We start from the raw sequence: 72,089 nt of genomic DNA, 5'->3' as shown, positions 1-72,089 counted from the left end.
GTACCAAAGGGACGAAGAAAACCATTCTCCTGCTCGTTGAAACGAGGCGGACCAATAGGCAAAGTTCTCGTCCATCGGTGGTTACCGAATGTCATCAACAATCGCAACAGGGTCTTGCGGACAGAGTGGTACAACGAGGTGTTTACACAAGCAGGGAAATATTACTGCTTATATATTATAGATCACAAGGAGGTTTAAACAAACCAATGGAAGGAAAATGTGATCATCAGATCAAACCGAACGGTGTAAAGGATAACGTGTTTGACACATATACCAGGGGTATACCCTTCCCAAGGACAAGCAGAGTATGATATCCATGACAGGATATAATGTAGAAAACTCTTTAGGTAGGGGAGAGAAATTTCATGACATTACCCATACAACGGTGTTTGGAGAATTGAGCAGGAAACATTTAGCATTGGGCTTTAAATGTTCTTGTTGAAAATCGGAGTACCATAGACATGCTTTGAGATAGCATTGACATAGTCTTCAAGCAAAGGTCGTACTTTGGATACACCAAGGATTCATCAGGAACAACTTATAGAATAAGTCTTGCAATTTCCTCATGGAAGAATGGATAACCTTGCTAATAAGAAAACTATAACAGTAGGTCCTCTGGCCAGGGGTGCTAGCATGACATCACCTTACCAGGTCATATGAGGATCAATGTTATAACTCTTGAAAGTATGTTCCAACCATCATATCTGATCGAGATTCCGATCTGATCGGTGTTAGGAAACCTCAGACTCAAGATGCCTGAGAAGAAAAGGTGCAAGACAAATTGACGAGACGACATTGTAAGATTCTCGGGAATTGAACTGTGGAAGCAAGTTCCGAATCATGAGGTCATTATTAAATCAAGGATAGAATGAGGAGGTGGCTGATGGAATCAGCAACAATTCATCAAGATTAACAAAAGATGGATTTCCACAATTAAGTGAACAAGGAGATAACATTTGTCAGATCAAATGATATAAGGAAGTATGCTCACGGAAAACATACACAATTAAACATTGGTTGAAAGGTGCGCCCAAAATATGGGTTGGGTTGCACGACCAATGTCAGAATGGTGATTCAATAATCAATAGTCTAAGAACGAACGGCCGACCATTAACTTCAAAGCAATAGGGTTGCTAGAAGGGCAGAATCCAAACAGCACCATTCACCTGTTGGTATCCCGGTTAGATCCAACACGGGGACCAAGAAAGAATGGTGATGGTGATAAGTATTACCTGTATCAAGAATTCTTAGGAGGTGGTGAAATTCTCACGACATTCTGGACATAAAAGATGGTAATACTCCAAGGTATCAAAGAATAATTGCTGGATAGCACGGGTCTCCAGGTATAACACAAAACACGAACAAGTTTGTGTTGGAGGGAAAGCAATAATGTTGTCGGTGATAACACAAATCATCGAGGGACAAGGATGGTTACATGTCATCATACATTTGGTTGATATTCTAGAAGGAATCAAAATGTTGTTTGATGACCACGACAAATTTAGTCGAGAGGCTCCACGAAGATGTAATCGATCGGCGATGACATCAAGTGAAAGGAATGATGAAGCGAATGGTTATTGGAACCATGGGTATGACACAAACTCGAAATCAAGTTTGCTGTTCAGGGAGAAATGATATGATGAGGAAAATCGACGTAAGCTTAGCTCATCGTCGAGAATTGTGCTCCGTGAAGGACCAGGTAGCACAGTTAAAATTTAGCACAATGATGATATAGCCGATCAGGCTAGGAATGACTTAAATGAATATTAACTCGTAAGCAACAACATTTACTTAAGAGTTATTGAATCAGAGTGCGGACTCAATTCACTATTCGATGTTCTCGGTTGACGACAACCCAGAACCTAGGAACAATTGGATCCGGCGAGTGATAATGGTTTATGAAGAACCCATAAGAAGTTATGATGTCCCATGATATTCCCGAGATACCAGGGTGTAATACTCGACGGTAGATCAAAGTAAAGGTTGGACTGGTGTATTGGTCCACACAAGACAAGTGCTTAAACTTGCCCGAGAAATGGGGTCAAAGAAGAACATATGGTCGAAACCACGATTGTAAGGATCAATTCACAGATACCAAATGATATTATATCAAGGAGGATAGTTATTATTGCAAGAAGCTTCCATGATAGGATATACATCGTGTCCATGGGCATGAACACAAGTTCAAGGTCGACTCCCACTTCTTCAATGCATAACCTTTCATTCACTGCTCTAGATAAAACTGATTTCAGTGTCAAAACCTACCCGGTGAATTATCAGAGGAGTATGACCCGTGAAAACTTTCGAGTTCACACAGTTTTAGAGAAGGCATATGTTCAACCCATAGGGGCTTCTTAGAAACATATACCACAAGTTTCATGAGTAAATATTACCAGCTCGAAAGCAGAGCATGGTTGGCAAAAGGAGAGGATACAAATTACCAAAGGCATTATGTATCGGAGAAAGAACTCACAAGGTGATTAATTATGAAGGGCATTGTCGGATAATAATCCAACAGTGGATATGGTGACCCACAATGCAGCTCATGTGAGTATCGATACCCAATCAGAGGAAGAAAGAATGCAAATGCATCGTTTTACAGAACATCTGAATAATTCAACGTTTAAATAACAAAGGAATTATGATTTTCAAATCAAGGGATCAGGAGCAAATGCTCTGATCAAGGACGGACAAGTTGAATAGACTTAGGGGTACAATCGATGGCAATCTGATTGGCCGAGGACCAGCTCACGTTTTAAATGACATCTGAGCTGGAAGGATGAATTCTACGATCTGAGTGAGGATTGCGAGAATTCGCAACATATTGAGTCAATGGACTCAAAATGATATTGACAAAGGTAGCCAATAAGATTACTATACTTATGGGATTAACCATAATGCAAGCAAGCAAGAATTTCAGGAGCAATAGGTTGCTCAGGATTTTCGGAAGACCGAATGGTATTTCGAAGAATTTTGTGAACTGCATGAATATCTGGGGATGAGCGGATACTCGATAAATGCGAGTAATTATCCGTAGTGGTATGCATGTGGCAAAGAACTGCAAGGCAGTAGGCACAAAGTATTCTCGGGGTATCTTATAATAACAAGATCGACTGGGAATAAAAGTAAGCACGTCAGGTCTAAATACTTATCCATAGGGATATTTCGGTGGTAGGGACTTGCAAAAGCAACGGCATAAGGTTTCAACAGAATATCGGAGAGTATCTTCGAAATCCTCTAGTGCAGCCGACGATCGTCTGGACTGAAGGGGGTTCTCCGGGAGAAAGTATTTTCGAGAACCTAAGTTAGATTTTTAGTAAATTTATTAAACCCGAATAGAAGAGAGATCAGAGTCCCAGAGTAAGGTTCGAGGAGTAAAAGATCCTAATACCACCCAGATGGCGACGTGGGCCCATGGGCCGCACAGCCATGTTAGAAAAACAGTTTTCATCGACTAGACTCAACTTCGGCCAAGGAGTTGGAAAGGGGATTCCTACAGGCAGTTGGCTCTGATACCAACTTGTGACGCCCCCGATTTAATCGTACACTAATCATACACGCAAACGTGTACGATCAAGATCAGGGACTCACGGGAAGATATCACAACACAACTCTAAAAAATAAAATACGTCATACAAGCATCATATTACAAGCCAGGGGCCTCGAAGGCTCGAATACAAGAGCTCGATCATAGACGAGTCAGCGGAAGCAACAATATCTGAGTACAGACATAAGTTAAACAAGTTGCCATAAGATGGCTAGCACAAACTGGGATACAGATCGAAAGAGGTGAAGGCCTCCTACCTGGGATCCTCCTAACTACTCCTGGTCGTCGTCAGCAGGCATCACGTAGTAGTAGGCACCTCCGGTGTAGTAGGAGTCGTCGTCGACGGTGGCGTCTGGATCCTGGGCTCCAACATCTGGTTGCGACAACCAGGAAGAAGGAAAGGGGGAAAGGAGGGAGAAAGCAACCGTGAGTACTCATCCAAAGTACTCGCAAGCAAGGAGCTATACTACATATGTATGCATTGGCATCAACTGGAATAAGGCTATCATAGGTGGACTGAACTGCAGAATGCCGGAATAAGAGGGGGATAACTAATCCTTTCGAAGACTACGCTTCTGGCAGCCTCCGTCTTGCAGCATGTAGAAGAGAGTAGACTGAAGTCCTCCAAGTATCATCGCATAGCATAAACCTAACCGATGATCCTCCACTCGCCGCCCTGTGAGAGAGCGAGCACCGGTGTTATCTGGCACTTGGAAGGGTGTGTTTTATTAAGTATCCGGTTCTAGTTGTCATAAGGTCAAGGTACAACTCCAAGTCGTCCTGTTACCGAAGATCACGGCTATTCGAATAGATTAACTTCCCTGCAGGGGTGCACCACATTCCCCAACACGCTCGATCTCATTTGGCCGGACACACTTTCCTGGGTCATGCCCGGCCTCAGAAGATCAACACGTCGCAGCCCCACCTAGACCAACAGAGAGGTCAGCACGCCGGTCTAAACCTAAGCGCCCAGGGGTCTGGGCCCATCGCCCTTAGCACACCTGCACGTTGCGAACGCGGCCGAAAGCAGACCTAGCCTAGTGGCCTTCCAGTCCAATCCGGCGCGCGCCACTCAGTCGCTGACGTCACGAAGGCTTCGGCTGATACCACGACGCCGGGATACCCATAACTACTCCCGCGTAGATGGTTAGTGCGTATAGACCAAATGGCCAAACTCAGATCAAATACCCAGATCTCGTTAAGCGTGTTAAGTATCCGCGAACGCCGACCAGGGCCAGGCCCACCTCTCTCCTAGGTGGTCGGAACCTGCCCTGCCGCTCCGCCTCAAAACTCCACTCGCGGGTGCTCCTCAAGCCGACCCGTCTTTAGTCACCACATGTATCATGTATAAAGTATATAGTATATACCCGTGATCAACTCCCGAGTGATCACGGCCCGATAGTATAGCATGGCAGACGGACAAGGATGTAGGGCCACTGATGATAAACTAGCATCCTATACTAAGCATTAGGATTGCAGGTAAAGGTAACAACAGTAGTAGCAAGGACAGGCTATGCATCAGTATAGGATTAACAGGAAGCAGTAACATGCTACACTACTCTAATGCAAGCAGTATAGAGAAGAGTAGGCGATATCTGGTGATCAAAGGGGGGGCTTGCCTGGTTGCTCTGGCAAGAGAGAGGGGTCGTCAACTCCGTAGTCGTACTGGGTAGCAGCGGCGTCGGTCTCGGTGTCTAGCGAGAGAAGAGGGGGAGAAACAATAAATATTTAAGCAAACAGATGCATAGCGATGCATGACATGACAAGTAACGGCGTTAGAGGTGCCCTAACGCGGTAGTAGGTGATACCGGTGAAGGGGGATAACATCTGGGAAAGTATCCCCGGTGTTTCGCGTTTTCGGGCAGAGGAGCCGGAGGGGGAAAGTTTCGTGTTCGATAGGTTAGGGGGGTGTGGCGGACGAACGGGTTGCGTATCCGTAATCGTCTCGTCGTTCTGAGCAACTTTCATGTAGAAAGTATTTCCATCTGAGCTACGGTTTATTTTCTATTAATTTTAAAAGATTTAAATCATTTTCAGGATTTATTTAATTATTTTAATACAACATTATCCAGAACAGTGCTTGCTGACGTCATCATGACGTCAGCATGACGTCAGCAGTCAACAGAGGTGTTGACTGGTCAACTGACGTGTGGGACCCACTGGTCATTGACTGTTTAGCCTAATAAGTGTTTAACTAAACTAACTACTGTTTAATTAAACTAATTAGTTAGTTAGGTTAATCTAATTATGATTAATTAACTTAATTAATTCCTTAATTAATTAATTAAATTATTATTATCTATTTATTTATTTTATTTATTTTACATATTATTTTTAATTCTTTTTTTTTAACAAAACGTTCTGGGGCTGGGGCTGGGCCCCATGTGTCATTGGCCCTAGGGGGGCATAATGGGCGCACGGGCGTTGGGGCGTTCCGGGCGGAGCCCCGTGAGTGTGCGGGCGCTGGCCCGGGCGTGGCCAACGGGGCGGCTGGGGGACGGCGGCAAGACGCCGGCCAGGTGAGGCGTCGGAGGTGAGGCATGCGGCGGCGCGCGCAAGCTACAACGGTGGAGGTGGTGGCGGGGTCGCGTGATGGAGCAGTGGTCAGGGGCGGAGGGGCGAGGCTAAGGCGAGCAGCAGCGGCTGCAGGGAGGACACGGCGAGGCGCGACAGTGCGGCGCGCGCGGAAGCTAGCGAGCGTGGTGGCGCGTGAGCAGAGGAGCAGGGCACCGACGAGCACGCGGGGGTGAGCATGAAGGGGCGGGGCTGGTGAGATCAGTAGGCGGCAGGCGCGGGCCGGGCGCGCACGATGGGTGTGGCCACCCCGCGGTCAGGGCGCGATGGCGGCTACGGGAAGACGCGGGGCATGGTCGAGAGCTGCAGGGGGGCGACGACGCCGTAGAGTGCGCGGGACAGGGGAGAGAGAAGAGGGCATGACCCTCACCGAGTAGTGTAGGGGAGTGGCAGTGGGGGGTTGCGGAGGAGGACGAAGACTACAGGCGGCGACAGGGGAGCTCCGGGTGGATGGCGCTCGGCGCCGGCGGTTCGGGGTGGCGTCGGGGTCGGTGGAGCACATCGGGGAGGAGGCGAGGCGGTCCGGCGAGGCGGCGGGGGTTGGCGATGGGGACGTGCGCCGGGGCGGCGACGGGGTGGCGTCTTCGGGTGGCGGCGATGGGGTCGGCCCGATCCGGTCTGGATCGGGTGAGAGGGAGGAGATGAGGGGGGCGTGGGGGTTTCGTCCCCGATCCAATCTGGATCGGGAGGGGGTGGGAACGACGTGGGGGGGACGAGTGGGTGGCGGCTAGGGTTGCGGGGGGTGAGGGGAGTGGATAAGGAGAGTGAGGTGGGCTGGCCGGTTGGGCCTTGTCTTGCTGGGCCGAAGCCCAGGGGGCAGGGGGTTTTCTCTTTCTTTCTTTTTTATGTATTTTCTTTCTTTTATTTATTTCTTTTTCTGTTTTGGCTAATTGTTTGGGCACTAAATGAGTTTTGTAAAACATGAGAGTTGGCCCAAAATTCACAACACAATATATCCTACCACCAAAAACTAGTTTGGTGTAACTATCATTTCATATTTATTTTTTTATTAATAAAAAGGTTAGTAAATATTGTTTTCAGCCACTGTTTGAGGTTGTTTAAGTCACTTATCAAATTTCAATAATGTTGCTTACAATTTTATCATTGCCTCTGATTTATCTACTATTTATTGAACATTTTAGTTCTAATATTTGAAAAACTTTTATTGTTTGCTTGATTTTGATTTTGAATTTGAATCGGTTTCGAACTAACGCGAGATTACTAACAGTAATCAAAGTGACGTGGCATCGTTAACGTGGGATTACTGTAGCCTAATTATCCGGGCGTCACACTTCCTTAGTTAGATCCAACTAATCTAAGTCATGCTTGCGTAAAGAGAACAAGTTTCATATTGTATAGTACCACCTCGCCTCTTTGCGTATAATTTCACCAATTTATATATGAGTACAAGTTGAAATCAATAAGCTTCTTGAGAGTAATAAGGAGAGGGAATTATGCAAATAAATTGGCTAATGATGCCATTAAATGGGCTGATGCACAACGGCCACTCCATTCATGGAGCGATTAGTGGGAACTTTTTTAAATTAGTGAATTAATTAATTAACTAACGAGGAAGAGGATTAGTGAGACATGGTTTGAAGGATTCGAACCAGCATTGTGTGATTTTTCAATCGACATTACTTGATTTTCTCATATTGTACATACTCTGATTATGTTAATTCTAGGACCACTTCTCGAGCAAATATACAGACTAACTATTCACTTTTAATATAATTTGAAGGTTTTGTTGCATATTATTGATAAAACACATATAATTTTCCACAAAAAAGACCACACATATAATACATGTGGACTTGATTTTTTTTTGACAAAAAATTGCAGGTGTCTATTGTTCGACTCTATCACGTTGGATGTTAAGGAGACCGTGGTGCAGGATACCTGTTTCAAATACGGCCGGGGCTCTGCCCATTCGTGCTGACACCGTCGAGATAGAGGTCAGAATCATGGATGGCGACGGACGACTTATCCAATACCAGGAACCCCATCTCACTTGTTCTGTCAATCACATACCTAGCGTCGAGATCACATTTGCACTCATAAAGTTTTCGGGTTTTGTGTGGGAACTGAAATTTCATCAACAGTTCACATTGTTGTGTAACTTCCCTAACTTTCATAGAAGAACTCCAAAATTCACAGCCAATAGGCCATGCTTTGTCGACCTACTACAGCCTTAACGTGGCTAACACATTTTTAACAAGGTTCATCATCCCATTCACCAGGAGGGCCTTGACTTCCTTCACTACTTATAAGTTTAGTCGTTTAACTACACTATCATCTACTTCACGTAATTGGTGATTTAGTTCGTAATGATGTATGCATCAACTTTGGTAATTGGTGATTTAGTTTGGACTTGGGAGGATGCATGCATCAAGTTGAACAGAGATTTGTGTTGAGTAGATGTATAAGTTGGCCACCATTTGTGATGGTAGCAAACATTAGAATTGACAACTTGGATGGGTCGGGCGTGCAAGCATTTGTTTCTCCTATTGCAACCCACTTGCACATTTGCTATGAAAAATATATGAAGCACTCTTGAACATAAGCAAAAGTGTTGGTGACCTATCAGGATTTCATCAACCAAATTGTCCACCTTTTATTAAAAAAACCATAGTACCATAGGAGTGCAAGGAAATTTTATCCCGTTGCAACACATGGACACGTGGCGGACTGAGACGAGGAAGGGGGGAATAAGTGGAGGCATGAGACGTGTAACAATCTCTCCCGTTGCAACGCACGGGCATTTGTGCTAGTGGTGGCTAACATACGCAAATGAGAGCGAGAAGAGAAGGCAAAGCACGTTCGAGAAACTATGATCAAGAAGTGATCCTAGAACAACCTACATCAAGCATTACTCCAACACCGTGTTCACTTCCCGGACTCCGCCGAGAAGAGACCATCACGGTTACACACGTAGTTGATGCATTTTAAATAAGTTAAGATTTCAGGTTTTCTACAACCGGACATTAACAAATTCCCATCTGCCCATAACTGCGGGCATGGCTTTCGAAAGATCAAATCCCTGCAGGGGTGTCCCAACTTAGCCCATCACAAGCTCTCACGGTCAACGAAGGATATTCCTTCTCCCAAGACAATCCGATCAGACTCGGCATCCCGGTTACAAGACATCCTTGACAATGGTAAAACAAGTCCAGCAAGACCGCCCGATGCGCCGACATCCTGATAGGAGCTGCACATATCTCGTTCTCAGGGCAACACCGGATGAGCGCTCTGTACAACTAAAACCAGCCCTCAAGTTTCCCCGAGGTGGCGCTGCAAAGGAATCTAGTTCGGACCAACACTTAGACAAGCACTGGCCCGGGGGGTTAAAATAAAGATGACCCTCGGGATGCGCGACTCCCAAGGGAAAAAGGCTAGGTGGCGAATGGTAAAACCAAGGTTGGGCCTTGCTGGAGGAGTTTTATTCAAAGCGAACTGTCAAGGGGTTCCCATTATAACCCAACCATGTAAGGAACGCAAAATCCGGGAACATAACACCGATATGACGGAAACTAGGGCGGCAAGAGTGGAACAAAACACCAGGCATAAGGTCGAGCCTTCCACCCTTTACCAAATATATAGATGCATTAATTAAATAAGAGATATTGTGATATCCCAACAAAATATCCATGTCCCAACAAGGAACAAACTCCAATCTTCAACTGCAACTAGCAACGCTATAAGAGGGGCTGAGCAAAGCGGTAACATAGCCAAACAACGGTTTGCTAGGACAAGGGGGGTTAGAGGTTTTACATGGCAATATGGGAGGCATGATAAGCAAGTGGTAGGTATCGTAGCAAAGTCATAGCAAAAGAGCGAGCATCTAGCAAGTAAAGATAGAAGTGATTCCGAGGGTATGGTCATCTTGCCTAAAATCCCGCAAGGAAGAAGAACGAGTCCAAGTAGAAGATAAACAGGCGTAGACGAACGGATCCTCACAAACGCGACGTTATCAGAACTAACCCGAAGAAGCAACACCGGAAAGAAAGCAAACAACATAGTAAACAACCACCACATAAACATGGCATGATGCACAATCAAGTATGATGCATGTCCGGTTTAATGAGGCATGGCATGGCAAAGTGCACAAACAACCCTACAAATTAAGTGGAGCTCAATATGCAACTCCGTTGCATATTGACGAAACACCACATGACTTATTTAGTTCTCTCTCGTTTAGGTACTCAACAATATTAAATGTTGTTAAACATGGCAAGAGGAGAAGCATAATAAAACTACCTAACTAGGCAAGTTTAAAAGAGGTCGGAAACATCAAACAACGATTCCGGTAAATCCTCATATGCATTTAGCAAATTAAAGCAAACAACAATTTAAACCATATTAATGTTGTTAACATGATGCGGATGACATGTTCAAGTTTATGCAATTTTTATTAAAAGTTGACAAGAACATTATGAAGCATTTTTCACCGCGGTGGAAAGGAAAGGGGTGCCACGGCAACGATAACGAAAACGGTGCCTCGGCAGCGTTCTGGTTCTGGTAACTCGATTGAGATACCGATACAAAGGAGACGTGTGCGGATGCGTGCAAAAGGTGGTGGGGCGCTCTCAGATACCGGGTGTCCCATGAGTCGATGATGGTGACAAGGCAAAAGAGGGGAAACGTGCACTGACAATTCGAGCACGGAGCAAGCACGAGCATCTCATACTTCACACATGCATTCGTTCACGGGTGGTCGTCTCGGGGTTATACCTTCGAAGCGTGTGTTATGAGAGGGGTTCGGGTCAAGCGGTGTAGTCGATCACGATTGTCGTGGGAAGTAGTGGTACTCGGCGATGGTAGTAGTTCACGTTCTTAGTCTCACAAGTTTCTGTAGATGTTCAGGGGCACGGCGAGAAACTTGACGTCCACGGAGTCTTCGAGGGTCGACGGTAGTTGTTCTCGTATCGTCATGGTACTTGGCGATTTCGGAGACGGCGGAAGACGAACTTGGCGGTTCTCGTTGACCTAGTACTTGGCGTTCTTTCCGGTTCGGTGATCGTTTTAGGCGTCGGACGTTGATGTCTCCGGCCGTAGTGGTACTTGTTCGTTTACTCCACGGTCTTGGCGGATCCACGCGATGGTAGTGGTACTCGCGAAGAGGTACTCGGCGATCGTCGTGTAGAAGTTCACGTGTCTTCGGCGACACCATGATGCATCTTGGCGGTCTCGTCTCGGTCTTCAATCCAAAACGAAGCAAGGCAAAAACTCGGGGCGGTGGTGCTTGACTCGGGCAGGGGCAGCGCTAGAGATGACGAGTTGCTGCTGAGCAGGGGAAATCGACGCGGGGCTGCAGCAAGACGATGAGGAGGTGGGAAGGCACGCTGGGTGAACTGCAGCTTGGAGGGGCGGCGTTCATGGCCCGCAGAGGGTGCGCGTGGTACCGTGCTTGCTCTGACCGTCGAGGCTGCCGGTGGTGAACGACGGAGGGGTGCGGAGGAGGCAAGGAGGCGCAGCGACGGCCTGGACTCGGGCAGGAGGCTGAGACGCGGCAGAATATGGCCGGACAACTCGGAGACGGAGCCTCGCTGGTGGTCGGCCGGTGATGGAGGTTGGGCGTGCGGAGGTGCGACGGAGGGTTGCGGGGTTGAGCAAGAGCTCTCTTGCGTGACCTACAGCCCTTGCTTGTAGGCACCGGCTTGCCGGTGACGAGGAAGAAGCAAGTGCGGCGGAGCGGAGCCAAGCAGAGGGCGGGGAGGCCGGCGAGGCTTCATGGAGGTTTGGGCACGGGGACGGGGACGACCCGTACTGATCGACGTCGGCAGCTGGCGATGCACAGGATCGGCCGGGCGCGAGCGAGGGATGCGGTGGTCATGGAGGAGCTCAGGTGCGGCAGGGCAGCAGAGGAAGATGGTGGTGGAGGGTCGCACGATGGAGGCGACGAGGGGATCGGGCGTCGAGGGGAGCTCCTCTCCCTGTCCCGATACGCGCGTGGTGAGAGTGGCGGTGGTGGACAGGAACGAGAGGGAGAGATGGGGATCGAGTTGAGGGTTCGCTGCGCCTAGGTTATAGCAGGGCGCCAGCTGGGCCTTGGGCCTTTTGGTCAGGTCGCAGTAAGAGAGGAGGGGGGTCAGCTGGGCCTAAAGGGCCGGCCTAGTAAAGAAGGAAGTGGTCAGAGGCCTGGCTGGACTGATGGGCTCTATCCTCCTTCTCTCTTATTATTTCTTTAACAGAAAACAAGAGAAGAAAAATAAATAAAGAGGGGGTTTAGGGAACGAAGTTGGACTCGCGGATAAAATTCCCGGACTCACAAAAATGAGTTTGACCCAAGAAAAATAGAAACGGCAAGATTGAAAGATACAAATTCAAACTCATTTGAATTTAATTCGAATGGGTTTGAACTGGGACTTGGTAAAAGGAAGGTCCAAAAATGTTCGGATTTTTGTTGGAGCTCTGGAAAATGATGAAAGAGTATAAGCAAAGTTTGGGGACCAAACTTGAAGCGAGAAAAGGCATGTGATTATTTGCAAGTGTGTTCATGGGTGATTCTGAAAATGGAATATTTAATATAGCTCCCTAATATCGGGAGGATATGTTATAAAGAGAAGTCATCCTTCCCTCGATTTAAATGGATCGAAGATCCATTCGATTTATTTAAAAGAGTTTTGAAACGGTTGCAATAATAATGGCATGATGACATGATGCAATGCAAAAAAATAAAAGGAGCAAGCAAAAATAAAACACACGGAGAAACCCGGAACCTATGGAAGACTTCTCGAGCATCGGTGTTGGGGCATCACAACAGTCCACCACTAAGAGAGGATCTCGTCCCGAGATCTAGAATGGCACCAGAGGGAAAAAACGGAAGAGGAGAGAAGAGGTAAAACTAAGTTGCTTCTCTGACAAATGAGTGAAACCAAAGAACCTTGAAAAGTTGAAAAACTTGAAAGAAAGAAAGCAAGGACGATGAACGAAGTTGAAAGCACTCCGGTAGAAAAGAGATGCAAGACTTGATAGGATGAAAAAGGACTTGAGCAAAGGGGCACAACACTCCGGTTAAATGGATAAGCATGAAAAAATCATGATCCTCACAATCCGAGATGAAGTGTGAAGAGAGCAACATCACAATGCCTCCGGAAGAAATACAAGAATGGAATTAAAGGAACGGAGAAGAAAACAACATCTTCTACCTCAAATGAGCTTGAAAGCATCTTTAGGAGAAGGGTCGAACATAATTGTTGGAAAACCAACAACGAAAAGAGTAAGCTTGTAGTGGGCTTATGGAGAACATCTCAAAATTATGAGGTGAAATTCTGCCGCTACTAGAAACAATAGATTGGATTGATATAAACAAAGAGACTAGACTATTTCACCGGGAGGATAAATGAATAACTTGGGTCACTTATAAGCACCATAAATAGCAACGATCCTTAGAGAAGGCTTTAGGTGAAATATGACACAAGACAACTCCAACGAAGAGATTGATGGGTTTACATATCTCAATCTTGTGAATGAAGAATGATATATTACCACCTCAAAAGATAAGGTAGAAAGAATTGCGCTTCGGAATGCAAAATGAAGAATGCTAGATCTCCTTAGAAAAGAATCTCAATGAACACTTCGAGAAGGAATTAAATCCTTTATGAACCATCATGTAGAACATCCATGAATAACTCTGGTAACAACAGGATGATCAAATGAAAAGGAAAGAGAAGTTGAAAACACAAGGTGAAACCTTGTAATGATTTAGATGAAACTCCGTGGTGATATAATTGAAAGAGGTTGGAACTCCAGAAAAAGAAAAGATGAATAATTGAGATCAAGAATTTTAATGAACCTCCGGAATAAGGAATTAATCACTTGGGTGAATCAAGAATAAGAATTATGTTACGCTTGTCCTTCATCAATTAAATTGATGATAAACAATGGATTTGGCACACTACTTATTCCTGTTGCAAAGGATTGAAGAGAGATATAACATAGACTTGAGAAAGGTCTTCCACGAACCACCGGTGGGATTGGAGAGAACGAATGAATTGATATGATAAACAAGGAAGAGAAATCTTGAACGAACCACCGTAAGAATTGAAAATGAACGAAGAAAACGAACACATCAGCAGGAGGAATTGGAAACTGAGTGAAGATGCTTGAGAGAATTTAGATGCAAGTGAACGAAGAGATCCCGAATTGATTAGAGAAAACTTGAACGAAGCACCGGTAAGATTGGAGAATGATAACTGAAAGCTGGAATAAATAAATCTGAGATGATGGGCTCCGGATGATCAAACTGAAAAGACTCCTGAATTGCTCTGGATGGGTGAAAAGAATTGTCACAATTGAAAACAATTATGAGAGGATATCATGAAACTAGAACCATGAAACTTTGATAGATCGAAACAAGATTCAAGGGAAAACTCTTCTTTGGTCTTCAAAATCCGAGAATGACGATGAGAAACACCACCATGAATTGTTGAGGCACTCTGAAATTAAAATTGGAAAGGTTGAACCAACGATGAAAAGAATTTCGAAACGATATTGGAGAAATACATATGACTGATGATGAATCATTCTTACGTCAAACTTCGAAAAGAATTTTGGGAGTCACTCCGGGAAAATAAGGCGAGTCAGGTAAGATCCTGGGAAAAGACTTGTGGGTTAGGGCCCACTCAAAAGAAACACCATTGAATGATTTAAGAGAGATTGCGCCAGTTGAATTAAATGACTTGAATGAGATAACATCCTCGAAAGATCTTGAACGAATGTAGAGTGGAAACACGAATCATCGAGATATCTTGAGCACTCCGGAACAAATGATTAGTGAGAAATGACTGAATATGAGGTGCACCGGCATGAGAAGGCATTGAAATGAGGAAAGGGTATGATCAACAAAGCTTGAATTGAAACCACCGGAGAAGAAAAGAATGAAGAATGACAAACTTGAAGCTCCGTTAGGATCTTCATGAGAATCACCGGATAAGAACATTGACAGAAAAGAATGGAGAGACTTCACATAAATAAAATGGATACTTGATAATAAATATGAGTCCTTGAAGAAAAAGGGTGGGTGGGCGGGAAAACAAAGGCAACTTGGAGACGGATGAAACAAACACCGTTGAGAAAAACTGATAATTGATCTTGCGAATGTTGACAAGATTGGATACATTTGGAGTGCACCAGTTGAAAAGGATTGACATGACAATCTCGATTATCATGAAGGATTAGTACTCACATAGAAATATGAGAACACCATTTAGGGAAGGTATGGAATCAACACTTGACATCGAAGCAACTCGAAAACCACAATTGAAAACAAAAGCAAAGGATTGGCTTGCAGAATAAGCCGGAACAAACATATGATAGAGATTTCGTCCAAAGTTTTCGTGGTGGGGCCTACATGGGCTCAATCATACAGCACCATCATGTACAAGGCAGTGCACATGACATACGAAGCGTCCCCGAGTCGGCATAGCCAAGGACTCTGTTGGGGAACGTAGCAGAATTTTAAAATTTTCTACACATCACCAAGATCAATCTATGGAGTCATCTAGAAACGAGGGAGAGGGGAGTGCATCTACATACCCTTGTAGATCACGAGCGGAAGCATTCAAGAGAACGGGGTTGATGGAGTCGTACTCGTCGTGATCCAAATCACCGATGACCTAGCGCCGAACGGACGGCACCTCCGCTTTCAACACACGTACGGTTGGGAAGATGTATCCTCCAACTTGATCCAGCAAGGGGAAAGGAGAGGTTGATGGAGATCCAGCAGCACGACGGCGTGGTGGTGGAAGCAACGGTGATCTCGGCAGGGCTTCGCCAAGCTCAGGGAGAGGGAGAAGTGTCACGGGAGGGAGAGGGAGGCGCCAGGGGCTAGGTTGCGGCTGCCCTCCCTCCCCCCACTATATATAGGACCCCTAGGGGGGCGCTGGCCCTAGGAGATGCAATCTCCAAGGGGGGCGGTGGCCAAGGGGGGTGGAGTGCCCCCCAAGCCAAGTGGGGCGCCCCCCACCCCTAGGGTTTCCAACCCTAGGCGCAGGGGGGGCCCATGGGGGGCGCACCAGCCCACTAGGGGCTGGTTCCCCTCCCACTTCAGCCCATGGGGCCCTCCGGGATAGGTGGCCCCACCCGGTGGACCCCCGGGACCCTTCCGGTGGTCCTGGTACAATACCGATTACCCCCGAAACTTTCCCGATGGCTGAAACTTGACTTCCTATATATAAATCTTCACCTCCGGACCATTCCGGAACTCCTCGTGACGTCTGGGATCTCATCCGGGACTCCGAACAACTTTCGGGTTACCGTATACTAATATCTCAACAACCCTAGCGTCACCGAACCTTAAGTGTGTAGACCCTACGGGTTCGGGAGACACGCAGACATGACCGAGACGACTCTCCGGTCAATAACCAACAGCGGGATCTGGATACCCATGTTGGCTCCCACATGATCCTCGATGATCTCATCGGGTGAACCACGATGTCGAGGATTCAATCAATCCCGTATACAATTCCCTTTGTCAATTGGTACGTTACTTACCCGAGGCTCGATCGTCGGTATCCCAATACCTCGTTCAATCTCGTTGCCGGCAAGTCACTTTACTCGTACCGTAATGCATGATCCCGTGATCAACCACTTGGTCACATTGAGCTCATTATGATGATGCATTACCGAGTGGGCCCAGAGATACCTCTCTGTCATACGGAGTGACAAATCCCAGTCTCGATTCTGCCAACCCAACAGACACTTTCGGAGATACCCGTAGTGTACCTTTATAGTCACTCAGTTACGTTGTGATGTTTGGTACACCCAAAGCACTCCTACGGTATCCGGGAGTTGCACAATCTCATGGTCTAAGGAAATGATACTTGACATTCAGAAAAGCTATAGCAAACAAACTACATGATCTTTGAGCTATGCTTAGGATTGGGTCTTGTCCATCACATCATTCTCCTAATGATGTGATCCCGTTATCAATGACATCCAATGTCCATAGTCAAGAAACCATGACTATCTTTTGATCAACGAGCTAGTCAACTAGAGGCTCACTAGGGACGTGTTGTGGTCTATGTATTCACACATGTATTATGATTTCCGGATAACACAATTATAGCATGAACAATAGACAATTATCATAAACAAAGAAATATAATAATAACCATTTTATTATTGCCTCTAGGGCATATTTCCAACAGTCTCCCACTTGCACTAGAGTCACTAATCTAGTTACATTGTGATGAATCGAACACCCATAGAGTTCTGGTGTTGATCATGTTTTGCTCTAGGGAGAGGTTTAGTCAACAGATCTGCCACATTCAGGTCCGTATGTACTTTACAAATATCTATGTCTCCATTTTGAACACTTTCACGAATGGAGTTGAAGCGACTCTTGATATGCCTGGTCTTCCTATGAAACCTGGGCTCCTTGGCATGGGCAATAGCTCCAGTGTTGTCACAGAAGAGAGTCATCGGGCCCGACGCATTGGGAATGACTCCTAGGTCGGTAATGAACTCCTTCACCCAGATTGCTTCTTGTGCTGCCTCCGAGGCTGCCATGTACTCCGCTTCACATGTAGATCCCGCCACAATGCTTTGCTTGCAACTGCACCAGCTTACTGCCCCACCATTCAAAATATACACGTGTCCGGTTTGTGACTTAGAGTCATCCAGATCTGTGTCGAAGCTAGCATCGACGTAACCCTTTACGACGAGCTCTTCGTCACCTCCATAAACGAGAAACATATCCTTAGTCCTCTTCAGGTACTTTAGGATATTCTTGACCGTTGTCCAGTGTTCCATGCCGGGATTACTTTGGTACCTTCCTACCAAACTTACGGCAAGGTTTACATCAAGTTTGGTACACAGCATAGCATACATGATAGACCCTATGGCCGAGGCATAGGGGGTGACACTCATCTTTTCTCTATCTTCTGCCGTGGTTAGGCATTGAGCCATGCTCAATCTCGTACCTTGCAACACAGGCAAGAACCCCTTCTTTGACTGGTCCATATTGAACTTCTTCAATATCTTGTCAAGGTACGTACTCTGTGAAAGACCAATGAGGCGTCTCGATCTATCTCTATAGATCTTGATGCCTAATATATAAGCAGCTTCTCCAAGGTCCTTCATTGAAAAACACTTGTTCAAGTAGGCCTTTATGCTTTCCAAGAATTCTATATCATTTCCCATCAATAGTATGTCATCCACATACAATATGAGAAATGCTACAGAGCTCCCACTCACTTTCTTGTAAATACAGGCTACTCCATAAGTCTGCATAAACCCCAAACGCTTTGATCATCTCATCAAAATGAATGTTCCAACTCCGAGATGCTTGCACCAGCCCATAGATCGAGCGTTGGAGCTTGCACACCTTGTCGGCATTCTTAGGATCGACAAAACCTTCCGGCTGCATCATATACAATTCTTCCTTAAGGAAACCATTAAGGAATGTCGTTTTGACATCCATTTGCCATATCTCATAATCATAGAATGTGGCAATTGCTAACATGATTCGGACGGACTTCAGCTTCGCTACGGGTGAGAAAGTCTCATCGTAGTCAACCCCTTGAACTTGTCGATAACCCTTAGCGACAAGCCGAGCTTTATAGATGGTTACATTACCATCCGCGTCTTTCTTCTTCTTAAAGATCCATTTATTTTCTATGGCTCGCCGATCATCGGGCAAGTCAGTCAAAGTCCATACTTCGTTTTCATACATGGATCCTATCTCGGATTTCATGGCTTCCAGCCATTTGTTGGAATCTGGGCCCGCCATCGCTTCCTCATAGTTCGAAGGTTCACCGTTGTCTAACAACATGATTTCCAGGACAGGGTTGCCGTACCACTCCGGTGCGGAACGTGTCCTTGTGGACCTACGAAGTTCAGTAGCAACTTGGTCTGAAGTTTCATGATCATCATCATTAACTTCCTCTCTAGTCGGTGCAGGCACCTCAGGAACATTTTCTTGAGCTGCGCCACTTACCGGTTCAAGAGGTAATACTTCATCGAGTTCTACTTTCCTCCCACTTACTTCTTTCGAGAGAAACTCTTTCTCTAGAAAGGATCCATTCTTGGCAACAAAGATCTTGCCTTCGGATCTGAGGTAGAAGGTATACCCAATAGTTTCTTTAGGGTATCCTATGAAGACGCATTTTTCTGACTTGGGTTCGAGATTTTCAGGTTGAAGTTTCTTGACATAAGCATTGCATCCCCAAACTTTTAGAAACGATAGCTTAGGTTTCTTCCCAAACCATAATTCATACGGTGTCATCTCAACGGATTTCGCCGAAGCCCTATTTAAAGTGAATGCGGCAGTCTCTAAAGCATAGCCCCAAAATGACAGCGATAAATCGGTAAGAGACATCATAGATCGCACCATATCCAATAGAGTGCGATTACGACGTTCGGACACACCATTACGCTGAGGTGTTCCAGGTGGCATGAGTTGTGAAACTATTCCACATTTCCTGAAGTGCGTGCCAAATTCGTGACTCAAGTATTCTTCCCCACGATCTGATCACAAGAACTTGATTTTTTGGTCACGTTGATTCTCAACCTCACTCTGAAATTCCTTGAACTTTTCAAAGGTCTCAGACTTTTGTTTCATTAAGTAGACATACCCATATCTACTCAAGTCATCAGTGAGGGTGAGAACATAACGATAGCCACCGCGAGCCTCAACACTCATTGGACCGCACACATCAGTATGTATGATTTCCAATAAGTTGGTTGCTCGTTCCATTGTTCCTAAGAACGGAGTCTTGGTCATTTTACCCATGAGGCATGGTTCGCACATGTCAAATGATTCGTAATCAAGAGACTCCAAAAGTCCATCTGCATGGAGCTTCTTCATGCGTTTGACACCTATGTGACCAAGGCGGCAGTGCCACAAGTATGTGGGACTATCATTATCAACCTTACATCTTTTGGTATTCACACTATAAATATGTGTAACATTACGCTCGAGATTCATTAAGAATAAACCATTCACCAGCGGAGCATGACCATAAAACATATCTCTCATATAAATAGAACAACCATTATTCTCGGATTTAAATGAGTAGCCATCTCGAATTAAACGAGATCCTGATACAATGTTCATGATCAAAGTTGGCACTAAATAACAATTACTGAGGTTTAAAACTAATCCCGTAGGTAAATGTAGAGGTAGCGTGCCGACGGCGATCACATCGACCTTGGAACCATTTCCGACGCCCATTGTCACCTCGTCCTTCGCCAGTCTCCACTTATTCCGCAGCTCCTGCTTTGAGTTACAAATGTGAGCAACCGCACCGGTATCAAATACCCAGAAGCTACTACGAGTACTGGTAAGGTACACATCAATTACATGTATATCATATATACCTTTAGTGTTGCCGGCCTTCTTGTCCGCTAAGTATTTGGGGCAGTTCCGCTTCCAGTGACCACTTCCCTTGCAATAAAAACACTCAGTTTCAAGCTTGGGTCCATTCTTTGACTTCTTCTCGGCAGCTTGCTTACCGGGCGCGGCAACTCCCTTGCCGTCCTTCTTGAAGTTCTTTTTACCCTTGCCTTTCTTAAACTTAGTGGTTTTATTCACCATCAACACTTGATGTTCCTTTTTGATTTCCACCTCCGCTGATTTCAGCATTGAATATACCTCAGGAATGGTCTTTTCCATCCCCTGCATATTGAAGTTCATCACAAAGCTCTTGTAGCTTGGTGGAAGCGATTGAAGGATTCTGTCAATGACCGCGTCATCCGGGAGATTAACTCCCAGCTGAGTCAAGCGGTTATGCAACCCAGACATTTTGAGTATGTGCTCACTGACAGAACTATTTTCCTCCATCTTACAACTGAAGAACTTGTTGGAGACTTCATATCTCTCAACCCGGGCATGAGCTTGGAAAACCATTTTCAGCTCTTCGAACATCTCATATGCTATGTGTTGCTCAAAACGCTTTTGGAGCCCCGGTTCTAGGCTGTAAAGCATGCCGCACTGAACGAGGGAGTAATCATCAGCGCGTGACTGCCAAGCGTTCATAACGTCTTGGTTCTCTGGGATGGGTGCATCACCTAGCGGTGCTTCTAGGACATAATCTTTCTTGGCAACTATGAGGATGATCCTCAGGTTCCGGACCTAGTCCGTATAGTTGCTGCCATCATCTTTCAGCTTGGTTTTCTCTAGGAACGCGTTGAAGTTGAGGACAACGTGGGCCATTTGATCTACAAGACATATTGTAAAGATTTTACACTAAGTTCATGATAATTAAGTTCATCTAATCAAATTATTCAATGAACTCCCACTCAGATAGACATCCCCCTAGTCATCTAAGTAAAACATGATCCGAGTCAACTAGGCCGTGTCCGATCATCACGTGAGACGGACTAGTCAACATCGGTGAACATCTTCATGTTGATCGTATCTTCTATATGACTCATGCTCGACCTTTCGGTCTTCCGTGTTCTGAGGCCATGTCTGTACATGATAGGCTCGTCAAGTCAACCTAAGTGTATTGCATGTGTAAATCTGGCTTACACCCGTTGTATTCGAACGTTAGAATCTATCACACCCGATCATCACGTGGTGCTTCGAAACAATGAACCTTCACAACGGTGCACAGTTAGGGGGAACACTTTCTTGAAATCATTACAAGGGATCATCTTATTTAAGCTACCGTCGTTCTAAGCAAATAAGATGTAAAACATGATAAACATCACATGCAATCAAATAGTGACATGATATGGCCAATATCATTTGCTCCTTTTGATCTCCATCTTCGGGGCTCCATGATCATCGTTGTCACCGGCATGACACCATGATCTCCATCATCATGATCTCCATCATCGTGTCTTCTTGAAGTTGTCTCGTCATCTATTACTTCTACTACTATGGCTAACGCTTTAGCAATAAAGTAAAGTAATTACATGTCGTTTATGTAGACACGCAGGTCATAAATAAATAAAGCCAACTCCTATGGCTCCTGCCGGTTGTCATACTCATCAACATGCAAGTCGTGATTCCTATTACAAGAACATGATCAATCTCATACATCACATATATCATTCATCACATCCTTTTGGCCATATCACATCACACGGCACATGCTGCAAAAACAAGTTAGACGTCCTCTAATTGTTGTTGCAAGTTTTTTACGTGGCTGCTATAGGTTTCTAGCAAGAACGTTTCTTACCTACGCCAAAACCACAACGTGATATGCCAATTTCTATTTACCCTTCATAAGGACCCTTTTCATCGAATCCGATCCGACTAAAGTGGGAGAGACAGACACCCGCCAGCCACCTTATGCAACTAGTGCATGTCAGTCGGTGGAACCAGTCTCACGTAAGCGTACGTGTAAGGTCAGTCCGGGCCGCTTCATCCCACGATTCCACCGAATCAAGATAAGACTAGTAACGGCAAGTAAATTGACAATATCGACGCCCACAACTGCTCTGTGTTCTACTCGTGCATAGAAACTACGCATAGACCTAGCTCATGATGCCACTGTTGGGGAACGTAGCAGAATTTTAAAATTTTCTACGCATCACCAACATCAATCTATGGAGTCATCTAGCAACGAGGGGGAGGGGAGTGCATCTACATACCCTTGTAGATCGCGAGCGGAAGCGTTCAAGAGAACGGGGTTGATGGAGTCGTACTCGACGTGATCCAAATCACCGATGACCTAGTGCCGAACAGACGGCACCTCCGCGTTCAACACACGTACGGTTGGGAAGACGTCTCCTCCAACTTGATCCAGCAAGGGGAAAGGAGAGGTTGATGGAGATCCAGCAGCACGACGGCGTGGTGGTGGAAGCAACAGTGATCTCGGCAGGGCTTCGCCAAGCTCAGGGAGAGGGAGAAGTGTCACGGGAGGGAGAGGGAGGCGCCAGGGGCTAGGTTGCGGCTGCCCTCCCTCCCCCCACTATATATAGGACCCCTAGGGGGGCGCCAGCCCTACGAGATGCAATCTCCAAGGGGGGCGGCGGCCAAGGGGGGTGGAGTGCCCCCCAAGCCAAGTGGGGCGCCCCCCACCCCTAGGGTTTCCAACCCTAGGCGCAGGGGGAGGCCCATGGGGGGTGCACCAGCCCACTAGGGGCTGGTTCCTCTCCCACTTCAGCCCATGGGGCCCTCCGGGATAGGTGGCCCCACCCGGTGGACCCCCGGGACCCTTCCGGTGGTCCCGGTACAAAATACCGATTACCCCCGAAACTTTCTCGATGGCCGAAACTTGACTTCCTATATATAAATCTTCACCTCCGGACCATTCCGGAACTCCTCGTGACGTCCGGGATCTCATCCAGGACTCCGAACAACTTTCGGGTTACCGTATACTAATATCTCAACAACCCTAGCGTCAGCGAACCTTAAGTGCGTAGACCCTACGAGTTCGGGAGACACGCAGACATGACCGAGACGACTCTCCGGTCAATAACCAACAGCGGGATCTGGATACCCATATTGGCTCCCACATGCTCCACGATGATCTCATCGGATGAACCATGATGTCGAGGATTCAATCAATCCCGTATACAATTCCCTTTGTCAATAGGTACGTTACTTGCCTGAGACTCGATCATCGGTATCCCAATACCTCGTTCAATCTCGTTGCCGGCAAGTCACTTTACTCGTGCCGTAATGCATGATCCCGTGATCAACCACTTGGTCACATTGAGCTCATTATGATGATGCATTACCGAGTGGGCCCAGAGATACCTCTCCGTCATACGGAGTGACAAATCCCAGTCTCGATTCGTGCCAACCCAACACACACTTTCGGAGATACCCGTAGTGTACCTTTATAGTCACTCAGTTACGTTGTGACGTTTGGTACACCCAAAGCACTCCTATGATATCCGGGAGTTGCACAATCTCATGGTCTAAGGAAATGATACTTGACATTCGGAAAAGCTATAGCAAACAAACTACACGATCTTTGAGCTATGCTTAGGATTGGGTCTTGTCCATCACATCATTCTCCTAATGATGTGATCCCGTTATCAATGACATCCAATGTCCATAGTTAGGAAACCATGACTATCTTTTGATCAACGAGCTAGTCAACTAGAGGCTCACTAGGGACGTGTTGTGGTCTATGTATTCACACATGTATTACGATTTCCGGATAACACAATTATAGCATGAACAATAGACAATTATCATAAACAAAGAAATATAATAATAACCATTTTATTATTGCCTCTAGGGCATATTTCCAACAGACTCTTTAAGACACAACGAGACCACTGTAAAACCAACCGTGGATAGGCGAACCACTAGACATCGAACCCCAATTTCATATCATACATTTGTCGGAAAGATATCCTAAGAGCTACTTGAATTCCCACTTATAAACTCCCGAAATTTTCCCAGCTATGCAATCAGGTGTTGGGGATACACGGGAAGCATAATATCTCACCCAAAGCTAGCAAATCCTACATCCAGCTCTATCCATCCTTCAACACATAACCAAGAAACCTTCGGAAATCGTTTACCTCAACCTTCGAAAAAGCATTCGTTATACGAGTTATGGCAATACTCCCGAACTCCCGCCCCAGTACTGGGTGGCGTCGAGGTTATCTCACCAACAACTGCATAAAAGAGATTTTCGATGTCGGCGAACTCAGGTATTCCAGAACTGCAATGATAAAATTGTGACGACAACACCTCGGAGCTCAACTCCTCGGGACACTGCCAAAACCCCTAAATGTCAGGAGGCACCAAGAACAATGTTCTCATCACAAAACCATTGGAACGATTCCAAGATACCCGCGTGATCCTAAAAATTTTTACTGAAATTTGAGAAGAGAAGAGACAAAACTCTATGTCAGGATGCCTTACCAGAGCGACGAAGGGACTGGGGAGTAAAAAGAATTCCTAACTCTCTGATATATATATATATATAATCCTAAATGACTCAAAACATTTTTCTAGACTCAACAACGCCAGCGATTCGATCAAGCAGGGGGCTCCTAAGTCGGGGAAGGCTCTGATACCAACTTGTAACGCCCTCGATGCGGCTATATCTCCCACGTGTCGAAGCACAACTTAGAGGCATAACTGCATTGAAATCAATGTCGCAAGTGAGGTAATCTTCACACAACCCATGTAATACATAAGGGAAAGAGATACATAGTTGGCTTACAATCGCCACTTCACACAATATAGAATAAAGCATTACATCATCCAGATACAATCAAGGTCCGACTACGGAACCAAAATAAAAGAAGACTACCCCAAATGCTACACAGATCCCCGATCGTCCCAACTGGGCTCCACTACTGATCAACTGGAAACGGGACAACATAACGAACATGATCTTCATCAAGCTCCTCCTTGAGCTCGGTTGTGTCACCTGCAGGGTTTCATCGGCACCTGCAAACTGGTTTTGGAAGTATCTGTGAGTCACGGGGACTCAACAATCTCACACCCTTGCGATCAAGACTATTTAAGCTTATAGGTAGGGAAAAGGTATGAGGTGGAGCTGCAGCAAGCGACTAGCATATATGGTGGCTAACATACGCAAATGAAAGCGAGAAGAGAAGGCAAAGCACGTTCGAGAAACTATGATCAAGAAGTGATCCTAGAACAACCTACGAAAAGCATTACTCCAACACCGTGTTCACTTCCCGGACTCCGCCGAGAAGAGACCATCACGGTTACACACGTGGTTGATGCATTTAAATTAAGTTAAGATTTCAGGTTTTCTACAACCGGACATTAACAAATTCCCATCTGCCCATAACAGCGGGCACGGCTTTCGAAAGATCAATCCCTGCAGGGGTGTCCCAACTTAGCCCATCACAAGCTCTCATGGTCAACGAAGGATATTCCTTCTCCCAAGACAATCCGATCAGACTCGGCATCCCGCTTACAAGACATCCTCGACAATGGTAAAACAAGTCCAGCAAGACCGCCCGATGCGCCGACATCCTGATAGGAGCTGCACATATCTCGTTCTCAGGGCAACACCGGATGAGCGCTCCGTACAACTAAAACCAGCCCTCAAGTTTCCCCGAGGTGGCGCTGCAAAGGACTCTAGTTCGGAACAACACTTAGACAAACACTGGCCCAGGGGGGTTAAAAAAAATGACCCTCGGGATGCGTGACTCCCAAGGGAAAAAGGCTAGGTGGTGAATGGTAAAACCAAGGTTGGGCCTTGCTGGAGGAGTTTTATTCAAAGCGAACTGTCAAGGGGTTCCCATTATAACCCAACCGTGTAAGGAACGCAAAGTCCGGGAACATAACACTGATATGACGGAAACTAGGGCGGCAAGAGTGGAACAAAACACCAGGCATAAGGCCGAGCCTTCCACCCTTTACCAAATATATAGATGCATTAATTAAATAAGAGATATTGTGATATCCCAACAAAATATCCATGTCCCAACAAGGAACAAACTCCAATCTTCAACTGCAACTAGCAACGCTATAAGAGGGGCTGAGCAAAGCGGTAACATAGCCAAACAACGGTTTGCTAGGACAAGGGGGGTTAGAGGTTTTACATGGCAATATGGGAGGCATGATAAGCAAGTGGTAGGTATCGTAGCAAAGTCATAGCAAAAGAGAGAGCATCTAGCAAGTAAAGATAGAAGTGATTCCGAGGGTATGGTCATCTTGCCTAAAATCCCGCAAGGAAGAAGAACGAGTCCAAGAAGAAGATAAACAGGCGTAGACGAATGGATCCTCACAAACGCGGCGTTATCGGAACTAACCCGAAGAAGCAACACCGGAAAGAAAGCAAACAACATAGTAAACAACCACCACATAAACATGGCATGATGCACAATCAAGTATGATGCATGTCCGGTTTAATGAGGCATGGCATGGCAAAGTGCACAAACAACCCTACAAGATCATTATGAAGCATTTGTCACCGCGGTGGAAAGGAAAGGGGTGCCACGGCAACGATAATGAAAACGGTGCCACGGCAGCATTCCGGTTCCGATAACTCGATTGAGATACTGATGCAAAGGAGACGTGTGCGGATGCGTGCAAAAGATGGTGGGGCGCTCCCGGATACCTGGTGTCCAATGAGTCGATGATGGTGACAAGGCAAAAGAGGGGCAACGTGCACCGACAATTCGCGCACGAAGCAAGCACGAGCATCTCATACTTCACACATGCATTCGTTCACGGGTGGTCGTATCGGGGTTATACCTTTGAAGCGTGTGTTATGAGAGGGGTTCAGGTCAGGCGGTGTAGTCGATCATGATCGTCGTGGGAAGTAGTGGTACTCGGCGATGGTAGTAGTTCACGTTCTTAGTCTCACAAGTTTCCGTAGATGTTCAGGGGCACGGCGAGAAACTTGACGTCCACGGAGTCTTCAAGGGTCGACGGTAGTTGTTCTCGTATCGTCGTGGTACTTGGCGATTTCGGAGACGGCGGAAGACGAACTTGGTGGTTCTCGTTGACCTAGTACTTGGCGTTCTTTCCGGTTCGGTGATCGTTTTAGGCATCGGACGTCGATGTCTCCGGCCGTAGTGGTTCTTGGTGAATCCCGAAACTGTCTTGGCGTCTTCGCGCGTAGGGGTACTTGTTTGTTTACTCCACGGTCTTGGCGGATCCACGCGATGGTAGTGGTACTCGCGAAGAGGTACTCGGCGATCGTCGTGTAGACGTTCACGTGTCTTCGGCGACACCATGATGCATCTTGGCGGTCTCGTCTCGGTCTTCAATCCAAAACGAAGCAAGGCAAAAACTCGGGGCAGTGGTGCTTGACTCGGGCAGGGGCAGCGCTGGAGATGACGAGCTGCTACTGAGCAGGGGAAATCGACGCGGGGCTGTAGCAAGACGATGAGGAGGTGGGAAGGCACGCTGGCCGAACTGCAGCATGGAGGGGCGGCGTTCATGGCCCTCAGAGGGTGCGCGTGGTACCGTTCTTGCTCTGACCATTGAGGCTGCCGGTGGTGAACGATGGAGGGGTGCGGAGGAGGCAAGGAGGCGCAGCGACGGCCTGGACTCGGGCAGGAGGCTGAGACGCGGCAGAATATGGCCGGTCGACTCGGAGACGGAGCCTCGCTGGTGGTCGGCCGGTGATGGAGGTTGGGCGTGCGGAGGCGCGACGGAGGGTTGCGGGGTTGAGCAAGAGTTCTCCTGCGTGACCTACAGCCCTTGCTTGTAGGCACCGGCTTGCCGATGACGAGAAAGAAGCAAGTGCGGCGGAGCGGAGCCAAGCAGAGGGCGGGGAGGCCGGCGAGGCTTCATGGAGGTTCGGGCACGGGGACGGGGACGACCCGTACTGATCGATGTCGGCAGCTGGCGATGCACAGGATCGGCCGGGCGCGAGCGGGGGATGCGGTGGTCATGGAGGAGCTCAGGTGCGGTAGGGCAGCAGAGGGAGATGGAGGTGGAGGGTCACAAGATGGAGGCGGCGAGGGGATCGGGCGTCGAGGGGAGCTCCTCTCCCTGTCCCGATACACACGTGGTGAGAGTGGCGGCGGTGGACAGGAACGAGAGGGAGAGATGGGGATCGAGTGGAGGGTTCGCTGCGCCTAGGTTATAGCAGGGCGCCGGCTGGGCCTTGGGCCTTTTGGTCAGGCCGCAGGAAGAGAAGAGGGGGTCAGCTGGGCCTAAAGGGCCGGCCTAGTAAAGAAGGAAGTGGCCAGAGGCCTGGCTGGACTGATGGGCTCTCTCCTCCTTCTCTCTTATTATTTCTTTAACAGAAAACAAGAGAAGAAAAAGAAATAAAGAGGGGGTTTAGGGAACTAAGTTGGACTCGCGGATAAATTTCCCAGACTCACAAAAATGAGTTTGACCCAAGAAAAATAGAAACGGCAAGATTGAAAGATACAAATTCAAACTCATTTGAATTTAATTCGAATGGGTTTGAACTGGGACTTGGTAAAAGGAAGGTCCAAAAATGTTCGGATATTTGGTGGAGCTCCGGAAAATGATGAAAGAGTATAAGCAAAGTTTGGGGACCAAACTTGAAGCGAGAAAAGGCATGTGATTATTTGCATGTGTGTTCATGGGTGATTCCGAAAATGGAATATTTAATATAGCTTCCTAATATCGGGAGGATATGTTATAAAGAGAAGTCATCCTTCCCTTGATTTAAATGGATCAAAGATCCATTCGATTTATTTAAAAGAGTTTTCAAACGGTTGCAATAATAATGGCATGATGACATGATGCAATGCAAAAAAAATAAAAGGAGCAAGCAAAAATAAAACACACGGAGAAACCCGGAACCTATGGAAGACTTCTCGAGCATCGGTGTTGGGGCGTCACAGGATGGAAGAGACTAAGCTTGGGGATACCCTGGCATCGCAAGCTATTATCCAAAAATGAGAAACCAACTAAGCTTGGGGATGCCCCCGAGTGGCATCCCACTTTCTTCCAACAACTATCGGTATTTTACTAGAGGCTATATTTTTATTCGTCACATGATATGTGTTTTGCTTGGAGCGTCTTGTATGATATGTGTCTTTGATAATTTTATTTTGTGTTTTGAGTCATCAATACTTGCTGGACACACCTATTTGAGAGAGCCAAAATTATGTCATGACTTGTTAGAATTGCTCTCTATGCTTCACTTAAATCTTTTATGAGCTAGGACTTGCTCTAGTGCTTCACTTATATCTTTTTAGCACGATGTGCTTAGTATTTTTGAAGAAATGCTCTATTGCTTCACTTAGATTTATTTGAGAGTTGGTAAAATTTTGAAGAAATTCTCTCTTGCTTCACTTAAATTAATTTGAGAGAAAGAGATATTATGCTCATGATCTTCACTTATATTTGTTTGAGCTTATGAAAAGCAACACATAAAAATTAGTCCCAAAGTGATAGATATCCAAGAAGGATAAAGAAAAGAAAAATGTCATGAAGATCATTGGACAAAATAAACTTGATTCTTAGTAATAATTTTGAGATATGACGATGTGATATGTGAGTTATGTTGATGAGTAATTATGCTCTAGTAGGAATATTGGTGTTAAGGTTTGTGATTCCCAAAGCATGCACGTATAGTCTCTCATTATGCTATGATGTTGGAGCATGATTTATTTTTGATTTTCTTCCTTATGAGTGGCGGTCGGGGACGAGCGATGGTCTTTTCCTACCAATCTATCCCCCTAGGGGCATGCGTAGTAGTACTTTGCTTCGAGGGCTAATAAAATTTTGCAATAAGTATATGAGTTCTTTATGACTAATGTGAGTCCATGGATTATACGCACTCTTACCTTTTCACAATTTGCTAGCCTCTATGGTACCGTGCATTGCCCTTTCTCACATTGAGACGTGGTGCAAACTTCGCAGTGCATCCAAACCCCGTGATATGATACGCTCTATCACACATAAGCCTCATTATATCTTCCTCAAAACAGCCACCATACCTACCTATTATGGCTTTTCCATGGCCATTCCGAGATATATTGCCATGCAACTTTCACCGCTTCCATTTGATGACTTGAGCATTCATTGTCATGTTGCTTTGCATGATCATATAGCTGACATAGTGTTTGTGGCTCAGCCACCGTTCATCATTTTTCATACATGTTACGCTAGATGATCGCTAAAGGCATTCATATAGTCATACTTGTCATAGGTATCGAGTTGTAATTTTTGTTTCTTTTGAGTTATAAGTAAATAGAAGTGTGATGATCATCATTATTCATGTTTAGAGCAGTGCCTCACTGAGGAAAGGATGATGGAGAGTATGATTCCCCCACAAGTCGGGATGAGACTCCGGACAATGAGAGAAAAAGAAAAAAATAAAAAAATAAAAAGAAAAACATAATAAACAAAGAGAGAAGGGGCATTGCTAGTATCCTTTACCACACTTGTGCTTCAAAGTAGCGCCATGTTTTTCATATGGAGAGTCTCCTATGTTGTCACTTTCATATACTAGTGGAAATTTTTCATTATAGGATTAGATGCACACCCACTGAGTTTTCATATTGAGCTTTCATACACTTATAGCTCTTAGTGCATTCGTTGCATGGCAATCCCTACTCCTCACATTGATACCGATTGATGGGCATCTCCATAGCCCGTTGGTTAGCCGCATCAATGTGAGACTTTCTTACTTTTTTTTCTTCTCTATATTTACCCCTATCATCATACTCTATTCCACCCATAGTGCTATATCCATGGCTTGCGCTCATGTATTGCGTAAGAGTTGAAGAAGCTGAAGCACATTAAAAAGTATGAACCAATTGCTCGGCTTGTCATCGGGGTTGTGCATGATAATTACTTTGTGTTAAGAAGACAAAGCATGACAAGACTATATGATTTTGTAGGGATAACTTATTTTAGCATTGATATTTTGAAAGACATGGCTGCTTGTTGATATGCTTGAGTATCTAAATTATTATGTCAACACTAGACTATTGCTTTGAATCACATAAAAAGTCCAATTGTCCATGCTATAAAGAAAATAATATGATATGAAATATTAAACAGCACTCCACATCAAAAATTCTGTTTTTATCACTTACCTACTCAAGGATGAGTAGGAGTTAAGCTTGGGGATGTTGATACGTCTCCAACGTATCTATAATTTTTTATTGTTCCATGCTGTTATATTATCAATCGTGGATGTTTTATAATCATTTTATATCATTTTTTGGTACTAACCTATTGACATAGTGCCAAGTGCCAGTTCCTGTTTTCTCGTGTTTTTTACATCATAGAAATCAATATCAAACGGAGTCCAAATGCCACAAAACTTTACAGAGATTTTTTATGGACCAGAAGGAACAAGTTGGGTCATGGTTACACCTTGGGGGAGTCCCGAGGAGGGGACAACCCACCAGGGCGTGCCAGGAGGCCCGGGCGCGCCCTGGTGGGTTGTGCCCACCTCGGGTGCCCCGGACCGCCTCTCTGCTCTACAAATACCCAAATATTCCCAAAACCCTAGGGGAGTCGACGAAATATTCATCCAGCCGCTGCAGAGTCCAAAACCACCAGATCCAATCTAGACACCATCTCGGATGGGGTTCACCACCTCCATTGGTGCCTCTTCGATAATGCATGTGTAGTTCTTTGTAGACCTTTGGGTCCGTAGTTAGTAGCTAGATGGCTTCATCTCTCTCTCTTGATTCTCAATACAACGGTATCTTGGAGATCCATATGATGTAACTCTTTTTGTGGTGTGTTTGTTGGGATCTAATGAACTTTGAGTTTATGATCAGTCATATCTTTTTATATCCATGAAAGTTATTTGAGTTTATTTAATCTCTTATATGCATGATCTCCTATAGCCTCGTATTTCTTCTCCGATATTTGGTTTTGTTTGGCCAACTTGATCTATTTATCTTGCAATGGGAAGAGGTGCCTGGTAGTGGGTTCGATCTTACGGTGCTCGATCCTAGTGACAGAAAGGGAACCGACACGTATGTATCGTTGCTACTAAGGATAAAAAGATGGTATCTATATCTACGCAATAGATAAACGGATCTTGTCTACATCATGTCATTGTTCTTATTGCATTACTCCATTTTTCCATGAAATTAATACATTAGATGCATGCTGTATAGCGGTCGATGTGTGGAGTAATAGTAGTAGATGCAGGCAGGAGTCGGTCTACTAATCTTGGATGTGATGCCTATGTAATGATCATTGCCTGGATATCGTCATAATTATTTGAGGTTCTATCAATTGCCCAACAGTAATTTGTTTACCCACCGTTTGCTATCTTTCTTGAGAGAAGCCACTAGTGAAACCTACGGCCCCCGGGTCTTCTTCCTCATATATTTGCTTGCGATCTACTTTTCCTTTGCATTTTTTATTCAGATCTATTAAACCAAAAATAAAAAAAATACTTTGATGCACTTTATTTTATTTGCGATCTATTATTTCAATCTACTACAATTTTCAGGCATCGTTACCCGAAAGGGAGTGACAACCCCTTTAACACGTCGGGTTGTGGGGTGTTGTTATTTGTGTGCAGGTGTTGTTTACGTTGTGTTGCTTGGTTCTCCTACTGGTTCGATAACCTTGGTTTCACCACTGAGGGAAATACCTACCTTCGTTGTGCTACATCATCCCTTCCTCTTTGGGGAAATACCGACGTAGTCCTAACACACATGAGTTTTCTAGCACTATAGTCAGGGAGCAATCATAAGTTCATGATAAATTGAAGTTCAATTAATCATAATACTTAAGAACTCCCTCTTAGATAGACATCCCTCTAATCATCTAAGTGATCACGTGATCCATATCAACTAAACCATGTCTGATCATCACATGAGATGGAGAAATTTTCAATGGTGAACATCACTATGTTGATCATATCTACTATATGATTCACGCTCGACCTTTCGGTCTCAGTGTTCCAAGGCCATATCTGCATATGCAAGGCTCGTCAAGTTTAACCCGAGTATTCTGCGTGTGCAAAACTAGCTTGCGCCCGTTGTATGTGAACGTAGAGCTTATCACACCCAATCATCACGTGGTGCCTCAGCACGACGAACTGTAGCAATGGTGCATACTCAGGGAGAACACTTATACCTTGAAATTTAGTGAGAGATCATCTTATAATGCTACCACCGTACTAAGCAAAATAAGATGCATAAATGATAAACATCACATGCAATCAAATAAGTGATATGATATGGCATCATCATCTTCTGCCTTTGATCTCCATCTTCAAAGCACCGTCATGATCACCATCTTCACCGGCTTGACACCTTGATCTCCATCGAAGCATCGTTGTCGTCTCGCCAACTAGTGCTACTACGACTATCACTACCGCTTAGTGATAAAGTAAAGCAATTACATGGTGTTTGCATTTCATACAATAAGGCGACAACCATATGGCTCCTGCCAGTTGCCGACAACTATTACAAAACATGATCATCTCATACAATAATTTATATCATCACGTCTTGACCATATCACATCACAACAAGCCCTGCAAAAACAAGTTAGACGTCCTCTACTTTGTTGTTGCAAGTTTTACGTGGCTGCTATGGGCTTCTAGCAAGAACCGTTCTTACCAACGCATCAAAACCACAATGATGTTTCGTCAAGTGTGCTATTTTAACCTTCAACAAGGACCGGGCGTAGTCAAACTCGATTCAACTAAAGCTGGAGAAATAGACACCCAGTAGCCAACTGTGTGCGAAGCACGTCGGTAGAACCAGTCTCATGAACATGGTCATGTAATGTCGGTCTGGGCCGCTTCGTCCAACAATACCGCCGAATCAAAGTAAGACATTGTTGTACCGGCCTTAGAACCAGAGCAGATCATGCCATCCGAGGCCACAGAGTCCGCGGTATTGGAGCAGCACACGGACTCGGCACCCCGCGATATCTACATCAATGGAACTCGTGATTCATCTCCGGCTATAAATTCCGGGCCATATACGCTTGCGGACACTGAGCTAGATCGGTTATCGATCTTCGAATTTAGTGTCGCAGACGTCTTCCAGCACTCACCTTTGGGCGATGTGCTAAACTCTTTAAGGAACCTGTCATTCACGGGAGGCTCTCAGTCGAACTATGTATGGTTCAAACTAGGGGCTAGCGACGGAGAATTTTGCTTCCCACCCGCCACCCACTTCATAGCCACTGTCGAGGACTTAACCGACATGCCTACTCCTGGCTCCGCAGACATTGACGGCCCAGACAACGATGTAGATAAGGAGCAAGGCCAAGATCCGCCAGTCATCAGGCATAAAACGGCCACCCCTTTACACGATGTGTACATAATCGATACACTCAAAAAGCCTCGCAGCAGAGACAAGGGAGACCTAGTTAAAACTCATGAGTCACAGTCTAAGTTTCAGCGCCCCAAGCCACACCGCAACAATGGCACTGGAGAAAATAGTACTCCGGACGGTGCCAAAAGCAATGAAGACCCTGTGGGAGCAACATTCGAACAGGAGGAACAGGAAAATGGGTAAGCCAGCCCCAGCAAGCAGGCCCTACACAGCGACGGATCAGAAGATGACAACTACCTTCCACTCTCCGAAGATGAGGAAAGCCTCGGCGACGAAGACTTCATCATACCCGAAGAGCCCCTCAAACAGGAGCGCTTTAAGCGCAGGCTGATAGCTACGGCAAGGAGCCTGAAAAAGAAGCAGCAGGAGCTTTAAGCTGACCAAGACCTACTCAACGACAGATGGACCGAAGTCCTGGTCACCAAAGAATACGGCCTCAGCGGCCTAGCCAAAAGCTACCCAAAGCACAGATCGCTCTACCAGTCCGATGACAAGGCGTCGGGGCCCATACCATTGTCACACAACACGGCAGGTCGCCAGTAACTCTGTCCGGATAAAAAGGCAACTCAAGCCGAACACCAGACCACCCCACCTCGCCATAAAGGCAAGAACAACGCAGGCCAGGATTACCCTGACAACCTACAGAGGGGCTGGGACAATAGAGCAGGAAGCGCAAGACCGATCTATGGATCACAAAAACATGCTTCGACACGCGATGATGGCTACCTATTCGGACGTGTCACACCTCGCCGCGACCAGGTCGAAAACCGCAATGGGACTCCTTCGGAATTACGCCACAGTGTGGCCCAACACAGACGCACTGCACACCCGTTTTTCTTCACTGATGAGGTAATGGATCATGAATTTCCCAAAGGATTCAAACCCGTCAATATTGAATCATACGACGGGACAACTGATCCAGCAGTATGGATAGAAGATTTCATCCTTCACATCCATATGGCCCGTGGAGACAACCTCCACACCATTAAATACCTCCCACTAAAACTAAAAGGACCAGCTCGGTACTGGTTAAACAGCTTACCTAAAAATTCCATAGGTAGCTGGAAGGACTTGGAAGAGGCCTTCCTCGATAACTTCCAAGGAACACATGTCCGGCCACCGGATGCCGATGACCTAAGTCACATCGTCCAACAGCCCAGCGAATCAGCCAGGGAGCTCTGGACCCGGTTCTTAGTCAAAAAGAACCAAATCATCGATTGTCCGGATGCGGAAGTCCTCGCGGCTTTCAGACACAGCGTCCGGGACGAATGGCTTGCACGCTACCTCGGCCAAGAAGGACCTAAATCCATGACAGCTCTCACCGCTCTGATGACTCGCTTTTGCGCGGGAGAAGACAGCTTGCTCGCTCGTACAAGCAATGGCGCCAGCAACCATGGCACCTCCGAAATCCGAGATGCCAACGGCAAGCCACGGAGAAGCAAAAACAACAGTCACATTGACAATGAAAGATCAGGCAACACAGCGGTCAATGCCGGATCCAGCAACCCCAAGCTCGGTCAGTGAAAGAAGCCATCCAGGGCGAACCGGGAGGAACCATCCAACCTGGACAGGATTTTGGACTGACCCTGCCAGATTCATGGCCACCCCGACAAACCAGCCAATCACACCAACAGAAACTGCTAGGTCTTTAAACAGGTCGGCAAGCTTAACGCCGAACACAGGGGAAGGAAGCCGCCAAGCGACAGGGACGACGGAAAGGTTCACCAACAAAAAACTAGGGGTTTTAAGCAGTCTCCACCCGAGGATCGACTACCCCCAGAACGGCAGTAGCAACCCGGCTTCCGCCGCCCACTCTGTACACCTACAAAGTTTGTACCACGCGTACATCGTTACGCACTCAAGATACCATGGGCACCGGCGGAAGCACAATATGGATAAGCCTGCGAGCACTCCAGTAACCTTTTTCTATGTACAACTATTTACTTTCTTTTTTCCTCTTTCGATATCCTTTAAAAAAATAGGTGACGAACAGGATAAAAATCGGAAACCGGCTCTATCGGAGTCCGGATCCGTATACTCACCCAAGGGGCTATGTCCATCAAGGACTCCCCCCACCACGGACTGGCAGTGCAGACGTGCGACAGGAGGTCCAAAATAACTTTTTGCAGACCGCACTCTCTATCTTTCGAGCCTGTACTATGCCTGTTCCTCCGCCTCCAACCCCGAGCATGTCAAATAGCCGGGGGGATGGCTTTTATATACATATATCATAAGTAATTATCGGCATATCGCTCAGTTACCAGTAAACAATATCCAAGTTAGTCATCTGTATGGTTTTCCCGACAAATATGGCTCCTACGGTTATTTCACAAAAATACCTTGGCCTAACTTGCCAGGGGCTCGGTGTGGGAACAAATGAGCTGCCAGTAAAAGTCCGAACAGCTCTACAGCACACTTCGGCGTCACAAGTTTGGCCTTATATGCATCAGCTCTGAATCATTGTCTTGGGTCAATAGTTTGGTTGCCCGACTCCTGTGCTTACTACCCTACGTTCCACTCTATCGGCTTGGGTGGTAAAGGGAGAACTACTGCGATTGTGCCCTGGTCTAAACCAGACGAGCACCTCAGTAGAGAAAGCCGAAAACTGACTGTCATGATGCGGCATGAGCTGGTCAACCACTTGACGACTTATTAGAATCTTTAGCGATTCTCCATGTCACACGAGGGATCTTTTTCAGGTCAAATACGTAAGGTACCATACGCCGCATACATACCAGGGGCTGTGTCGTAGCTCCGCCATAAAACTCCTATGGCTAAGTGAAAGTGTTAACGCCTTATAGTCTGATTGCCTGGTTCGCCACATTATCACCTCATTCATGGACCAAGACGTTGGATAAAGAGTGATTAAATGTTTTTCCGAACACCCCCGTACTTCCTACGAGGGGGCTGAAGCCGACGACTAGAAAACTTTCAGATTACATCAAACCGGCCGCACAGTAGGAATTCAAGCTTTCAAGAAAAACATAAATAGATTCACTATAAAATTGTTTTTAGAATTTTCATACAACTCACTCGAACATTATGTCTTTTGAGCACTGACCCTCTACAAAGCGGGCGGCCTCTAGGACGTCTTCAAAATAATGATCCGGTTCTAGACGGTCCTTGCCTTTGGGTGGACCCTTCGTCGCAACATCGATGGCCTTCATCTTCCCCAGAACGCCTTGACTCGGGCAAAAGCCATTCGTGCACCCTCAATGCACGCAGGCCGCTTCACAGCATCGATACGCGGCACCGCGTCGACAAGCCTTTGCACTAAACCAAAATAGCTATTCAGAACAGGCTCGGTTGGCCACAACCGGACTACGACGTCCTTCATGGCAGCGCCAGACATCCTATGAAGTTCGGCCCACTGGGACATCTGTTCATTAAGAAACAAAGGGCGCTTCGACGCGCCAAACTGCGACCAAAAAAGCTTCTCCGTTGCATATCCATCCCGCGCTTGGTAATATTGCGCCGCATCAGCAGAACTCTTCGGCAAATCCAAGAACTCGTCTGAAGAACTCCATACTTGGTTGAGCTGGGCATAGTTCGGGTCGCCGAACTTGGTTTGTAGCAGAAAGGGCTTTCTAGCCGCAATATCCCTCGCCTGTCGAACCTCCTCACGGGCCGCTCTGCATTCCGACCACGCTCCTCTTGCCTCTTGTAAGGCCTTCTCTAAATCAGCCGTTAGGGCTTCATTCTTCTTCTCCAAAAATTCACAGCGGCCGGTAGCATTCTCCAGCTCGAGCGTCACCTTGGATATCTTCTCGTCATCTTGGCGCCGTGCAGCTCGTTCGGCTTCTAATTCAGCCGATGCCTTTTCAGCAGCAGCATCGCTACGCCGGGTCTGCTCCTTGGCCCAGGCCAGCTCCGCTCGAAGAACTTCAACGGCGGCAGCACTATCTGTAGCCAAATTTCAGTGTTACGCTTACACTACAAAAATGTATGAGGATTGCACCGAATATATACCTTGCGACTCGTCAAGACGCATATTGATTAAAGCAAGGTCATCCCCTGCCACATCAAGCTTCCACTGCAAATCGGCAATCTCCATAGTCCGGGAAGTGGCCAAAGGGGAAGCAGCCTGTGTTCAGGTTTTATCAGGTTAGTCCTCAAACGATCCTTTTTCAATCCTCTGTTTCGCTTCCCAACAGAAGCCAACCCGAGTATCAGGGGCTACTACCTATACACAGGCGTATCTTCACAAGTGACACATAGCTAAAAAAATTATGTTACAAACCTTGAATCCCTTCAGTAGGCTCATGAAGGCTTCATTTAATCCGCTCTTCGCAAATGAAATCTTCTCAATCATTGTACCCATCAAGGTACGATGTTCCCCCGAGACGGATGGTTTCCTCAACATGTCTCACAACATATCCGGAGTCTCTGGGTTTCCGGAAACTGCTCCAATAGCGCGATCATCCTTTGAAGGAATCTGCTCCAAAATCGCCGTCGGTTGTGAACCAGACAGTCCGGGGCCCTCGTTACCATCAGCCTCATAATCCCGGATGGTCGGAGGTCCACCTTGGGGTACCGCCTCTTCTGTCCCCTGGTCTAAAGGGACCCTCCGCGATGACACTTCAGAGTCGTCCGTCCTGATGGGCGAGGAGGTTGGAGGAGGCGTCTCGCTCTCCATCATCTCTGGAAGAAGACTCCCCGAAGAAGAGGATCGCCCAGAAAAACTCTGTGCCGACTTGTAAAAATGCATGAATGTGTTACGATAATAGCAATGGAACAGGACGCTATCAAGGCACTCCGGATTCTCTTACGGTTCGGCTGAGGGTTTGTCCCCTTGTTGGAGCTGCTCAACGGCATTGTCTTCCAAGCCCAAGCTGGCCGACGGTGGCATCTTGCCCTTCTTGAAAGACCGCCCCTCCTCATCTTCGGAGGCGGCCCTTTTCCTCCTGTTTGGAGAAGGAACACTGGGCCCTTTCCTGCCTCCATCTTTGGGCGAGGAAAGGTCGATTTCTCCGGACTCAGTGTCCGACTCGCCTCCAGAACCAAGATCATCTTGGGTCTTCTCGCCCTCCCCTGCTGGTGTCTGGTATGGCGCCGAGGCCAGCATCCTTGTTAACACAGGAGTAGCTGAGTCTTCGGGAAGGGGAGCCGGACACCTAATCAGTTGCACCTTCTTTATCCAGCCCTGAAAAAGGATGATACTGTTGGTTTCTTGCCACTGGATATCTAACTGTAAGGTATTCGGCAAACATGTACTTACCGGGGTGTCTGGATGGTTGCAGTCTAGGCCGACATCTCTAGCGGTGTCCGGCCATTGCCTTCGTTTTCCGAAGACTAATCTCCACATTCCTTCGTGTGTTGTGCCGAAGAAGTTTTGAAGAGTCCGCGGCCCTTCTGGATTGAACTCCCATAGGCGGAGAGGCCGTCGCTGGCACAACAGGGTCCGATGAACTAGCATTATATGAACGACGCTGGCTATGTCGATGTCCCTCTCAATGAGGTTCCGGATGCGACTTTGCAGAGTTTGCACATCATTCATTGATCCCCAATCTAGCCCCTTATTAATCCACGATGCAAGTTGAGTTGGAGGGCCGGGTCGAAATACGGGCGCGGTCGCCCACTTGGAGCTGCGGGGCTCGGTGATATAAAACCACCCCTGCTGCCACAGATCGGAAGATTTGGCGAAGGATCCTTTCAGCCAAACGGCGCTAGCAAGCTTTCTTACTGCAGCGCCGCCGCACTCGACCTGCTCCCCCTCTACCACCTGCGGCTTCACATCGAAGGTCTTGAGCCACAAGCCGAAGTGCGGAGGAGTTCGGAGGAGGGCTTCACACGTGACGATAAACGTCGAGATAAGAAGAATAGAGTCCGGGGGCCAAATCATGGAAGTCTAGCCCGTAATAATACATGAGCCCTCGGACGAAGGGGTTAAGCGCAAATCCCAACCCGCGGAGGAAGTGGGACACGAACACGACCCTCTCGCCGGATCTAGGGGTGGGAATGACCTACCCCTTGGCGGGAAGCCGATGATGGATTTCAGCGGTCAGGTACTGCGCTGCCCGAAGCTTTGCAATGTCTTCCTCCATGACAGAAGAGGCTACCCACCGACCTTGACAGCTAGATCCGGACATGGTTGGGGCTGGTGGTGACGGAAGCCTGGGAGTTGGAGCTCGGGGTAGCAGGAGTTGAGGAAGAGGCAAGTGTGGAAGAAAAATACGGATTTGTGCCCCTATATAAAGGCTGCAAATATCAAACGTCTCCTCTCGGGCCTCAAAAACTTGTTTGTTTCCAAGGAATTGTACCCAAGCGACGTCTGGGTTACCCACGTTCAGGTCGACAGGAATCCCTTAAAAAAGGGAGGCACAATCACCGTTTGGATAAAATATGCCAGTAATGCCACGTCCTGGGACATGGGGCGACGGGCCGACTAAAACGGTTCGCAAGTAAAAGCCGGGCGTGGTGTTATATCACCAAAAAGTGGCCAGTGGGTTGAACCCATGAAATATTATATCCTCTGCGGTTGTGCATACAAGCCCGGATACAACCGCTATCTTGAAGTTCGGATAACAAGAAACCCGCCTTGCAATGCCGAAGACAATCCGCGCGCCGAACTCCTCGTCATTGAAGTCAGGTTCAGGGGCTACTGAGGGAGTCCTAGACTAAGGGGTCCTCGGGCGTCTGGCCTGTTATCTGTTGGGCAGGATTGATGGGCTGTGAAGACATGAAGACCGAAGACCATACATGTGTCCGGATTGGACTCTCCTTGGCGTGGAAGGCAAGCTTGGCGACCGACTATGAAGATTCCTTCTTGTGTAACCGACTCTATGTAAACCCTAGATCCCCTCGGTGTCTATATAAACCGGAGGGGATAGTCCGGAAAGGATACATTCATTACCATAGTCATATAGGCTATGCTTTTAGGGTTTATCCATCACGATCTCGCGGTAGATCAACTCTTGTAACACCCATATTCATCAATATCAATCAAGCAGGACATAGGGTATTACCTCCGTAGAGAGGGCCCAAACCTGGGTAAACATTGTGTCCCCTGTCTCCTGTTACCATCGATCCTAGACACACAGTTCGGGACCCCCTACCCGAGATCCGCCGGTTTTGACACCGATAGCGGCCCAGCACATGACTTCATCGATGGCCCAGTATGGTCCAACTCCAAGACCCCAAGGGCAACACCCTCATGAGCCCCCCCCCCCCCCCCGCCCCGCCCCGCCTCACGAGGTGAACGACACCAAGACCTCCTGAGGAGCAGCTTCCTGATCTTGCCTCCCGAGGAGCGGAGATCTCTATGCAAGCCTCCCGCCTTACGAGGCATGTGGTGATGTAAGCCATGATGACCAAGGCCAGGCGGGCGCCAGCGGGCGCAGTCCAGGACAATTTCATCTTTCGTGCTAATGAGGCAAGGACATACACGGGTTCCCAAGGGATCCCCCAAAGGTTTCCATTCCAGTGCAACAAGACGAAGACCACGAGCTCGGCAGGACGGATGTCATCGTCGAGCCCACCACTGTGTCATGACCAGAAGCTTTGCAGGAGAAGACCACCTTTCGTCACGATAAGTTGTACTCTTGTACCCTTTCAAAATTTGCCACTGTGGTATTCCTTCCTGTCTAAGTTATGAGGGAAGAGAACTGGGCCAAGTATAAATATAGGCTAGTCTCCATCGTAGAGAGGAACGGATTCATTCTCATCCTCTATGCCCTCACGAGGTTTCTCACCCACTATACTAGTTCATCCTCAACCTCCTCGCGAGGCCAATCCACCACAAAGCATGAGTAGGGTTCTACACCGCAAGGTGGCCCAAACCTGGGTAAATCTCCGTGTTCATCTCTTTCCCCGCTCGCACAAACTCGATGAGGCCAAGCCATCAGGCGATGAGCTTGACGCAGTAGCTAGGTTAGATCTTCGCACACGCCCCAGAGTTCGAACCTTGTTTGGGTCCGCGGAGCCCCGATTCCGACACATTTCTCTTTCACACACACGCACGCGCGCGCACACACACACACACACACTTTTTGCACACTCACTCTTTCCATTTCTCTCTCTCTAGTTAGGTACTCTCACGTCCATAGCATATGGATGTTTTGAAAAGTAAACCCTCAGAAAAGTTTGACCAGGTATATGCGGAGAAAAAGATTTACATCTGGAACGATCAATAGATTCATCAGAACATGTACTTAGTTCATAGTATCATTTATCATTGGTATATAAGTAATTTCTTTATAAACTTGGTCAAAGTTTCAAAATTTTGACTTTAAAAAAATTATAGGCACTACATCATCGAATAGAGGGAGTAGCTCTTTCTCTCTCTCTACTATCTCTCACGGGCCTCCCCTCTCACTCGATCTCTCTTTACTGAGGGATTATACTGTCACTGTGTCAGCGTATAGCTCCATATATTGTTTAGTTGACTGGTCAACCAGCCCACATGCTGCCTTGTCAGCTCGTGTTCTCTATCTTGGTGTGCTGGCCCATGTGGCAGTGGGTGAAAATAAATAAACTAGAGGCCCATCTGACACGCGGTAAAGTAAACAAAGCTGAGACCACTCGCGGTAGCATCCCGCGCGCTACTAAATTTAGAGCACACTTCTTCCGCGTGAAGGACACACTCGCGCACACTACAGCACTGCGCGGCGGCATGCACACAAGGATGCACTCGTGCACACCCAGCACACGTGTACACCAGCATCGCTGCTGGCTGAGATGGACGGCGAGGCAGCCAACAAGCGGAGGCGGCTCGAGCCAAAACCGCACCTGGTGAGCCTGAACTTCATCAGCAGCCTCCCCGACAATATGTTGATCACCACCATCGCCCTCCTCCCTACCAAATATGCCGTGCAGACCCCCCTTCTCTCCCGGAGGTGGCGCCCCCTCTGGTGCCGCGTCTCCCTCAACCTCACAGTCGACAGCTACCTCTGCGACGGGGATTGCAAACGCATGGCCGCAGTTTCCAGGATCCTTGCATCGCACCCTAGGCCAGCCAGATGCCTTGACATCCGCATGTTCAGTACCAACTGCAAGGCCCAAGCCAAGTTCGACAAGTGGTTCTTATCCCACACCTTAGATCAGCTCGAGGAGCTCAGGTTGAAGGTGGACAGTGTCGCTCTCTGCCGCTGTCCGCACTTCTCCTTGCGCCAACGTTGCGCCGCTGCAAGTTCAACTCCTGCTATTTTCCCCAGATTCTCGAAGGAGGCTATGGAGCACCTGCTCCGCAGCTATATTGTGCTCAAGTACCTTTGTCTTCGGCAGATCCACGGGTTCATTACCCTCCACATCGCCTCGACGAATCTTCAATGGATTTATGTGTCTTGTTGGCCCCGCAACAAGACATTACTTGGGAAGAGATCAACTGTGTTGTTTCACGATATGGTCATTGAGAATGCGCCTTTCCTTAAGAGATTGCTTGTATCTGATCTAGAAGGTCCAACAAGAATCAGGGTCATTGATGCGCCGAAATTGACAGAGTTGGCCTACTCATCTGCCAAATGCTCCAAACTTGTTATTGGATCCATAATCATTCAGGTACAAGACTCTTCTTCTTCTCCTTCTTCTTCTTGAAAATCACAATTTTAATATTTTTTTCTTTATGTATGTTCGACTGTCATCCAGAAAATGATTCCCACAAGCTTGACCCAGTCTGTGCACACAGTGAAGATCTTGGCAATAACATCTATCGGTCCCAATCTGGATCAAATTGTTAGATTCCTTACATGCTTTCCATTCACGGAGAAGCCATTCATCGAAGTGAAACTCCTTTCCTATTAAATGTGAACCACAACGGAGCTATTTTTTTGGTAATTTTCCCAAGTTACAATGACAAGTGTAGTGGTCAAAGCTGCATCTACGCACTATATACTGAAAGAAATATTTTTGCTATTTATTCTCACGTGATCACCTGCATTGTTTTTTTGTTATTGTAGCCAAGGATAGTCATAGTGGGAAGTAACTTAGACTAGCATCCACAATGTGCACTTTTGCTGCCTCTATAGCTTGCCTCGAACCTTTAGAGGTTGCCTCTATACATTGCATGGAGTTTCCTCTAGCAAAAAATCCTTGGCATCGCCTCTAAGCTAAAAGGCTGCCTCCAAGCTTTTGTTTCAATTAAAACATTCATCTGCCCCTACATGTCATCCACTTTCTTGAGTCTCCCAACTAAAGAGTGAATCATATATCAACTTGATTATTGTTTTTGTGGGACCGTTGTAGAGGCTGCACTCAAATGCCATACATTGCAACATTTTTTACTAACCTTAGAGGCAGCAATGTGGACCCCAACTTAGAGGCAATGCTGCCTCCAACCATTGTGGATGCCCTAAGAGCAGGTTAATAGTACAACCAACTGCTGGCTATAAGATGTTGCCATAGCATCTATAGTCAACACATATAGTCACTCGTACAACAAGGTTAGCTATAAGGTTGGCTATAGATTAGTACTACCTCTGTCCTGATTTACTAATTACTACTCCCTCTGTTCATGAGGATAAGTCATCTTAGGTTGTGCACCATGATCAAGGCAGAGGGGAAAACGAGAAAACTTAATGTATTTGCTAATTAAAAGCATTGCATGTAATGAACTGACCACTGCATGTCGTGTTTGGTAGTCTCAAGCCATTGAAAGCATGCACGCCCACATCTCTTGGTATTTTGTAGTATCAAATTTGACCATAGATTTAACTAACAAAATATTAATGCATGTCACTAAAAATTATATCGTTGGATTCATATTTGAACTTAATTTCCAATGGTATAATTTCTAGTGACATGCATTGACATTTTCTTACGTAAATCTATGATCAAAATTTTACACTAAATACGAAGGGGCCTATGAACTAGTAAGATCGAGACAATAGTGGGCTATAAGCCCTTTTTGTTGTTGTTGTTGTAGCCAAGGCTAGTCATAGTGGGAAGTGGGATAAACTTCGTTCTTAGTTGAGGGAAATACTTATCTCTATTGTAATGTATCATCCTTTCCTCTTTGAGGAAATCCCAACGCAGTTCACAAGTAGCACTAAACGAGCAGCTCCTCCGAGAGAAAGGAAGTAACCCCACCGCAAGCCCTGAAGGAGCAAACAACACGACACCCCCAACACTGCCAAATCCACAAGAGCAACACCCCCGTAAATGCATGGCAGCGAGCTTTCCCAAATGACGTGAGAAGGGTCAATATGATAACGGAGGAGAACATGCCAAGGCGACACCGATGTCAGCGACACCACACGCGCCCCAGAGGCACTCCAGGTTCCTTGAATGGTCGGAACAAATGATATCCTTCAGCCACGAGGACCATCCAGAGCTCTTCTGCAACCCGAGAAGACTGCCCATGGTCATAGAGCCACTCATCGGGGGATGCAAGTTTCCCAAAGTCCTTAGGATGGGGGCTTCAGAATCAACATTCTTTACAAAGCATGCTACAAAGGATGGACATACCGCTGGACGCCCTATGACATTCCACGACAGAATTTCGAGACATAGTTCTGGGGAAAAATGTCGCACCAATAGGAGAAATCACACTAGAGATCTCCTTCGGCACACCCTTCCACTAAAGATGCGAGCTCATACCCTTCGAGGCCCTCCCTTCACAGGCGAGCATGACGTGGTGCTCGGGCGACCAACCTTCGCAAAGTTCATGGCAATATCGAACTACGTGTATATGCAATTGAAGATACCAAGGCCCCATGACATCATAACCATCTGCGGGTGCCCCTCACATGCGCTACTGGCGGAAAGGATACAACTCGTAGAGGACCAGGCCCTAGCGGGAGGTCAAGCAGAAACAGACGAAGCGCCCCCAGCCCGGCCATACCGCTGAGAGAACTGGGGTCAAAGACCCCTAGCAGAACCAGAGTTCATCATGGTCCCTGACCACCCAGAGTTTTGGCAGGAACTAGCAGCAAGGCGACTATGCACTTATTGGTAGAACATGTCCATCGTCAAGTCAAGACAGAGGCCGGACACAACGGAGGACGCCAAGTCATCCACCGCGCAACTATCTTAGTAACTTTACATTCCTGTATTTTCATTACAACATGAATATCAATAAGACTTCGTGTAATAATCATATTAGCTCGATCATGTCTTAAAACAGTCAATCAAAGTGATTTGACATGCAAACACTTTTGTTCTAATGCACAGATATGATCGCTAAATGGAGTACACAAAGAAGTTAATACTGCAAACTCCGAGGACATGTTTGTGGATGGTTAAGAGACCTCATTATTACGTGACTCGGGGCAGCATCGTATTTTGGACTCCCCGCAGCTCCACGTAAGGACTGCGTCCAACAACCCAGCAAATAAAAGTACACTGGCCTTTGTTGTATAAAAACAAAAAACAGATGGCCGTAGGCTTAGGCTACCTTGACGGTCGAGTCATGACAATCTTAACGAATGTAGAGAACCGGCCCAGAGCCCGCAGCTAAGTCAGTGCAAAAGCGCCCAGACATGCAAGTCGGGCTCACAAGGGTCCCTTATTCCTATAGACCAGCGCTAGCACGTGATTTATTTGGTTGAACAAAGATGTTCTCCTAGCGGATATAAAGACATCACATGACACAACAATGACAGATCAAATTAAAAAACACAACAAAAACAGTACGACAAGCAGTACATCATAGTCTTGCATGAACAACTCCACTCTATAGGACTATCAGGCTTGGGATGCCTTTTAACAATGTTTTTCGGGGGCACACTCCTCCAGCATATTTAGCCTCTTCCACGCCCTCCCCCAGAAATTATTGTGGGTTAGGAGTTCCAAATGGAGGCCTCACCAAGGACCACAAATTGACATTTGGATGGTGCACCCTCAATCTAGCGCGAACCTGGCGAGCTCCTTCCAAAGCCATAGAATAGATCCGGTCCTCCAGTTGCTCAGCGGACTCCCCGGGAAGCTCTAGGATAGTCTCAATGTCAGATTTGAGATGAGGGTTGTCGCGATACAAGGAGCGTTGTCCTCATCCTCTCAGACACTGTTGCGACCTCTTGGAGTCGGATCTCCACATCATCATTCTGGATCTTAGGAAGGGGGGCTGCAAGACAGGCCACATAAAACATGTCAAAGAAAATCCAACCTAAAAAGGTGAAAAGACGCTCAAAAACAACGCCATGGCATGAACCCTTGGCAGCAGCTTCTAAGTTGGAGCAATTTTGTTGAGCCTCAGCGAGCTGTGTAGTCTCCTCCTTGCTCTCCCTCTGGAGTCGGGCGTACTTCTGTTCAACATCACGAGTCGCATCGGCTTGCTGCGACAACTTCCTCTCCGCAGCCTCTAGATCGCGTTCCAGCAAGCCCAGGTGGTTTTTGTTCTTCTCCAGATCTTTACGAAGGGAATGACATGAATCATGCTCCTTCTGAAGGGTGACCTTCAGATCATGCTTGGAGGACAACGCCACCTCCAGCCACTTCGTGGCGGCCTCCTCCGCTTGCCTACGAGCCTGAGAGGCCTCTTCTACCTCCATGCGGAGGGTTGCAGCCTCTCTAGGGGCTACACAAAGACAAACATGGCAAGGCCTTCTTTAGTTCAGACGAATCGATAACCGGGACTACACAAAGTACACTCCTACAACAAGCACTTACAGGATGCGCCATCCTTGGTGCGATGTAGATCATCAGCTTGCTGCTGGAGAGCTCCCAGCTGCCTCTCTAGCCCAGCAATCTAAGCAATGAGGTCGCGGTTCTCCTCAACAGGCCTCTGGACAAGCACACATGGTTAGCTCATTCAATGAACATCCACTAGAAAAAAGGTATCTGGAACCAAGCATGGTTCTCAGACCTCCACCATACTTAGCCCCGGGGTTTACTACCACTACAAGAGGCAGACCAGACCTTGAAGCTGGGCTCCACAGAGAGCCCCGCCTCCTTTAGGACCGACCATAGGCGCTTCAGCGCCTCGTCGGCAGCTCCTAGTGGCGTTGCAACCTTCTGCAGGACTTTCAATGTGAAGCCCGCATGCAGGAACGAAGGGACCTCCCGTAGTGGGCTGGTCAATGGCGTGGCGGGTTGCCCCGCACTAATTTGAATGTCAGGATTCATTTACGTTGCGCTCTAATTGTTTGCAAAACCCTTTTGTTGAACTTCAAGGGATTACTTTCGTTCCAGCAGTCGCTTAAGGATGAAAGGATATGAATAGTCATATCGGTCGGGGCTTCTGTTAGATAGCGTACGTTCGCCATTTCTTCCTTTTTTCAAGGATTGATAATGTTCGTAACATGACGTAGTGTATCACTCGAACCAAAAGTAGGAGTGTATCACTCGGTGAAGAGTCAATAAAAGGTAAGAACCAAAAATGATACTAATATTGGTTCACTAGTTAGATTAGTAGATGCTAATTTCACTGAAAGATCTGATCTCTTCGAATTTTCTTTCATTTTCTTTAGGGTGAAAAAACTTCTCCTATTGCTATGGAGAAGTCACTTAGAAAACTCGGATGAGGTGGAAAAGAAGTCAAAAGTGACACTTACAGGTCATACGACAATTGCTTCTTTTCCGCAACTACATACATATTTTCTTTAACAACTATCATACAAGCGCCTGCTTTGATTAGGCTTATTGTAAGTTTGTTTGAAACTCCGGAGTCTAGTCTACCAATGAATGTTATGGTGTGTCCTCCTCTCTAAGGTCTTGCTTAGATAATCGACTCCTACGACCCACACAAAGGGTTTTTCCCAACCATTCAGACCTCTCGGCTATTAAATAAACCCAAATGATAACGCATACACGATGACACGAAGCAATTTCGCCCACACTTTTTTATGATAATTTTAATTATAAGAGGATGACAACTTTAGTTGTGAAGCATGTCTAACTTTCTGTTTGGATGGCAAGTTTCAGTTTTTTTAAAACTTTTTTTTCTAGATGACAATTTTAATGCAAAAAAATGTCTACATCACGTGTGACAGTTATCGGTGTAGTAAATAAAAGATTTAAAACAGACTTCTCTCATCCCACGCCAAGGGACAGGGATCGACGGTCCGATTCTACTCCACGCGCCACGTAGTCTCGTGTTCAGACTACCACTGGTCCTGGCGAATTCCCCATCCGAACCCCGACTCCGGCCGCCATGAACTGCGTCCCCACCTTCTCCCGCCGCCACCGCCGCTGGATCGTCTGTGCGGGCGCTGCTGCTGGTGCTTACCTGATCTACCACCACCCAGCCGTCGCCGCCCGCCGCCGCCGCATCTCCCGCCTGGCCTCGGCTCTCTCGTCCCTCGCCGATGCCGTCGCCGCCGTCGCCTCCGACCTCGCGGCCTTTCTCCAATCTGGCTCGGACTCACTGCCTACCACTCTCACTCAACTATCCAAGCTCGCCTCCTCCCACGAGGCAACCGCCTCCGCCTCCGCGCTGTCCGGGGCCCTCACCGCCGGCGTGCTCCGCGGCTACGCCTCCGCCACCAATCCAGCTTCCGGAGGCGAGGTAGCGTTTTCGGATCGTCTTGTTGAGAAGCTGTTCTCCCCAGCCGGCGAGCGGCTCGTCTCTGCCGTGGCGGGCACCTTCGGGCGCGACATCGTCCTCGCCTGTTATTCTGTCCCAGCCGATCCTTCAGGATCGGCGGGATCATCGAGGGCGAGCTGGGTAGACGTGGTCACCAGTGGGAGTTGCCGTAGGGCGATCCGCAGCTGGGTGGAGGTCTTCACGGCCACCGCCGTGGGCGTCTTCATTGACAAGACCATCCACATCAACACCTACGATCAGATCTGCGCCGCTGCCACAAACCCGGCCTACGACTCCAAGCTGCAAAAGCTTCTGGTGGCAGTCTGCAGTGCTTCCGTCGAGACGTTGGTGAAGACCTCCCACGGCGTACTCTCCAATGGCAATGGAAATGCTCACAGTGGCAATGGTGAGGTTGGGGAAGGATGGACAGAAACGGTCTCGAGTGCGCTTGCTGTTCCAAGCAACCGGAAGCTTGTTCTGGATCTGACGGGCAGGGCGATATTAGAGGCTGTGCGGTCTTTCCTTGAGTTCGTGCTGTGGAGGCTGCATGATGCTGCAAGGGCTGGCGGTGATGCCACAGCGAGGGCTGGATTGTGTGCCTTGAGGTATATGAGCGAAAGGTCCATGGTTGTCGCTGCCATCTGCATAGTATTGTGCTTGCATGTGTTGAACCGCACATGGCTCTTGGCACCGGCTTGAGCTTGAGCTTTAGTACTTGGGTAGAGAATATACTGAAACTGAAGTTCAGAAAGGGGAAGGGCAACAGAAACAATAAGTTTGGTCACTTGTAAATATATTTGTTGTGTAACAATTTAACCCTGCATACAGTTTATAGTAATTTCTGGCAATGTAACTTTGCCTGCTTATTTCTAATTCTGTTGGTCAGTTATATTTCCTTTGTGTAAATATGTGATTGTGGTGAGATGGTGATTCTATTGTGTTACAATACAGTAGCAAATTTTATAATCTGCTCGGATCAGCAAGGGCTACCAATTCTTTCAGCTTACTTAATACAGTAGTGCAATTTTAAAATCTGCTCGGATCAGCAAGTTAAGTTTTCAACGGAAGTTTTGAAGATTTTGATCGTCTAGGTAATCTCACCTGTAGATCTGTTTTATCCAATTGCTTGCTCAACTTGCTTATCCGTTTTCTGTTTTGGATAGGCGCTCTTGCATTGTACTCCCTCCATCCCATAATATAAGAGCGTTTTTGACACTACACTAGTGTCAAAAACGCTCTTATATTTAGGGACAGAGGGAGTAGTTGTTATGGTTGTGGGTGGAGTGGAGTTCTCGCTACGCTCGTTGTTTGCAACGTGTTGTAGTCGTCTTGTATTTGTAATTCTCTCTTCTTTTATAAAGCTATGGTATGCAATTTGCGTACTCTTGGAAAAAAAAACTTACTTATCCATATCGACATCCAATGTTCTTTTTTGTGTGTGCCAACAGATTGATCGAGTAAATATCGGTATAGATTTTGCGTTTCTTCATTTACTCTGTATGTACTGAAGAATCACTGATGAACAATCAGACAAAGGTGTTAATGCTTCATGGCCTGCCTCTAGTTCGCCTTTTGAGGAATTCTTCTGTTTCATCACGTATTTAAACCTATAAAGATGCTAGCCGACCCTCCTCCACGGAGCTTCTCCCGTGCGCATCGATCGCGGCCGTTGGATGGCGTTTGACTTTTGCTACTGGTTGTTGGATCGGTTGACTGCATGGTAAATTTTGTTACCTTTTTTTCTGTTTTTTCTGGTTGGATGACTTGTGGACCTTCTGTCTGTGTGATTCGGTTGATTTATTGTGGGTATTTCCAAATCTTGGTGTAAGTCAACCAGTACGGTGCGTGCGCGTGCCCGTGTATGAGTCGTCTGACTCGCACTGTGGCTGACGAAGCGAGTGCCACGGGCGGGAACCAGAGGACGTGCGAGAAGGGAGTGCCGCGGGAACAACGGGACGTGGGAGAGAGCGCCGCGCGCGTGAGGTCTTTCATCGTCCAATCCCCTCCTCCCGCCATGCAAACACTATCCCCTTCCCATCCAACCCCGCAGCCGCCCTCCTTCTCCACCCCCTCCTCCCGCATCTGCTCCTTCCCCATGGCAACCCACGTCGGCCGAGCCCCAACGGCGAGGCGGCGGCTGGTCCGGGGCGGCTGAGCCCCAACGGCGCGGCAATGGCTGTTCCACGAGGCGAGGGCGCGGGCGTTGGGCGCTGGTCGCGTGGACAAGGAGGGAGGAGTCAACTTGAGGGAGGAGAGGAGAGACATGAGGGTTGGCAGCGATTGCAGGGAGAGGAAGAGGAGTCTGGAGGCAACGGACGATTTTTTGAGGGTGGTCGGCGACCTACAGGCAAACGGCAAGGACGGCGGCGCTTGATTTGGTGCGGCGCCATGAATCGGCCCCTGTTGATCAACGAGGTTGCTGGACTGCCTACATCCGTCCTCCATCGTGCAGTGCCTCCTGCGAGTGCCGCCTCGCTCCACCAACTTCGAGCGCCGTGGATCCATCGGGGATGGAGGGAAGCAAGTGGAGAAAGATGAAGGCTGCACAATACCGAGGCAGGCTCGACTCCTTTTCTCCCCTCTCTCAGTTTCTAAATTGTTAGATGGATTCTTATTGATCTCAGATGTTAGTTAGTGATTTTATTCTCTCCTTTCCATCGCATGGTATGATTCCTTTTTCTGAGATGAATTAGTAACTTCGTGTGGAGGTGGCAGCACAACCTGCAGGTTTGCCCACCACATGTTTGTTGTATTGCCTACCTCAAAGAGATTTAACTGCTTACAAAATTATTTTCTACTTGGTTGTTTTGCAGGTGATGATGTATGAGTTGGAATGGTTGGGTTTTGAGTGGTAGCTGATCCCTATGCCGGCGGTGGTAGCGGCCATCATTGATATACAACAATTCAGCAATTGTCTCGGGTGTGCTCCTGTTCTTCCCACCACCCCTAGATGCTTAATTTTCGGAAAACTAATGATTTGGTTCTCGAATGTACATATGTAATCTAGGTTCTTCTTGACCTCTATGGCTGGCCTAAAATTGGTAATTCGGCATCGGCACACTTTACTCAAATCTATACTGCAAGCCCCAGGTGAATACCTTGTCTATTTGGTTTTTTTCATCATGAATGCTAATAACTTGTATTGTTCATGTTTTTGAATAATAATTGCATTAGTTGTCCTTTGTTTGTAACTTAGTTGAGTGTTTTGGTTGTAGATCGATTCAATTCTGGACAGAAACTTCTTTGTGAAAATGTGAAAGCTTGATTCATTCCTCTATGGGCTTCTCATGCCTCTATGGGCTGAAGCTGAAGACTGTGCTGCTCTGTGTGCGGGTGGGTAGTCAGAGGAGGTTGCTGGTGGAAAGCCTCCTTCTGATGCTGACGCCTGAAGCAACCCTGTGAGGAGTGGTAGGTTGTTTGACTGTTGGCCATTTACTGCTCTAACCACCATCTGATTGCTGGCAACATTAGTTCTTGGTCTAGCCATCCTAGTTCTGTAGTTGGGAACAGCATTCCGATGTTTGAACTTGTCCATCACAAGTGTTTTGATGGTTATGTCCAATGGCAGCAGGATCTCCTCCAGTTCATGCCGCTCAAGATCTTCCTGGTCTCCAACTTGATAGACAACACTGCACCAATCTTTCACTGTCATACTTGACAACTTTCCCTACATAGTAAGTGTTTGCAAACAGCTTTCTCACTTTCCGCTCTTCTAGCCATTTCCCAAAGCGATGGTCAACTCGAGATCACGAAGCATCTCTTACTGCAAGTTGTGAACCAGATGTGAATTCAGGAGGCAAGTCTGGGACACGATTGGTAATGATGGCAGGCTCTCTGGGTACTTTAACAATAGGTTCAGTGTATGGCTCTTGCATGCCCTTACTCCCCTCCATGACCTGATATTGCACCAATTTCTAGGATTTAACCAAAACAAACTAGAGCAGAAATAAAGTAGTTTCATCTATAAGATGAGTCATCATAAGCAAGAAAAGTCAAAAATAAGTCGTCATAAACCAAATACTTTCACAGCTACAATGCAGTATTTTGACGATCCAGGCATGTTGAAACATAAGAGATACCAACCAACACTTGGGATTTAGGAAGCATGGCACATCGCACCAGTGTTACAGGTATCATGTCATAATAGGCATCAGGTCTCAACGCAGCAGTCTGGCACTCAGGTGAAGTACATATGTATTAAGGATATTATTTTTTCAATAACATGTGATGTGTTCTGATACATGGTGTGAAGTGTACAATATACTACTGTATCAAGAGATAAAAATCCCATTCCCCACTGGCCACTATCTACAAACAACATAGTAATGCAGCTACAGCATGCCTATTGTGTACAATGTCCAATGTATACAAACAACATGGCAATGCACGCTATCTCCACACATATCAACTGGACAGTAAAATGCCCACTGTACACATGCTTCAACTGAAAAACTGATTTTTTTTTAGAACAGCAGCCAATAGCATCAGCAGAACCACCCATCCATGGCACAACAGAACAGTAGCACAAGCAGCAGCACAACACCAGTAGCTCAAGCGGGAGCAGCTAGCACACGCACGAGAGTGGAAGAGGAGCTCATCGAGGCGGCTTCGGGTGATGAGGCAGATCCAGGTCGGCGGCCGGCCGGCTTTTGAGAGGAGGGAGAGGCGGGTCGTTGTCGAGGAGCGCGACATCCAGAGGAAGAGAGAGTGCTTCGGCGTCCCGCCTGGATGATCGTGCTTACCACCAAATTTTCAATGGCCTTCATTAGTCAATTTCTTCACAGAATGGCGTACTATACGTTTTCTTGTGTTTAATCAGCATGCTCGCATAAGTGGACTCACTATAAACACGTACGCGGGCATGGCGTATGCGGTGGCGGCCAGGACTTTGGCCATCAGCGTGAACTCGATGTTTTGTGGTCTGATTTCAGCTTGATTTTGTTTTGTTTCACTTGCTATCTGCAGCCTCTTAGACTCTAGGTAGAAAGTGTTTAAAAGAGTTGACTTGTTAGTTTCCTAAAAATTTCTTCCATGAAAGAATATGATTACGATCTTTAGGGTTGTTTTGCTGTTCCAAAGGCACATGGGAGTCTGCGGGAAAAAAGCTGACGATGTTTTCTCTTGGATATTAAGAAAAGGGAGACACTCGGCGATCTGGCTCTGCGGCAGGTATGCCTTTTGTGCCCCTCTATTTACTTACTTACTATCAGCATGGTTTAGTTTAGAGAGAACTACAGTGCTTTGAGGCTACTGTATGTGGTGTGTTCCCTATTGTGCATGGAAGTTATTTTTCTGGGCATTATTCTACAAGGACTGTGTGTAACTACTTAGAAGCATGAAATAGCTATGTAGTCATCTGCCCAGCCAAGTACAAGGTAAAGTTCCTTCCTATAATAGTAGCCTTACATATTAAGGTAATGGCTTTCATTCTTCGGGATACAGGTGTTTCATGGTATGGTAGAAAGTATTGATTGCGAAGGATGGTTGCAACATCTGAGCAAATAGTTGGTTTGAACATTTTGTAGTTGTGATTTGCACTAGGAGTTGCTGGCCTTTTTCGTATCAGCTTCATCGTTGCCATACTTTTTTGGTAGATATTTAAACATAGCTCAGTACGTATCACACTCGCAAAGGGAGAGACAAAGCGTAGTTAGAGTCGCACAAGCTACTTGCTTCTTTCCTGAACAATTAGATTATGATATTAATGCAATGCCGATTCCTACATTCAGGTTTATTAGTTGGTTTTTTATATTGGCTTTAGGACGGCCAGTGTATTTTGGTTAATATATAATGTGCTGCCATTTGTTAACTTAAATATATTTTCATGCATTTTCTTTGTACATTCTTTCCATCCAAGTTGTTTAATATATATGTACTACCATTTATTAACTTAAATATATTTTGATGCATGCCCTTTGTATATTCTTTCTGTTTAGGTTGGCAATCCAGTCACTTACTCTGTCAATTATATTTCCTTTTTCTGTTTTCTATCTCTCTTTACATACATGCCATTGCCCACCAAGTATCATACTACCTCCAATTTGGGACAGATGAAGTACCTTTTAGTTTTGTATGCCACTGAGTATTGTTTGGTTACTACAAACCCAAGATTGTATGCAAATTCAAGAAAATGTAATTTACTGTACAGATCAATGGTTTATGCTTCCCAACACGGTAATGGAACCTGCAGTATGCAAATTCCAGAAAATGTAGTTTCGGGCACAATATAGTTTCCTGTGTGCACGACTGCATGCTGTCTCCAATCCTTTAGTACAGGTTACAGTATGATAGGGAAACGCATCAGCAACCCAATCTACATAAGTGATGAAGAAGGTCATAGCAACTTACTCCCCCCGTAAAGAAATAATAAGAGTGTTTAGATCACTAAAGTAGTGATCCAAACACTCTTATATCTCTTTACAGAGGGAGTACTTGTTTACTTTACAGTCTTTTTACACCTTTGATTAATGCTGACTATTTGAGCACCGACTAATTACTTTGAAGCCCACCACTGCACCAAGAAGCTGAAAGATTCAGCTTAAAACAAAACAACATGGCAACATCACAAGAACCTCAACTAAGGTACCAACTTTGCTAATGTCAAAAGAGTTCTACATTTGATTTTGCCGTGTCAAAAGTTGAGTGGTTATTTCTTGAAAAAAAAAAGTAAAAACTTGAGTAGTATCTTTGCCAGTCTATTTTGTGGGTCCAACAGAGTAGCATGGAGGAACTTTGCCTCCATTGTTTTTATTTATTAAATTGGGCGGAAAATACGAATGTACATCTTATTGTGAGCAACAAGCCTCATTTCTTTTTTCTTATTAAAAGAGAGTAAAATTGTTAAAATGTGCTTGCCCACAACTAAACCAAATAATATATGGATTTTTTTTCATTGCACACATGGATTTAGAAGGCCTCTGCGCCATTTGGCGCAATGGGTTACCAAATTTCTGTGTGCAGTGGGCCGGGCCTCTGCGCCATTTGGCGCAACAGATTACCGCAGTGGGCTGGGATTCGGGGTCATCCTTCTCACCACCAGTCGAACATACTACCAAATTTCTGTGTGCAGTGGGCTTGGAGCTGGGGTCATCCTTCTCACCACCAGTGGAACATACTACTTCGTCCACCATGTCGAGCGATATAAAACTGTTATCTGTTTCATAGAGCAACAACACGAGATTGTGCCCCCTCTTGATCCTGGTGCATATTGCTGCCCTCCTCCCCCCTTTTGATTCGAGTTTCTTTACATTGTGTGAAGTTGTGTACTTCCAACTTTACAAAGCTATACCAAATTCGCAACTGTACTTGGCTATACCTGTAAGTGATGCATTTCTCTGCAGGTTACTGACACTTTCTGAAAAAGTATGGATATTGAATGGAAGACGGGAGAATGATTGATGAAAACAGACAACACTAGAAGTGAATGCATTATTAGTCAATGGAAACATGATTGTTTTATACACTTTCTTTTACTGAGGATGGACTTTGTGTTGCATGCTATGAACAAATGTAGTGTTTGACTAATTTTGAATTCTATGTTGATGCAACAAGTTCATTCTTTCTGCTTATAGTCTATTGTTTTGTGGAATCATAATGTGGGTGATCCATTTCTCTTAAATGTATTCAATAATGCTTCGCTTATGGGCCATATTTATATTTGTTACTTGTGGACATGTGCTTAATGATCACTATACCAATATGTTTTTCTTTGTATACATAAGGATCTAAATTCTTAGCATGCACGTTCACATCATGATATATATATATATATATATATATATATATATATATATATATATATATATAGAGAGAGAGAGAGAGAGAGAGAGAGAGAGAGAGAGAACAAATGTTTCCTACAAGCAGTGGTAGTTACCATCACTTGCCTTTTTGTATGTTGTATGTAGTATCTGTCGAAATTGAGAGTATGTACGTGTAGTATGTAATATATAACAATGATTAGGTAGTATATATACTATTTTTAGGGAGTATGTACCATGTTTTGAGTATGCTCTTTTTTACGTATAAATATGTACGTATTTCACAAATATAACAAAACTATCGGTTCATATGCAATTTTTTCATGGAACTTGCTTTAAAATATCTTAGATATAGTATATGAATATATTTAAAATAATAAAATAATATATATAGTACCACATAGTAGTATATGAGACATATGGGGTAACTATCATTGGGTGGCAGGATGGATTTTCCTTATATATATATACACACACACATAATAACAACAACAACAACAACAACAACAACAACAACAACAACAACAACACACCATTTTTTGGCTAAAGGATATTTGATTTATTATCATACGTGCTTGGCCAAAGCTAAACTAATTAAAACATATATTTTCTTTTAAATGAGACTTGATACTATTGAATATGCATCTCATTGTAGTCAACAATCTACTATATTTCCTATTAGAGTGAATTAAACCATGTTTTTCTTTTCATCGCGAGCATGGGTTCAGTGTGTCTCTGCGCCATTTGGCGCAATGGGTCCACTAGTTCATATAATTAGTACAAATGCCCGTGCGTTGCAACGGGCATTGAATCTTGCAAAACCTACTCCATGTGTCATCAGGTACAATGTTTTTGAGTTGGACTCACTGTAATTTATTAACCAGTCTTCACTGGTTCCAAGCCTACCAGTGTGATAACACATGCAAGTTGGACATGGAATCATGTTTACAAAGCTTATTCGCACATCCCTCCATAGCTAAAACATGGGCAACTTTGTTCGCCGAACGTCGCACCCAGCAAACCTTGGACTCCGAGAAGTCCTAAAGTTCTTTGTCATTACACACCATTTCTTATATTTAGTTCTAATAAACGTGATTATTGTTTCTTGACTGAATTTTGGTCGTCAAGAAGCTATCTCGACATTCTTCGCCTGATTGAAAAATAATTCCTGGAATAGTCTCCAAATCTTTTTTATTTTTCTCTTTTTGGAAAACATGACTTTAAATAAAAATAAATTATTTATTAAAAATAGTAGCATTTTTTGAACATTTCCAAATGCATTTTTTAAATGTAACAACATTTGGGAATTTTGACCAGCTTTTAAAAATTGTGAATATATATAATTGTGTACTTATTATAAAACGAATTTTATATGTTCAGTATTTTTAGATATATAAGTTTGTTGTTCGGCTGGGCATCGTTATTCTTGAATTTTTCATTATTTGGGCTTGGACCAAACAAAGCACTTACAAAGAAAGAAGGGACCTCATATATGGTGCGGTGCGCGCCAACGGTAGCGGAAGCATGCACCCGCAGCCCCCCCACTACCCCCATGCCCTGTTGGGTCGGCCCATGCTCCGGGACGGACACTCCCTCTTTTTTGTTTTTACTTTCTGTTTTTGTTTTATTTTATGTTATAATAATTTGCGATTATAAAAAGGTTCTAAAATTTCAAAACTTATTGTTCGTTTTCAATTGCCAAAAACGGTTCTTGAATTCAAAAAATGTCAAGGATTTCAAAAAATATAAACATTTTTAATTTTCATGAACATTTTTTATTTTTATGAAAATAATTATGAGCATTCTTTAATAATGATGACATTTTCTAAACTTGAATAAAAAATTAAATTCGGTAAAACAACTTGAACAATTTCTAAATTTTAAATTTGGTAAAAAAATTAAAATAATGATGAACAATTTCTAAACTTGAAATTTTTTGAAAACGATGAACAAAATTTAAATTTAATGAACATTTTTCTAGGTCGGTGAACAAATTTTGATGAACATTTTTTAAATCCGATGAAAAAAATTATGAACCTTTTTTTTACATCGATGAACTTTTTTTGAATTCGATGAACAAAAAAGTATTTATGAATTTGAAAAAAATTCACAAAAAGTGAAAAAGTAAAGATGAAAAAGGTGGAAAAAAACAGGAAAATAGAAAAGAAAAGGAAAGAAAAAAGAGAAAAAATGAAAGAAAAAACGAAAAAATGGGCCAGCCCATGCGAACGCCCAGCACGCGAGGAATGGTGCGCATGGTACGCTGCTACGCGCCGTATAGGATTCCCCCATAAAGAACAGTTTGGTATTAAAAAAAAGGTGTATCTATATTACAATCGACTGAAATTGAATTGGCCTTCAAATCAAATATGCCAACCAGTAAAAATCTGACACCAACTGAAAAAAAACTTGACTGAAAATAACGGGGCATTCAACCAATATTTTCAGGCACTACAAACATGGCTCGTGTATGTATGAGCTATGGGCTCTATGATCCATGAGCAAGCAATGAAAGGGCCCAAAAAGCAACACTGCTAGGTCAGTACTCTCACTACCTTCTCCAGGTTATTGACAGTTTTGTTTTCTTCACAACACTTTTGGAAGAAAACCTGAAATTCTCATGGCATTCTAAAGGATCTGAAGTTGATACTTGTGGAAGAAACTCCTGAACACAAACATACTATAAATTCATCATTAGGCTGCCGCAAAAACATCATCAACCTACTGTACAATGATCAACTCAAGATGAACTAATCACATACTAAACATTTCATTGCCATGAAGCTTTAAACACAGTGGCTTCAGTTGAAATTTACAGTAAACTAACTATGAATAAACAGTAACTTTTAAAGTGTAGCACATATTCAGCTTTGATGAATTTTACAGTGTTCATTTTACTAAAATTCCAGTCAGTAACAACCAGATCACAACAAAGATACTGGAACTTCAGTAAAGAAAAGGAGAAACAACCAGTAAACTACAGTCATACCAAGAAGACAAACTGCAGGTCAGTACTCTCACAATCTCCTTCAAATAGTTCTTCCAGTAAAAAATGTAGCACTGTAAATTCACGTAACTGTATAGTGTAAAATCTATCACTGTAAAATATAAAAATCACAACCTTTAGGCTACTACTATAAATTACAGAAGTTATAGAATTGTAAATCTTCGAACTGTAAATTCAAACAATCAAAAAAAATATAGTGCGGTAAATTATAGAAGCTAGAGGACAGTAAATCCATCATCAATTAACTACTCCCTCCGTCCCATAATATAGGAAGTTTTTGCAAGCTAATATAGCTTGCAAAAACGTCCTATAGTATGGGACGGAGGGAGTATAATTTACTATGAAAACAAAGAAAAAATTAGACTTCTATGAATACTACAGTACTGTAAAATCCATCATAGCAATTCAAAAAATTCTAGTAAAAATAACTACTAAAATTTACAGAAGCTATAGGACCATAATTCCATCATCAATGTATTATAAATTAAACACCAGGAAACTGTAGTATACATTCAGACAAATTCATGTGATCAAGCACTCTATATGAACTCACTGTACGAACAACAATGACACACTATATGGAGCTACTACAATAAATAACAAAATCTATAGGACAGTGTATAAATCCACCATCACCATACTGTAAATTCAACATAAGAGTACTGTAAATATGCGGCCAGATTAGTTTGTGTGATCAAGCATTCTATATCAGCTCACTGTACAAACAACAGCAACTTTGTGGAGCAACTGTAAATTACAAAATCTATAAGACAGTAAATCCAACATCAGGACCTTGTAAATTCAAAATCAAGGTGTTGTATATGTATTCAAACTAATTCCAGTAAGTATATATGCATTGAAACAACATCAGCATTCTTGTAAACTAAAAACAACATTGCTGGTTACCTATTACATATTGTAGAAACAAAATTATATGATGATACTGATATCTACCAGACAATTTTGGGCTATTGTGTAATAGCATGGTTCAGTTTAGCCGCTTCAGATCACAGGGGTCAGGGAAACAAACTGACTCTCTTTTTGGCTACTGTGCAGTAGCATGGTTCAGTTCAACCGCTTGACCAAAACAACTCCAAATCAGTATTGCTCGAGCAGTTTGAACGATGTACCTTGGCTACACGAGTGGATGTAATTCCAATGAAGTCGGCACTACGGAGAAATTCCGGCCAGGTTGGCAGAACAGTGAGATTTCCACGGCTCCGGCAGAACGGCAAGACACCAATGTCGAGCACGGACGAAATGACGCAATTGGGCTGGGGCTTCGGTCAAGGGAGTACTTGAGTATTTATATGTGCGTACAGCCTCTGGAACGGCTAAAGCAGTCCCTGCAGGACACCCCGTGGACGCAGGAAGGATTGGATCAAGACAAAAACATTGCAATCCATTATGTAGAAGGCAAAAGCATAGAGATAAAAACTACCAATACATATGTTTCGAAAGTGAGTCACTGATAAGATGAGAAAGCTAGGATGTTTGTAGTACAATATACATGCCTTTCATTGCTACACCTGCCATTTATCTAGAATGAGAAAGTAAGTCATATCAGTAAATGTGGTCTGCCACATAGCATAAAGGAACTCAGTTGACTAAGTTATATGTGCATGTTAAAAAATTCTAGGCTGCAAAACCAAAGAGAACAGAAAAGAGCAAGACACAGAAAATAACCCATTTATATTATTATTGAGTAAAATTATAATAACTGGATAAAAGAACACACAAGAGTAATTTAAATTATGAATTGGACAGAAACTTTTGGATGGTTGCCTAGCAAATGAAAATAGCAACTTATCATATATTGGGTCTTCAACAGAATTAAATACATAGTCAGAGTGTTCCTGAGATTGATGGTTTTTGAACTCTGTTCCTTGAAACATGGCACCAGCTTACTCACTGATGGAAATCCTTTTTTTTTACTTTCACTTTGCAATTTAATATATGCAGCAGGACACTGTGGTACTACAATTTTCATTAAAGTGGCTACAAAAGGCCCCTAGCGAACATATTAACATCATGGGCATTGTTTCTGAATGCCTGAAACGTTACAGTGTGCCAAACAATTCTGCTCAATCGTCAAACAAAATATTCATTCGCCTCAAAACATTAGATACTAATCAGTGTCATCTATTGTGCAGCAATGTCTACACCAACTGGGAATTTCGTACGTCCTTCTCATCCGGATGTGGTACTGTTTTTATCCATCTTATTTATTATTAATCTAGAATAATAGCAGTATTGTTAAACATGATTGGTCTTGCTGACAGATTGGGAATGTGTTTGCTCAACAATACTATAGACTTTTGGGTTCGTCACCAGTGCATGTCCATAAGTTCTATTATGATGAAAGTATCCTTGGTCCACCAGATTCTGATGGTCCATTGACATCTATAAGACTATAACCACTACATACGTAAGTTCTCTGCAGTACAGCAGTAGTATTTTGTGATCTTAATATATGTAATAAGGTGTATAGATTAAACGTGATTAGGTGGAAACTATAATTCAAGGCATACCTGTTCACTTATTTTATACCAGAGCTTGTTTTCATCCATGCTGTTGATGGACTTCACTTCTACGATTTGCCACTTACAATTAGAAGACAGAATAGCTTGAGGACAAACAGCTAGCTTAACTGTTGCGAGACGTGGTGCAGCAGTGCAAGGTTGGCTTGATGGCGAACAAACCTCCTCTTCTTCTGCTTCATGGCATGATTCCAATCCACCATAGTGCCACTGCGGACATATAAGAAAACCAAAAGAAGATTATCAGATTCTATAACGTCGAGACGGACGGCTAGCATGCTCGTTCCCTGCGATGTTCATCCTACCCACCAGCAGCCTCCTCACCCTCCTCCTTAGATCTGCAAATCACGTTGTGTGCTGGACGGCTCTGCTCCGTTTGGAGATGGAGACGGACAACTGAATTCGAATTAAATCAGTGGGGAAAACATGTACTCCCTCCATCCGAAAATACTTGTCTAGATATTCTAGACAAGTATTTTCGGACGGAGGGAGTATGTGTCAATGTGTGTACCTGTGCATGATTATCACGATCGGTTCATACGAAGGGTGTCCTCACCGACCTTGCAGAGGAAAGCTTGGGTGGAGGAGCCGGCTTCCGTGGACAGCACATGCTTGGTCATGGGGCAGCGCCCAGCCGGACCATCTCGGGAAGATGCAGGGAGATGGGAGCGGCAACACGGCGGGGCCCGGATCTTGAGCCGATGGAGGGCCTGGGCGGGGGAGGTGTCGTCGGGCCGGCACCTAGCCGGGCCATCTCAGGATAACCAGAGAGAAGGGAAGAAGCAGGGAGGCGGAGATGGTTTCCTGATCGGCTGTTCGGCGCGGGCGTCGTGGAGCTAATCCTCTTCACGGAGAGATGAATTGGACACATCTTGAGCTGAGATGCCAGGATGCACATCCGTCCTTGGTTATCGCCGGCGTCGTCTAGAGGTCGGGCGCCCCGCCCACGGGCCTTGGTAGCGGGAGGAGAGAGCACATCCCGTCGGCCTGTTCGCCATACTCCGTCCATCCCCTCCTGATTCCTAGATCTGTCCCGCGCCTGGGGCGAGGTGGCCGGTGCTGGCGGCGGCAGCGGCGGCGACGGACATGCGAGGAAGGAAGGATTTGTGCGCGCCTGTTTCAAGAGGAGGGTAGGATGCGTCGGCATAAAAGACGGCGGGGGAAGGAGGAGTTGTGGTTGGACTTTGAAGACGGGCGTCGTACGGACGGCAATAGAAAATGTTTTTTTATTCTATATATATATATATGAATTATAAAAGCGTATTACGACTGAGCGGGAGTGTATTGTAATGGTGAATCTGACAAAGTCAATCTGTGTTTTATTATTAGGAAGAGATTATTACACAAGGAAAATATCTGTTGATTTATTGGTTAAAAGCGACGATCCTTGGTTGGGAGTACAGGAAGGGTTCTAGATATCCAGAGTAACTTTGTAATGGTTTTGCTAATTCTTAGTCGACTGAGATTTAATTAAGTTCTGGTCATCTCACAGCGGGATATGTTGTGCAAGGAGAGGCCGGTTTTCCTAGTTTTTTTTATTTTAGTCCTTAATGTTGAGTAATGTGATTGTATTAAAAAACATAGGTTAGACTAAGAATATTCTGGCTTGCCTTGTACTCCTATATATGCCTATGAGACTCAAGCAATACAACAACTATTCCACCAATCCATCTCTTTCTTTTAACATGATATCTATCGCAAGTCGATCCCAAATCCTAGCCGCCGCCGCTTCCGCACTTGCGCGCCGCCTCCAGGGCGGTCGGCTTCCACGACCGCCGTCGGGGGCCGCGCCGCCCGTACCTAGGATTCGTCCGCCGGCTGTGTTGGCCGGCTGCCCTAGAGAGTCTTTTTTCGAGCTCTCGTTCTGGGTTTTTTCGCTCTCTCGCCGGTCGTTTTGATCGGCGTTTTCTTTTTGGTTTTTCGATCTCTGCTTGATTGGTTTGCGTCGCCTGCTGATAACCCACAAGTATAGGGGATCTATCGTAGTCCTTTCGATAAGTAAGAGTGTCGAACCCAACGATGAGCAGAAGGAAATGATAAGCGGTTTTCAGCAAGGTATTCTCTGCAAATACTGAAATAAGTGGTAACAGATAGTTTTGTGATAGGATAAATTGTAACGAGCAACAAGTAACAAAAGTAAATAAAGTGCAGCAAGATGGCCCAATCCTTTTGTAGCAAAGGACAAGTCGGAACAAACTCTTATAATAGGAAAAGCGCTCCCGAGGACACATGGGAATATCGTCAAGCTAATTTTCATCACGTTCATATGATTCGCGTTCGATACTTTGATAATTTGATATGTGGGTGGACCGATGCTTGGGTGTTGTTCTTACTTGAACAAGCATCCCACTTATGATTAACCTCTATTCCAAGCATCCGCAACTACAACAAAAGTATTAAGGTAAACCTAACCATAGCATGAAACATGTGGATCCAAATCAGCCCCTTACGAAGCAACGCATAAACTAGGGTTTAAGCTTCTGTCACTCTAGCAACCCATCATCTACTTATTACTTCTCAATGCCTTCCTCTAGGCCCAAATAATGGTGAAGTGTTATGTAGTCGACGTTCACATAACACCACTAGAGGCTAGACAACATACATCTTATCAAAATATCAAACGAATACCAAATTCACATGACTACTAATAGCAAGACTTCTCCCTTGTCCTCAGGAACGAACGTAATTACTCACAAAGCATATTCATGTTCATAATCAGAGGGGTAATAATATGCATATAGGATTTGAACATATGATCTTCCACCAAATAAACCAACTAGCATCAACTACAAGGAGTAATCAACACTACTAGCAACCTACTAGCACAAATCCCGGACTTGGAGACAAGAATTGGATACAAGAGATGAACTAGGGTTTGGAGATGAGATGGTGCTGGTGAAGATGTTGATGGAGATTGCCCTCTCCTGATGAGAGGAGCGTTGGTGATGACGATGGTGACGATTTCCCCCTCCCGGAGGGAAGTTTCCCCGGCAGAACAGCTCTGCCGGAGCTCTAGATTGGATCCGCCAAGGTTCCACCTCGTGGCGGCGGAGTCTCGTCCCGAAAAGTTCCCCGTTATTTTTTTTCTCATTGAAAGACTTCATATAGAAGAAGATGGACGTCGGAGAGCCACCAGGGGGCCCACGAGGTAGGGGCGCGCCCTAGGGGGGGCGCCCCCCACCGTCGTGAGCAGGGTGTGGGCCCCCTGGCCTTCATCTTTGGCGAGGATTTTTCTTTATTTATTTTAAGACGTTCCGTGGAGTTTGAGGACTTTTGGAGTTGCGCAGAATAGGTCTCTAATATTTGCTCCTTTTCCAGCCCAGAATTCCAGCTGCCAGCATTCTTCCTCCTTATGTAAACCTTGTAAAATAAGAGAAAATAGCCATAAGTATTATGACATAAAGTGAAATAACAGTCCATAATGCAATAAATATCGATATAAAAGCATGATGCAAAATGGACGTATCACTCGCCGCCGCCGTCGACACCCCGCGCCTCTACTCCGACACCGGCGCGACCGACCGGCTACTTCACCGACCCGGCGGCCTCGCACGACAGGCGGTCCCTCAATGTTGTCGCCCTGTGCCGGCCGTCACCGCTCTACTCCGACCGGGACACTTGCATCGCCTACATCCGATGGCCTCGCGCCATGCGGCGGCCAATCATAGCCCCCGTCCGCACGTCGGCCCGCCAATCGATCCACGCCACCTGCCTCTGCCGCATCTGCACGGCGGCCCTACGGGTTGCCTCGCCGGCCTCGTCTCCAGCTGCTTTGGGCCGGTTGCGTCAGGCCCATCGACTGCCATGAGCTCGGGCACTGCTGCTCCATTGGTCGCTCGGGCCTCGCTGCCCTGGCACTGGCGCTGCTTTGGTGGCCCGGGTACCGGTGCTGACGCGCTCGTTCGCATGTCGTCTCACGCCGTCCATCGTCGCCAGTTTCATCTCGGACTCCGCCGCCACCCCGTCTCCATCAAGCAGCGTCCCCGACCTCGCGCGCGATCGGATTGATCACCCGCCCGCCGCCGCGATCCGTCTCATCCACGCCCTGCGACCGACCTGGCATGTCGGTTGCGTGCGCCTCCGCAGGCCCCATGAAGATTGTCCCGAATTCTGCGCGTCCCTCTACCGATCGAGCAACGGGCTGCTGCTGCGCCGCCCCCATCAGGCCGCAGCGCCGCTAAGGGAGTCCTGGATTAGGGGTGTTCGGATAGCCGAACTATACCTTCAGCCGGACTCCTGGACTATGAAGATACAAGATTGAAGACTCCGTCCCGTGTCCGGAAGGGACTTTCCTTGGCGTGGAAGGCAAGCTTGGCGATACGGATGTTCAGATCTCCTACCATTGTAACCGACTCTATGTAACCCTAACCCTATCCGGTGCCTATATAAACCGGAGGGTTTTAGTCCGTAGGACAACATACACATCAACAATCATACCATAGGCTAGCTTCTAGGGTTTAGCCTCTCTGATCTCGTGGTAGATCTACTCTTGTACTATCCATATCATCAATATTAATCAAGCAGGACGTAGGGTTTTACCTCCATCGAGAGGGCCCGAACCTGGGTAAAACTTCGTGTCCCTTGCCTCCTGTTACCATCCGGCCTAGACGCACAGTTCGGGACCCCCTACCCGAGATCCGCCGGTTTTGACACCGACATTGGTGCTTTCATTGAGAGTTCCTCTGTGCCGTCGCCATCAGGCCCGATGGCTCCTACGATCATCAATGGCGATGCAGTCCAGGTTGAGACCTTCCTCCTCGGGCAGATCTTCGTCTTTGGCGGCTTCGCACTGCTGGCCAATTCACTTGGCCATCTAGAGCAGATCGAAAGCTACTCCCCTGGCCGTCAGGTCAGATTTGGAAGTTTAAACTACACGGCTGACATCCGCGGGGACTTGATCCTCGACGGATTCGAACCACTGCCGAGCACACCGCACTGTCACGACAAGCATGATCTAACTCTGCCGTCGAACAGTGCCCTGGAGGCCGCACCCGCTTCGGCTCCGACCCTTAGTTCGGAGCCAACCGCGCTGATCGAGGATGGGCGGTTGGACGCCACCTCGGGGGCTGTAATCCCAACGGCGGTTGAGCCGAACACCAGCCCCGTACTCTGCAAGACTCGTGACTCCATGGAGCTGGATTCTTCTCCGGACTCCGAACCCTCCGCGCCCCTGCCGATCGAATCCGATTGGGCGCCAATCATGGAGTTCACAGCCGCGGACGTCTTTCAGCACTCGCCTTTCGGTGATATCCTGAAGTCACTGAAGTCTCTCTCTTTATCAGGAGAGCCCTGGCGGACTACGGTCAGCAAGGTTGGGGTACGGACGATGAAGAAATTCAAAACCCACCCACCACCCACTTCGTAGCCACTGTCGACGACTTAACCGACATGCTCGACTTCAACTCCGACGACATTGACGGTATGGACGCCGATGAAGGAGACGATGAAGAATCAGCGCCTATTGAGCCCTGGAACGCCACCTCGTCATATGACGTATACATGGTGGACGCACCAAAAGATGACGACGAAGAGCGGAAGGACGCACCGAAGGATTGTTCCCTCGAAAAGCAGTCAAAGCGGCGACGTAAGCGCCGCCCCAAATCCCGCCTCGACAGAAATAGCGATCACACAGACCCAGCGCTGGAGTAGGGCGAACCTTTGCCGGACAATGGCAATCCGGATAATCAAACCGAACAAACAAACCCTATCAAGGATAATGGTCCGGACGACATAATGCCGGACAGGCACCCGGAGGAGCAGAACGCCCGTAAAAGGCTTGTTGCCACCGCGAGGAGCCTCAAAAAGTAGAAGCGAAGGCTCAAGGCCGCGCAAGACACACTCCAATTCAGATGGAGCAAAATACTCAACACTGCAGCAAGGTACGGCGAAAATCGCCCCTCCAAGAGCTACCCAAAGCGGAAGCTGCTACCCGAATTCGATGAGGAGGCCGCAGACCCCCCACAACCAAATATCAAAGCAGCCACCTGGTCGGATAGACGACCCCTCTACCAACACAGAGCGGCATACAACGCCGCTCACAATACAACACGCGACCCAGGCGAGGGTTCACACCCAAAGGACGGCGCAACAAGATCCATCTATGGACCACACAAGCGCCCCCCAGCATACAATGCAACACAACAAATATCCGAACAACGCGGTACACCCAGCTACAGGGGTGCCGCACACCCTCTATGTTTCACCGACGAGGTGCTGGACCATGAATTTCCAGAGGGATTCAAACCCGTAAACATAGAGGCATACGATGGAACAACAGACCCCGGGGTTTGGATTGAGGACTATATCCTTCATATCCATATGGCTCGAGGAGATGATCTCCACGCCATCAAATACTTACCCCTCAAGCTCAAAGGGCCAGCTCGTCACTGGCTCAAAGGCCTCCCCGAAAGCTCCATTGGAAGTTGGGAAGAGCTCGAAGACGCCTTTCGGGCAAATTTTCAAGGGACTTATGTCCGACCTCCGGATGCGGATGATCTGAGTCATATAACTCAGCAGCCCGGAGAGTCAGCCCGAAAGCTTTGGAATAGGTTTCTTACTAAAAAGAACCAGATTGTCGACTGTCCGGACGCCGAAGCCTTAGCGGCTTTCAAGCATAGCGTCCGTGACGAATGGCTCGCCAGACACCTCGGCCAAAATAAGCCGAGAACGATGGCCGCATTAACAAACCTCATGACCCGCTTTTGCGCGGGTGAGGACAGCTGGCTGGCCAGATGCAGCACCAGTGACCCCAGTACATCGGAAGTTAGAGATGGAAATGGGAAATCATGGCGCAACAACAATAACAAACGCCGGAATAAAGAAGACATCACGAAGGGCATGGTAGTAAATGTCGGATTCAAAAGCTCTCGGCTAGGTCAAAAGCCGCCCACTAAAGGCACCAGGGATGAACTGTCCAGCCTCAACAAAATTTTGGACCAAGTATGTCAGATCCACAGTACCCCGGGTAAACCTGCTAATCATACCCACAGAGAATGTTGGGTCTTCAAGCAGTCCGGCAAGCTCAACGCCGTACACAAGGGGGAGGACACACCAAGTGAAGACGAGGACGAGCCCCCCCAAGCAAGACATGGGGGAATAAAAGAAATTCCCACCAGAGGTCAAAACAGTAAACGTACTACACATGATCAAGGGAAAAAACAATGTGGCACCCCCAGGAAAATATACCCAAGTGCCTGTCACCTCGAAGTCCTGCCAATGGTCGTCTCAACCGATCACTTTCGACCATCGTGATTACTCAGCAAGTATCCGACACGCAGGATGGGCTGCCTTGGTATTAGACCCAGTAATTGGCGGATATCACTTCACACGAGTCTTGATGGACGGCGGCAGCAGCCTAAACCTAATATACCATGATACAATCCGTGGGATGGGGTTAGACCCAACGCAAATTTGCCATAGCAATACTACCTTTAAAGGAGTAATGCCAGGCCCAGGGGCTCGTTGTACGGGCTCCCTCCTACTACAAGTTATATTCGGCTCCCCCGATAACTTCCGTAGCGAGCATTTAACCTTCCACATCGCACCATTTCAAAGTGGCTATCAAGCACTGCTCGGGCGCGAAGCTTTCGCTCGCTTTAATGCAATACCACACTACGCCTCCCTCACACTCAAGATGCCTGGTCCACGCGGCATCATTTCAGTGCACGCAAATATCAAGCGATCTCTGCGCGCCGAAGAGAGTGAGGCCGCCTTGGCAGGCACACACTAAAGGTGCCCGGACTAGCCAAAGCGCCCCATAGGTCGTCAAGACCTCAGACACAACTAATCGAGTCCGGCGCCGCTACTTATACCGAATAAATGGTCACACCCCTATTTACAAGGGGCTCAACGCGCGCAGACATGTGGCCATTCCTCCTCATCTTGAATTATACATAGTTTCTTCAATTATCTTTTTGCACGACAACCTTTTTCACCTAAATTCCTCTCTTTTACAGACGATCATCGTGCCACACCCGTCCAGGATACGGCACAACGGAGATACAGGCGCAGACGTGCAGTAGGGACCCGCTCCAAGGATTCTTTTTAGATTAAGACCCTGCGTAAACCTTTTTACTGTCTCTTGTTGATACATATCCACCGTTGAGAAGGATGCTGACGTCTTGGCATGTGGCCACGCCAGACCAATGCACATACCTGGACATAAGGGGCTTCTTACGAAGGCCATTATTTAGGCCCGGTTTATACCACAAAGACTGAATACCTTAGGGAGTGTTCGGCGTCGCGAGTTTGGCCCTATAAGCATCAGCTCCGAATCATTGTATTTGGTCAAATGTTGGGTTTTCCCGGCTCCTGTGTTTGTGTGCCTTATGTTCCGCTTTACCGGCTAAGGTAGCACCAGGAGAACTACTGCGATTGTGCCCTGGTTCATCCGGACGAGCACCTCAGTAGAGAAAGCCGAAAACTGACTGTCATGATCTAGCGCGAGACTGGTCAACCACTCGATGACCCATGGGAATGTTAGAATTCCTCCGCCTTAACGAGGGGACGCTTTCCGGCCAGGCATATACGCACCCCGGGATCAGGAGAGTGCGGAGCCACCAGGGGCTATCTAGTAGCCCCACTGTCAAACTCCTATGGCCAAGTGAAAGTGTTAAAGCATTATAGTCCGGTTGCCTCGCTCGCTCCGCTATCACCTCCT

At 46.2% G+C, this 72,089-nt stretch overlaps 2 long non-coding RNA genes and 2 pseudogenes across 6 annotated transcripts; 2 read left to right on the top strand and 2 right to left on the bottom strand.

Moving 5' to 3' along the window:
- Positions 1-49,636: 49,636 nt before the first annotated feature.
- Positions 49,637-51,015, top strand: LOC147985235 (protein PHLOEM PROTEIN 2-LIKE A10 pseudogene; annotated as a pseudogene).
- A 561-nt stretch (positions 51,016-51,576) lies between these two features.
- LOC147985233 (uncharacterized) lies at positions 51,577-57,878 on the top strand. Its single transcript, XR_015616520.1, has 4 exons — positions 51,577-52,853; positions 52,940-53,046; positions 53,134-53,216; positions 55,206-57,878. It is a non-coding gene; the product is annotated as an uncharacterized LOC147985233 (long non-coding RNA).
- On the bottom strand, positions 53,401-54,049 carry LOC147985234 (uncharacterized; annotated as a pseudogene).
- Positions 57,879-60,166: 2,288 nt separating the features above from the next.
- Positions 60,167-64,701, bottom strand: LOC125529896 (uncharacterized). 5 transcript variants are annotated; one of them, XR_015616518.1, is made up of 3 exons: positions 63,422-64,630; positions 60,873-62,236; positions 60,167-60,563 (listed from the first exon to the last, which is right to left on the bottom strand). It is a non-coding gene; the product is annotated as an uncharacterized LOC125529896 (long non-coding RNA). The 5 variants fall into 5 exon arrangements; XR_015616519.1 differs by having other exon boundaries at positions 60,167-60,548; XR_007292761.2 differs by having other exon boundaries at positions 60,167-60,981; positions 62,021-62,236; positions 63,422-64,621.
- Positions 64,702-72,089: the final 7,388 nt, after the last annotated feature.

The sequence above is a fragment of the Triticum urartu genome, chromosome 2A (assembly GCF_056163025.1).
Source record: "Triticum urartu cultivar PI428250 chromosome 2A, HENAU_Tu73, whole genome shotgun sequence".
Classification (NCBI taxonomy): Eukaryota; Viridiplantae; Streptophyta; class Magnoliopsida; order Poales; family Poaceae; genus Triticum; species Triticum urartu.
This window is presented reverse-complemented; position numbering and strand designations above follow the sequence as displayed.